This window comes from Gossypium hirsutum, chromosome D10 (assembly GCF_007990345.1).
Source record: "Gossypium hirsutum isolate 1008001.06 chromosome D10, Gossypium_hirsutum_v2.1, whole genome shotgun sequence".
Lineage (NCBI taxonomy): Eukaryota > Viridiplantae > Streptophyta > Magnoliopsida > Malvales > Malvaceae > Gossypium > Gossypium hirsutum.
The window spans coordinates 5,536,641-5,597,588 of record NC_053446.1 but is presented as its reverse complement, the minus strand read 5'-3'; the positions used below and the strand labels follow the sequence as shown (position 1 = coordinate 5,597,588).

The 60,948-nt window shown below is 33.3% G+C and overlaps 4 protein-coding genes and 1 pseudogene across 7 annotated transcripts; 3 read left to right on the top strand and 2 right to left on the bottom strand.

The window, feature by feature from the left end:
- The first annotated feature begins 435 nt into the window (after positions 1–435).
- Positions 436–7,327, top strand: LOC107916411 (peroxisomal (S)-2-hydroxy-acid oxidase GLO4). Of its 4 annotated transcripts, XM_041102935.1 has the most exons (14): positions 3,728–3,895; positions 3,979–4,031; positions 4,427–4,466; positions 4,576–4,730; positions 4,812–4,936; positions 5,016–5,062; positions 5,154–5,231; positions 5,325–5,449; positions 5,631–5,688; positions 5,808–5,873; positions 6,279–6,348; positions 6,503–6,603; positions 6,729–6,833; positions 6,984–7,327. In XM_041102935.1, exons 4-14 carry the CDS (start codon positions 4,588–4,590, stop codon positions 7,164–7,166), a joined length of 1,101 nt encoding a protein of 366 aa, XP_040958869.1. In that variant the 5' UTR covers positions 3,728–3,895; positions 3,979–4,031; positions 4,427–4,466; positions 4,576–4,587; the 3' UTR covers positions 7,167–7,327. The 4 variants fall into 4 exon arrangements, 3 of the variants coding, with proteins under 3 accessions (XP_040958868.1, XP_040958869.1, XP_016701184.1); XM_016845695.2 differs by lacking the exons at positions 3,728–3,895; positions 3,979–4,031 and adding an exon at positions 4,218–4,341; XM_041102934.1 differs by lacking the exons at positions 3,728–3,895; positions 4,812–4,936; positions 5,016–5,062; ... (6 more) ...; positions 6,729–6,833; positions 6,984–7,327 and adding exons at positions 436–643; positions 795–901; positions 1,032–1,146; ... (4 more) ...; positions 2,400–2,527; positions 2,668–3,287 and having other exon boundaries at positions 4,576–4,645.
- Positions 7,328–7,487: 160 nt separating this feature from the next.
- Positions 7,488–12,545, bottom strand: LOC107916410 (oligouridylate-binding protein 1B). The gene is made up of 12 exons (XM_016845693.2): positions 12,214–12,545; positions 11,109–11,170; positions 10,684–10,786; positions 10,455–10,531; positions 10,319–10,380; positions 10,127–10,214; positions 9,850–9,925; positions 9,722–9,752; positions 9,252–9,371; positions 8,985–9,070; positions 8,277–8,453; positions 7,488–8,001 (listed from the first exon to the last, which is right to left on the bottom strand). Exons 1-12 carry the CDS (start codon positions 12,313–12,315, stop codon positions 7,720–7,722), a joined length of 1,266 nt encoding a protein of 421 aa, XP_016701182.1. The 5' UTR covers positions 12,316–12,545; the 3' UTR covers positions 7,488–7,719.
- A 2,449-nt stretch (positions 12,546–14,994) lies between these two features.
- LOC107916413 (protein TIFY 11B) lies at positions 14,995–16,999 on the bottom strand. Its single transcript, XM_016845697.2, has 5 exons — positions 16,437–16,999; positions 16,038–16,227; positions 15,586–15,884; positions 15,429–15,486; positions 14,995–15,313 (listed from the first exon to the last, which is right to left on the bottom strand). The coding sequence occupies exons 1-5, from the start codon at positions 16,561–16,563 to the stop codon at positions 15,175–15,177; spliced, it is 813 nt and encodes a 270-aa protein (XP_016701186.1). The 5' UTR covers positions 16,564–16,999; the 3' UTR covers positions 14,995–15,174.
- A 10,536-nt stretch (positions 17,000–27,535) lies between these two features.
- On the top strand, positions 27,536–29,297 carry LOC107911899 (alpha-galactosidase 1-like; annotated as a pseudogene).
- Positions 29,298–32,403: 3,106 nt separating this feature from the next.
- LOC107915680 (pollen receptor-like kinase 3) lies at positions 32,404–34,777 on the top strand. Its single transcript, XM_016844810.2, has 2 exons — positions 32,404–33,836; positions 33,930–34,777. Exons 1-2 carry the CDS (start codon positions 32,516–32,518, stop codon positions 34,529–34,531), a joined length of 1,923 nt encoding a protein of 640 aa, XP_016700299.1. The 5' UTR covers positions 32,404–32,515; the 3' UTR covers positions 34,532–34,777.
- Positions 34,778–60,948: the final 26,171 nt, after the last annotated feature.

The following is a 60,948-nucleotide window of genomic DNA, read 5'->3' as shown; positions in this document are numbered from 1 at the left end:
GATTACAAAATCATATCTTCTAAGATTACATATCAAATCTACGATTGTATATCCTCGAAGATTATGTTTCCATATGTGACGAGCTTGTAGATGGGCCTTCAATCTCTTCAAGCAATGGGTCAGTCCGATCGGGCCAAATGACCTCCTTCCCACTTGATGGATCACACGAATGTGTCATGGTTGCGGGCTCCCATGCGCAACCCATGACACTAACAGGAACATAAATACCGCATTGTAGGCACAATGCGGCGCATGTAATAAGAGTATCTTGCGAGTCAACCATTTTCACTTTTTTTAATATAAAAATTAGAATTAAATGAAGAGATTAGTGGGTATTTTCTATGTTTATTCGGGCCCATTAGACACCCTAACGGTAAAGAAAACTTTGAATTTCAAATTTTCTTCCTTAAAAGCCCATACCTCAACGTTAAAACCAGGAACCACACTGCTAGTCTAGCAATTCATCAATGGCAATTTCTGACCCAGAAAGTTCTCAAGATTACAATGAAATCTTTGAAGAAAAAGATTGCTGTAATAGCTCTGAGTCCGACCCGGATTATCATTTGGGTACGGACTCAAGTTACAGCAATGAAAAGGACACTAGCACCAAGTTCCATAACTTGTCTATCAAGAAAAAATCAAGGTCATGATAATTCCCATATCCCTATATGCAGTAATAATAGTAGTATTTGTATTTAATTTAATTTAATTGGGTTTTCTTTTAAAATTTAGTTTTAACATGATGGGTTGTGCTATAGTTTTTCATTTCTTTTGGTTTTTGTTTATATTTGCAGTTTTGCCAAGGATTCTGATTTCAGTAATGTGAAAGACCCAGAGTTGGGGATGTATTTTTCACACATTGATGATAAAAGTTACGAGAATGTTCAAAATATTATTAAAGGTTAGTGTTTATGATCTCAATACAATGAAATGAGAAACTAAAAAAAAAAAGGATCATTTTCACTGAAATTATATAGATTTCATGGTTATTTATTATGTACATGTGAGTTTCTTGTTACAATGCTTGACAGATGGGAGGCTAGAGAAGCTTAAAGTAGATGAGTGTAAAGTTTATCTGAGGAGAAATGGACTTAGATTGAGTGGAAACAAGGATGTTCTTTTTCAACGCATAAAGGAGCATTTAGAGTAATATCCATTTTCTACATTAGCATCATTCATGATTCTTTAGCCTTGCTTTGATTGGCCTTTGTTTCTTTAATTATTCTTTTTCTGTATTTTAGAATCTCAAATGGAGGGGAGAAGAAATATCCATTATCAAGCTTTGCAGTGAACTGCAAAGGTGAACATTTTACCGAACCCAGAGTTTATGAATCCAGCTTAACAATTATAGGAAACACTTAATATCTATCAGTTTGTATCTTTCTACATTATACAAGCTAATGGGATTCTTTAGATTTGTGCCTACCTTCTTTTTAAATTTGTTCTAAAAATCAAAGGAATCTGGTGCAGGTGATGCATGCACTGGTGATGTTGTTATGTTTGAGCAGAAAGTTTATGAAATGTAAGGTTTATTTTTTCTCTTTTAGCATACATGCAAAATATCCTTTGATATGGACCTTGGCTACACTTTATCCTGAATTCCTCATTTTTTTTTCTTTAGCAAGGATATGATTATGGTCCTCCAAATTGTATGTGAAAAATCTTTGAAAGTTGAGCATATATATGTTCTTATAGCTTCCAACTTATATTATCTAATTATCCTTGATTTCTATATCTTGTTACCACATATTAGTTACAAATTGTTTCAGGTTTAACATGGCACCGCGAAGAGCTTCTGGTCCTCCATGTGGTACAAGAATTGTTGTAGGGCGCATTGTCAAAGAAAGCTATGGCAGTGCCAAGCAGCAGCATACATTTACTGTGAGTCAAAGACAGAAATAAACGTGTTTAGATTAGATAAAGAGAACCAGATATTTAAACTGTTTACTGTTTTTCCTAGTTGGGCTACATCCAATTACGGCTTAAATGATATCTTGAGGCAATAACTTGAGTGAGAAAGATCACTGAATGAAACAATCGGTTTATATACATACCCGATTCCTTTGTTTTATAAAACTCTGAGCAACCTTGATGCAGAGTTTCCTACAACAGCATGCAGAAGACATGCAGTTTTGATATGATCCTTTTGAGAAGATGATATGTTAGCCTCAAAGTTAATATAGTCCTTAACACAATGTTTGTGGCTAATGTGATCAGATAGAGGTCCTTTGGAGTAAAGGAGAGAAACCACTTCCTCCACTTCATCCCCTCCTAATCAAGGGTCGAAACCTTTACCGACTAAAGACCTTGAGACAGGTTTGAACCATTTCAATGGTTTACATTTTCAGCTGTCCGTTGATTTTTGAATATGATGCTAGCTTACCAATAGTATTCATCAGAGATGGGAGGATGAAGGGGAGAGGCAAAAAGTTTTGGTGGAAAAGCATTCAAGGGGCTTACTAGCCAGGTCAGATAGAGAAGAGCGGATCCAGGAAAAGGAAAGGAGGAAAATGCTCAGATCAAATAGGTAAATGTTGGTTCTGATTCAAAAGATTCAATATTAGTTTAGAGTGATGCTAAGTATTCTGCACTAATTCAGAAATCCAGAAAAGAAAGAGATTAATCCTAGAATCTCATTTTAGTTACTATTATCATGTTGGACTTTAGAGTCTTAAAAAGAGAAGAAAAGAACAAGAAAAAGTCCCAGACCCAGTTAAGTTCAACAACAACAACAAAGGAAATTCAACCTCGACAGCCAAGTTCATATACTAATTCAGGGTTCATAGCACCCCAACATCAACAATCAGGTTCAATTGTTGAAGGAGGACACCTAACAAGTCAAAACCATGGGTCAGGATTGCTTTTTGATTTGGAGAAGCTATCAATTAGAAGTCGTCAGTCAGTTTCTAGTCATAACAATGATTTACGAAATCAAGTTCCTCATAATTTGGTTGAGACCAGTGGCATTCAGGAGGTGCAGCTTCAAAAGGGTGATAAAATTTACTTGAACAGCATCCAACCAAACTTCCCTATGGATAGATACTGGAATCTTACCAATGGCAGATTCATAGCAAATGAATTTCCAGAGACGAATTATCGTAGACAACGGCTAAAAAGCATGAACCATTGTCATCCAGCAACTCCACCAGAGAGACAAGGCTTCCTTTCGCAACAAATTTGCCGATATTATTCTCAAGGACGATGCTATTATGGAGAAAATTGCAAATTTTTGCATGAACCAAGAGAGTTGCATGTAGCAGAGGAAAGAGGTGCCAAAGGCAATTCAAGTAAGATGGCTTTATGAACAATCAAAAAATTTTTATGTAGAAAGACTGATGGGACTTTTCATAGTGTAAAGGAGTAATTAAGAATCATGTTTTCAGTCACTTTTATTTGGAGATTACTATATTGCCATTGTCTTGGAACTGAAACTGCCTTAACAGAATTCATAACCATTACCATTAGAGTAAATATTTACCAGTAAACTTGACAATCTCTTATGTCGACGGTCTTGAATATTTTTTTATACAAGTCTTGGATTTATATGTATTCTACAACCCTTTAAAAGATTCTTTAAATATATGAAAATATTTGCAATAAATTAAATATACTCTTGTTGAACATGTATGGGTATCAAATGTTTATACCAGAATCCAAGTAACATAAGACAAAATTGATGTGCTCTATTTAATCCCGTAATTTATTCTCATGAACCCTAGACCAAAACAAGAGAGCCATGGTCCAATACTGAAAAAAATGAATGAATCGTAAGAGGTTGGGAAAAGGACATGAGCTGGCTGAGAAAGATTATCTGCAACTTGACTAGCAATAGTTAAGCTTTATCTAAGGTTGATTAAAACGAATACAGACAAAACTAATCTTTACTTTTCTTGAGGTGCGTGGAAAATTCAGAAGAATTAAAAAGTAGAAAGGTACACAACTAGATCATTTTTTATAGTTCATTATTTATTGTTGCAGAGAATCTCAAGAAAAGAGAAAAATATTTCTGGAGAAGCTTTCTGCTTCAAGAGGTAATTCATCGTCATCTTTTGAGCTTCAATACATGCACTGGTTTTCATGGCACTCAAGCCACTTTCAGTCTCTTTCATGCTTGCTATAAAATGACATCATGTGATTCAGATATTGATATGTGAGCAAGAGTTCATTTGTTTTAAAAGTGATTAGCTTATAGTTTTGTTGTACCGGCTTAAACCTACATATCTGTACCTAAGAATGCTTAGTAATCATAACACAGCTCCCTCTCCCTTCTGTCAATAAAGCTCATCATTCAAGAGTTCCCTTGATTTCATGCCCGCTTGCCGCTTACAATTTAAATATCTAGTATGTAATAAAAGCTTGAGAATCCCATACGTTATATAAGCATTTCATCTTTAATATTAATGACAGCAGCATTTTTTTTTTTCAGAAGCTTCTGCAGGAACATTGCTCGGATTCTGGCAATAAAGGTCTGTATATCACAACTCTTCTAAGATCTATTCTGTAACTTATACATTGGCTTGTTGGTAATTAAAGCTAGGTAAACCTGAAAGTTTAAACATCATATTATTGTTCCAGGAAACCAGGACAATGACAGAAGAACCTGTTAATGTCAATGAATTCAGAGAATTAGCAAGGCAAGCCCTTCCAAAAATGTACTATGATTTCTACACTGGAGGAGCAGAGGATCAGTACACCTTAAAAGAGAATGAGGAAGCTTTTAGAAGAATCATGTAATGTGTTTAAAATCAATTAACGCTCTATAGCAAAGCTTGTTCCGATCATGTTACTGATTATGGTATGTGACTTGTCAGTATTCAGCCTAGAATTCTTAGAAATGTGAGGAGCATTGATTTATCAACTACAGTGTTGGGTTATAACATCTCAATGCCAGTTATGATTGCCCCTACTTCTTTGCAAAAGCTCGCAAACCCTGAAGGTCTAAAGTCCTCTTCAAAGAGTTCTCAATATTAATTATTTTGAAACTTGTATTGAATACCTTTCTATTTTCATTCCAGGAGAGATCGCAACTGCCAGAGCTGCATCTGCGTGTAACACGATAATGGTACTAATAATACACACGAATTTTACTCAAAGGTTATGGCCCAAAAAAGACTTCCTTAAATTTTGATGTTGAAATTATTGTCTATTTCCAGGTTTTATCCACCTCATCTACCTACTCATTGGAGGAAGTAGCAGCCTGCTGCGATGCTATTCGCTTCTTCCAACTATATGTATATTTGGCCTTACCAGAGCTCTTTCAATAGTTTCTTTTATGTCCATACCATCAACAGGAAAGGAACACTAATTTGGTTTGCTCCAAATAGGTGTATAAGAGACGGGATATATCGGCTAAGCTGGTGCAGAGAGCTGAAAATAATGGATATAAAGCTATTGTCCTAACTGTCGATTCTCCAAGACTTGGCAGAAGGGAGGCAGATGTTAAGAACAAGTGAAATATCAGCATTCTCACTTTCATTTTCTATCAACTAAAACTTGAGTTGCTTTTAACTGTGTAGATTAATCTGCTTTAAATCATTGAGATGAAATACTGTTCCAGTTTAACGTCATACATGAAAAGTTACTTCTTATGCATCCTATGTGAAAAGATTACTTGTGATGAACATTTGCAGACTGGTTGTACCTCCGCTGAAGAACCTGGAGGGTCTATTACCAACGAAATTTGTTTCTGTAAGTCGAATATCCCCTATCCAATTCATCTGTTTTATCTAACGGAGACAAAACTTGTTTTCATTATGCCTGTTTGATGTGCTTAATAACAAATATATTCCCTGTAATAAATTTTACAGGATGAAAAAGGTTCAGGTTTGGCTGCTCTGGCCAGTGGGACTCTTGATGCTTCTTTCTGTTGGGAGGTAAAAATGAGTAATCAATCCAGGTTGTTTCGGGATATGTTTCAATGATATAGAAGTTGCACTCTGGCTTTGTTTTCCCTCCATCCAGTTTGACACTGTGCTTAGGTTGCAAAACTGTTGTTGTGAACCACGATTGCATGAGGTTATGTAAAAAGAAAGTGACTTTTCCTATGGTTCTCAGCTCAGGACTGATATTCTTCGACCACCCCACGAGTTTGAATTAATGCTTAGTTGTTAGGAAACTTGTACTTGTTGGCTTAAACGCTTAGCATAGGGCCTCATACATGTAAATGAACAATTTATTCTCTGTTAATGTTGATGTTGGAGGGGAAGTCTGGGGTTAACATGAGATCCATGGTTCTGGTAGTCTTGTTTGTTAATTATCACATTCTTATATTCCTGCAGGACATCACATGGTTGAAATCTATTACAAACTTGCCAATTCTGATCAAAGGGGTGCTCACTCGTGAAGATGGTAAGGTTGAGGCAGAGCTTGATAATATTCTTCATCTCCTTCTCTCTTTGTTATCTAGGATAGATTATAAGGAGTATAATCTCTCCGCTAGAAGGCTTCTAAAAGAAGCGCTTGGATATTGATTTTGGTCAATATTGGCATATATATTTCACAGCAATAAAAGCTTTGGAAGTAGGTGTTGATGGGATGATTGTCTCCAATCATGGAGGTCGGCAGCTAGATTATTCTCCTGCTACAATTTCTGTTCTAGAAGAGGTGCTCCACTTCACTTACTATTGTTGATGGTGACCGTGGCATAGTTGCAGCTATAAATTTCATATGTTCTTAGTTAAAGGCATATACACACTAGAGATTACTGAAATTTCTTATTGAGGTCACAGGTAGTTGATGCTGTTGGAGGAAAAGTTCCAGTTTTGGTTGATGGAGGAATACAGCGAGGAACTGATATTTTCAAGGCAATGGCCCTTGGTGCTCAAGCTGTCCTAGTAAGCTATGTTATTCTTTGTCACATTTACCTTCAAGTTAAATCATGAAATCACAGAGCTTCTGTATGATTTCCTGTACACACACACACACATACAAATAGTAATATGGGCGTAATAAGAGAATTTTGAATGGTAATGGATGTGTAATAGGTTGGAAGGGCAGTTGTTTATGGACTAGCAGCAAAAGGGGAAAAAGGAGTGAACCGAGTGCTTGAAATGCTAAAAGAGGAGCTTGAACTCACAATGGTTCTGTCTGGTTGTTGTAGCGTGAAGGAAATTAGTAGGAGCCATGTGAGGACCAAACATGATCAGCAGCTACGCTCAATGCTTTAATGTTTACCTAGAACGATAACATATTCCCTGTTGATGGAAGGATTATGCCAGTTATTTTACAGGCATCAAATAATTGTAGGCTGCTTCACTGAAACTTGTTTCACTTAATGCAGTCTATATGCCTAATAACCTGAAAAAATAAGTATCCATTTTTTTTCCTACATTCAGATGTATTCGTTCCCCCTCCTAAAATTTCATTAAAAACCATACCTAGCAACAGTATGAAATATATGAAAGTGGAGGCGGAGCACGAAGCATGGGTTCTACATCTATTGGATTTTGGATACCAAACCGTATGAAATGTATAAAGGAGAAAGTACATTAAGAAGCTTCCTACACGTTTTAGAACTCAGATAAAATCTGGAAATACGTAAGATTGATACAATCGACAAACATATGCTATATAAAGATAAAAAGCAGGATGGCATGCAGGCTCACTGCTATCCAAGGGAAAATACATTTAAAAAGCCTCCTCCTATTTAGAACTCAAATTAAAAACCTGCAAATGCAGGAAATAAGGATATTACCACACAACCACTTATTTCTTTATATGTTACTGATAGTACATTAGCTGCTGGGCAGCAGCAACATTCGGGTATCCACCATCATATATAGCCTGGCTTGCTCCAGCAGCACCCACCCCCATTGCTGCCTGCTTCAGAGGATGCTGTCCCTGTGGGTGCATTAGAGCATGAACTCCACCCATCTTGCTCATGGCAAGTTGTCGTTCGTAAGCTAAAAGGTCAGTGGCTGAAAAACCGGGTAATGGTGCTGCAGGAGGGGGAAGTGGATTGGAGCTTGTCCCTGGTGGTGTAGGCTTGCTGCCCCAAGAACACTACACAAGCAAACAAATGAAAGATAATAATCCATGGGGAATTAAATAAAAATGAAAGTTGGAATCATAATTACATGGATTTCCACGCAAGATGTAATCTAAGAACACTGGCCATCCCTAACAAATCCAACTCATTCTATGGCTCATTGTAGGATACCTATGGGTTAATGATTCAATTAACACAATAATCTACGGAAAGAATAGCCACAGCATCATTGTTGCATATTTATGTTTCTCAAATACAAATGACTTTTAACTAAAAGCAGAGAACAAACCTTTATTTGCTTGCCACATAGATATGACTGAGCGTTCCCCATCTGAATAGCCAAAGCTGCCTCAGCATGAGTACTGTATCTCACAAAGCCAAAGCCTTTATCACGCTGGACCCGAACCTCCTCTATCACCCCAGCACCAAGAGCATGGAAGTGACGATGGAGTTCAAGTTGGGTGACCTGCAGGAATGAAAAAAAATTGGTTTTCTTGGAGAACATAAGATACTCCTTTACAGTACAAACTGATGCGTTCAAAACACGGGCAACTCTCGCATGGACTAAAGACTTCACCAGAAAATGATAGTTATCAGGGTCAAAGTACCAAAAGGTTCAAACTCATACCAAATACAGTTGAAAAGCTTGAATTGGTAGGTGAAAGATCAATTGTTCATTTTACTCTAGGTGGTTAAAAACCACACATTTGTCCAATGAAAGTAAGCTCATAAAGCATTGTGAAACCCACTCTGTTGTAACTTGCATGATGAATACTATTGATATACATGCGAGTATTTATAGAGCTACACTTTGAACAATAAACCAGAAAAGAGAAGATGAAGGAATTCAAAAAATAATAATATTAACAGCAATAATCAAACATAAACCAGAAAGACAGGAAAAAAGAATTCAAAAGAAGCAAAACAATCAAAACAGAAAAAGTTGAAGACTTGATTAGCAGCCGTTATTTAAAAGCTGGTGGAGATCGTTACTTGCCTCTGGAGCAAGATTGCCCACATAAACAGTAGTATATTGAGGATTATTCTCAGGAGCCTCAGTATTGGTTGTCTCTTTACCATCCTCTGCATAAAAAGGTAATAGATGTAAGTGTATTTCCCTTTCAGCATAAAGATAAAGATATACAAAGGGTTAAATAAAATGATGAAGTACCAATAGTAATGAGGCTAGCATTGAACAATGAAATAATTATTGTAAATGTTTGATTTTAAACAAAAGATAATGAATTGCAGCAAAAAGCCACACCAGATGAGCCATTGGTAAGTTCCACCACACTTTTGGCATCAGAGCTCTGCTTGTCATCATTGCTACTAGCACCCTTTGTTGCCCAATTACAACGAATCTGCCGACTGCCAAGCCACTTTCCTAGAAATATAAATTAAAGCACAATTAAATTTTGACTGCAATGAACAACAATTCATGCAAGTAACAGTTCATCTAAAAAATCAGTGCTAAATACAATTCTTCCAACTGGGCCATGACAATTTAATGAATAAATACTCTACACATGGTGATTTTACAGCAAATACAAGGAATAGCATAATAAATAGAAAGTCATTCTTTTTGGCTTTACTATTACAGCAACCTATTAAAATCACTCTGAAGTATGAGATATATGAAATAAAAATTTTGAGCTATAAATCACAGCTTTATTTGATGAGTTAAAAAATGCAACTAATGAAAATAACATGTAGAGTGAAAAACATCAATCTTACCACTTAAGTCATTAATTGCACTTTGTGCTTCCTGGACAGAGGAGGAAAAAAGTCAACATCAATAGATGAAACAACCTTACAGTAGAAGAGAAACACAAAGAGCCACCAGATACTTAAACAAAGAGTACCAGCTGGTTACGGAATGAAACAAACCCAAATCCTCTTGAACGCCCAGTTTTCTGATCCCACATAACCCTTGCATCCCTGAAATAGTAAAGACGTCAATTTGTTATTTACGGTGACACTAATGGATCAATAGTGTATTATTTGAACATGAAACACAAATCAAGGTTTACTAACTAATAAATTTGCAACACTGATAGTTTAAAATTTTAGTTTAAGAATGTCCAACATTGTCAACACAAGCCTTTACTGAAATCAAGATCAAAAAGAGAAGATGCTTACGAACAACTGGGATAGACTGAAAAGCATGCAAACAGCATTGCATCAGTAACCTCAGGACTGAGATCCCCAACAAAAATGTTAAAGTGACCTGCAAAGATTATGATACCATCAAACAGTATAGTTATAAAAATAGTTTCCAGCTCATCACAAATATTTTATAATGAACTTCTGTAAACCAGAAAGGAAGCAAACCTGATGTATCCTCTCTCTGACCACTAGCATATGCCCAATTGACCTTGATAGGCTGTCCAAACCTGCAGATTACATGATATGATGGAAATGCACACTCAAAAATATGTAAGAGGAGACATCAAAGGTTAATACTTACAAATGCCTTCCATTTAGAGACAATATAGCAAGAGCAGCTGATCTGCGATCGAAGTAGTGGACGAATCCATACGATGACTGCTTAAGTAAAGTACAGAACAAAAAACATATCAATAATATGCTAATTGAAAGGCTAAAGGGAAAAAAAAAAGACACAAGATAATAATTGCAAATTTGAACATCCTCAGTTTCAGATAAATAAAAGACATACAATATTGAAAACAATATACCTTTTCCTTTCTGACAAGCTTGCAACCTTCAACAGGGCCAGTACTTGCAAAAACCTCTTGAAGTAGTGGTTCAGTCACTTGTGTATGGATATTTCCCACATACCTGCAGTTTCTCAAAAAACAAACAAATAAAAGGCTATTAGCAACTTTTTGAGTTGTTTGAATTTTCAAAGAAGCAAGAACATACAAGTATCTATCAAGTTCCCAAAACCATTTAACTATCTATCAAAGGAGCCATTAGCTTCAAATTTTGCACTAAGGGTAGTTGCAACATCTTTGATTGCCAGATTCACGAAGGAAAAATGTCTCCAATGAATATAATCATACGCATGAAATCAACTGTACAGTTGATTAAGCAAGGGAAATAACAGACACCAAATATAAAAGAAACAAAAACTAAAAAGAAAATATAGGCAAACACTCACACACTGCGGCAAGTGCTTGGAACAAAACCAGGAGGCAGATTTCCACTGGGAATTGGCTCTATCTGCAAAATTAGAAAAGAAAAAAATAAATAAATAAAAGAATAAAAAGGGGGAAAAGAAGAAATTATGTACAGCAAAAGTCCCTTCCCAATCAACCCAATTTTACAGTGTTCAAATCCAGGAACAAAAAAGGGTTTTATGAGGCATCCAACACAACCTAAAACACGACCATCAGCAATGGGAACATCACTTCTCCAACCTCATTGATACTATCAACTTAAAGACAAAATAGACAACACGTTTACTCGCTTTTACCATGATCTCTTTTTTACACCTTTGGTTTTTTCAGTGACAACAAACCAAAAAGTTTCTGCCTAATCTAAATATGAAATACTTCCAGCAGAACTGTAAACACGAGACACAGATAGATGTTTAGATGCATATAAACATAGACAAATAGACTGATCGATTAATTGACTGTGAGCGTGACAAGAAAGATGGTAACTAAGTTTACCGGGAAATACTCAATTATTTCTCAAAATTTGCAAAAAAAAAACATGAAGATATCAAGTAGCCGTGAACCAAATATAACCAAAGTTATAAGAAACACAAGTAAATAATAAAGAAAACACCAAAGAAAAACTTCAGCTTGAAGGCTGCAACTTCATACAAGAGAACTAACAACACTAGAAATTCATGCGACGAAAATGTAAAACACTAAGAAACAAAACAATCTCTCATCAAATTTAACCAAAACAATTTGCACCAAAAGCATGCTAAAGACGCATACATTGCCAAACTAAATGCTAATTAATTAACATTCAAAGCCTTCGAATCAACAAAAAAGAGAAACAAAACCCACCAAATTCAAGCAAAAGACACGAAGAAGGCCGTCACCACATAAAACATCAAGCTAATCAAGCTCTACGATTCAATCAAAAAGGAGTAAAAAAACACGAGCTCGAAGATAAAAAAAACGATTTCCAAAAAAAAAATTCAACAAAACATTCGTAAAAACCCGATGAAAAACACGTCGATAATTGACGAAAAAGAGAAATTAACAAAAAAAATTAAAGGGATAATAGAAGACAAAACAGTTGAAAACCTGAGGAGGAGCTAAGATGCCGGGATGATAGAGAGACTGCTGTTGAAGAAGAGCTTGTTGCATCAAGGCTTGTTGCTGTTGCTTCAGCCTCTGGTGCTGCATTTTTTTTCTCGGCGATTGACTGGAGATAAATTAATCGAGGTGTTCGGTTTCCAAGAAAATTACGGTTTTTTTCTCCAGCTAGGGTTCAAAGTATGGAGGCCTCGAGAAAGTGAGAGAAGAAAAAAAAAGGAAAAAAAAAAGAAATAAGAAGAAGAAAACTGGAAAAAGAGAAGAGGCCCCTAAAGAGAGAGGAAGAGAAACGAGTGGCTCCAAAAAAGTATTTATAGCGGGATTATTATTGAGGAAGGAAAAAAGATAAAGTTATTGCTCAATGTTACTTGTGTTTGTCAACAACAAATCAAACAGTGCCACGTTTTTACATATCTTTCATTTGGGCCTGGACCCCCCAAAAACTTTTACCATCTCTACTCATTTTTTTTATCTCATAATATAATTTTTAAAATAAAACCATATTATAATTATTTTATTTATGTTAAATTCGAAAATTTGTTTTTTATTTTTAAATTACAATCATGTAAATTTAACAAAAACCAAATTACCTTTTTTTTTTAACAATAACTTCGATTATAACTTCTTAACCAAATACCAAATGTGTGTTTTTCTTGTTTCTACCTTATTACAATCTTTCTTTCCTTTCACTTGAATTTTACTCTATATCTATCTCCATACCACGTTAACGTTATCAATATACATGTGTAAGTATTAACTCATTTAAAAATATTATTTTAATAAAATAAATTATATTATTATAAAAATACTTTTATCATTTTATATTTTCATATGAAATTAATAAAATATTAAATATAGTGACATTTTAACTTAAAACAATATAATTTTTATATATTTATCAAACAAAACTTCTTAAAGATTAACGATATATATTTATTATATAGTTTTTTTTCACTCTCATTGTAGGTATAATTAGAGGTGAGCTAAACTCGATTTGATTCAAAAAAATCAAATTTCAAGTTAATCAAATCGAATTAAATTTTACAATTCGAATAACTCAAATAATTTGAATAACAGATTTGTATAAATACCCCTTTAATCTTTGTTAGTTTTAAAAATGAGCAAATTGGTCTCTGTTTCAACAAAAATTACAAAAAAAATCATTCAAAATATTTATAAAAATTTCAAAATATAAAGAATATATAAATAAAGTTAAAATTTTAATTTTTTTCTAAAATAATAATTTTGGGACCCAAATAAGTTAATTAATGATTAAAGTTTACTTTGAAAAAGTTTTCAAATATATATGATTTTCAATTTATGTGCTTTAACATAAAGTTATATTGTAATAAAATTTTATTTTTTTAATTAAACTCAAATAATTTTACTCGATTTAAATTTCATTTCACTCTACTTAATTCGAAAAAATATAATATTAATTGACTCCTTCAAAATCAAACATCAACATGCATCTATTATATTAAAATTTTTAATTTAGATAAAAGTTTAGATAAAATTCATTCAACTCGATATATTAATTAAAATAATTATTTTCTAATTTTATAATCATTTTTGATTATTTTTAAAATTCTATAAATTATAATATAAATTGAATTTACCATTAAAATATTAAATAGGAATGAGTTCAAAATACAAATACGTAAAGATCTAATAGGACAAGGAAAAAATCTCAACGTTGCCAACCACATAAACTTCGGCCTAATGGATTAGAAAATGGGCTTTTTAACAAAACGGCCCACTTGAACAGTTAAAAGAGACCGAAGCTTTCTGTGAAAACTTTTTTTAAGGTACAATTACAATTTGCAATTATTCGTGTAATGGAGAAATTGTGCTATTAGACACTATACTTTATAAAAGTTTCGGATTTAGTTATTATACTTTAATTTGGTCACTTTTACTCCGCATACTTTTTAAATTCTGAAATTTCAGTCCTCAGAAAATGATAGATATTAAATTCATTACGTTAAATTCTTCTATTTCCTAAATATGATGCAATAATAATATCATATCAATTTACTATTTTTACATACTATTAACTAAAGATTCAATTAATGGATTAAAGCATAACTTAAGCTTTAAATGTTGGAGTCGAAGCTTTGTCTCTATTTTAATTTTTGTATAAGCTTATTTTTGGACTTAATATTTCATTTCTAAACCCTTTCGAATTTCGAACAAGATTTAAAAGTTTGAGCAAATGACCAAATCCTGCGTCACTAATTCATACATCATGGACATGGTGTACAAGTTCTTTTGTCGCTGTTAGTATAGTGTGAATTAGTCTTCATTAACCCATTTTTTCTGAATTTGGACAAGCTAAGGCACCGGAAAAGCTGAAATGTATAAAGATGAATTGATATCAAAATAGCCACTGGGATTTAGCCATCGTCAGGGGGGCAATACCTCATGATATTGATCTCCCTGTTAAAACTTTGGTCTGTTTTCTGCTTTGTACTGTACTTGGGCCCATTTCAAACAGATAATTGGCTTCTTCCACCACTCACCATGCAACCAAACCTAAGTTGAGATTTGTGGCCTCTGATTAGTGAGAGAAAAGGATTCCAAGACATTTCATAGAATTTATTTAGGGCCTTTGGGATTTTGATAATTTTGTATTACAGGCAACAACTAGTACAATAGGACATTCACTCCATTTATCCACTGTCACAGTAACTTTCAAAAATGGAACCCATCAATTGTTTCTGAGTTTGCTAAACAATCAACGGATTAAAACTTGGCATGAACGGGGGCAAAAAAAAAATCAAATCTCAATTCAATTGTAAATAGATTAGTTACAAAAAAAGAGAGCAACATATTGGTGGAAGTATAAAAATGCCTAATAAACAATAGTCAAAAGAGTTTTAAGACCTTTTTAAGCCTGTATCACTAAAGGTATACTAAAGTTACAACACAAGTAAGTGATGGATGTAACTATAAGTTGAGATCAATGTCTCTTGGCGTTTCTTTTGATGATTGACCTTCCTCGTGAGATGGCTTGTTTTCGTCGGGCTTAGGTGGAGGCGGGGAACCTTGGTGGTTGTTCAGTTGGTATGGTGCTCTCATGGCCGCCCTGCAAAACGAATGCCATTGATGATCAAATCAATTTAGTGCAATATCATTCCATAATGAAGTGAAGAAGAACAAGGTTAAATCTCAAATTCTCAAATTTGTAGTTTTTATAGTACCTGTCTTTTCTCTTTTCAAAGAACTTGTGAAGTGAGTTTCTTCTTGCAATTCTCAAATCTGCAGAGATCAAAGGAACGCAAACAAGTTAGGGGTTTTGTCATTAACGGTCATGAAACTTCATCAACATGATTTAAGGCCTGGTTTTATATCAATTACCTGAACCGACATATTGGCATCGCTCGACCGAAGGATCTTGAGCTGGACTATTAGCGGTTGCAGAGGTGATGTTCAAGTCAGGGATATGAGGACTGCTGTAGTCAATTTTGTCAAGGTTAGCATTCAGTTTTTCCATGGCAGAGTCGGCAACAACACCACTACATGAGGTTGACCATCCACGGTTAGCTACGGCCATGATCTCCTTCACCTTGTCCGCGGGAAAATCATTATATACAAACACTTGGCCACCAAAAAATATGGTCAGCTGAGCATTCTTTGGTTCCACTGCTGCTGATTTCCTAAACCAAAAAAAACAAGATTGTGAGTCCATACACCATAGATGTTTCTAACAAGGTCAGGATCTAACAATTTCAACTAAAATAGACTAATTGCTTCCAATTAAAGATCAAACGGCGGGGGGGGGTATATAAATGAGAAACAAAAACACATACATGAAATCTGTCTTGTTAAAGGTATCTTCCTTGGAACTGGAGGCACCAAAACTGCCAATCTCTGGAAAGAAATCTGAAGATTTCACATTTGAGGTAGATGCCACAAGATTTGGTCTTGAACTCTCAGAACAATTCGGCATATTGGACAAAAAATTCATGTTTTTTGCATGTTGCCTAGATGTTTCAAGCCCTGCAAACATAACCATATACATGTCATCCTTCTTTCCAAATCCAAGAACCCTTTTTTTTCATAACAACATCCATAAGAAGAAACAAAATTCTTTGACAAATCAAGAAATCATAAATTCCCCTCACCAAACATCCTCCACAGATTTTTTTAAAAAAAACCCAAACAAAAACCTCAGTATTTTACTAATAGAAGCCTAAAAAAAAAGATACCTTTAGCATCTGGTTTTGAAGTCATTCCAAGGCTGAAATCCCCAAGATTCCTTTTTTCTTTCAAGTACTGGCTTAGAAGATTGACAAAACTTGCTCTGTCAGGAGATTTTTGCCCTAAATTAGACATTCCTCCCTTCTGATGTTTGAAAACTCCCTCAAGTTTCTTACAAAAACTCAAATGAATGAATTGTTTGTCAAAGAAAATAAATCTACAGAAACATGAAGATTCGGGGTGTTCAAAAGGTTTAGCTACTTTGAGAGAGATTAATGCTAAAAAATGATGACGGGAAGAAATATAAGGTGAAGCAAGTTTCAACAAATTGAACCCTACTCACACCATGTTCCTTGAACCTGATTAGCTGTGAGTTGTCTTGGTTTCTTTATCATGTAATTATTAAAATCTTTATTATTTTATTTTATTTGAAGCACGTTTTTCTTTTGCACAGAAGATTAAAAGGAAAAAATAACAATATTAAACAAGTAGAAGAAGTCAAGTGGGATGCAGATGGGGTTTCTATGCAATTGCCTACCTCACTTTTTTCCATGCTTGCCCTTACTGTTTCTCTTTCTTTTTTTTTTCTCCTTTAATATTTGAATAATTCTTAAATTATTGGATAAGATTTCGTGGTTCTCATGTTTTTACTCGCATTTTTTTTCAAAATGTTATTATAAATGTGAGCAAATAGATTTTTTCTTTAAATTTTGTTGGTATAATTGTTCAACAATGGAGGAGATGGTTGTGGTGATAGACGGAACGATATATCTAAATAAGCGAAGGGTGGATTTGGATGGGCGGTGCATTTACCTGCGGTTAGTGTAAAAATAGCGGTGGCGGTGAGATTAGATACTGTAGCGATACTGTTGCGTGAGACAAAAAGGAAGCTAAACGCACCGCACCCAATCACCCATCCAAACCCACCCTAAGTTTTTTTTTTGGGGGGGGAGCAACTTGACAAAGTCTCTTCATCGACTTGGCCAGTGCCTAAATGAAAGTGAAGTGGTGGGCTTGCCCAACACAACCAAGGGTATGTTGAGGTTCGTAAAGAGCAGCACCTTATGTTCATGACTAAACGGATCCTAACAAACTACTGTCATGGGTTGTAGCTCAAAACTCGTGTTCATTGTACAAAATGCATACTATGAAGGTCTATCGTTTAGATTATGATTATTTGACCCACGAGAGCTGACTCGATTTAAAGAACTGTTGGAGAATCTTGTCCGTTTGAAGCCTAGGTTACCCAATGATGCATATATGAAAATTTAAGCTACCTTGGTAAATAGGGAATCTAATCTTAGAAGATTGAGTAGAATAATATCTTATAAGATTAAATGTGATTTGATATTGTAAATCATGTAAATCCCTTAATTGTAGGGATAGACTCCAGCTCATCCGTCGATGTAACTTGATCTAGACTGTCGGTTTGAGAGGAGCTCAACTATAGAGTCTCCCCCTCATTTGTAAATCATCAATTGTTCCATTGTATTCATTATTCTTTAAGAGAAATAATAATGTGAGAGCATTTACTCAAATACCTATCGTGTATTATTTTTTGTGGCTATTTTATTATTTGAGCATTCCTTTGGCTTTGTGTTGCTTCCGCTATATAAATTGGTGCCTTGGAGAAATTCTGCAAGAATCCCCAATTGTTGATGGTTAGGTTGACTTAGGTGTGTTTGAAACGAGAGAATCGCCTAAGGCCACATGAATTGCGAGACTAAAGTTCTAGCCCTGTAACAGTTATTATCCGAGCTTAGGTTGCGAAGGCACTATCGAGATGTCGAAAGAAGTTGTCTATCAAAATAACTCAAAGGGGACCTATTGGTGGGCCAAAAAAATCGAAACTTAATTATAAATCATTTGAGCCCTAATTACATATGTCCAATTGGTCCCTCTGCTAGCTCGTTGAAACCATAAATGAATTGTGTGTTGAATCGAAAATGAACAGAATGAATAGAAATAGAGAAATGAAAAATATTTAAAAGTGATTATGGTTTTCTCCGAAATGAAAAAATAAAATCATTTGGAAATGAATGTAATTTTCTCAAAATGAAAATAAAAATGAAAATGAGAAATGTTTCATTTGCAAATGTACATGAATTATTGAGAAATGATTGAAACAATGAGTTTGTGTTTTTAAACAGTTTTAAAGCCTAAAAATGAAAATAAACCATTCTATCATAGTGAACAAGTTGAGTTGTGAAATATTAAATATACTTTCTTAGAAATTTTACCAAGAGTAAAAATCGTCACAATTTTATCGAAGGTAAAATTGGGATAATAAAATTATTTAATTGGAAAATTAATTTTTATTCTCAAAAATAGAAAAAATGTATTGGGTTGGATTAAATTATAAATTGTTGGGTTAAAAATCTAGAAAGCATATATAATTATGCCCAATACAAAGAGAGGCCCGAATCCCCATAATAATACATATAAGGGGAAACACATCCTATTATCCCCTCTCCCACTCCTAGTTAGACTAAGAAGTTGTTTTTCTATTTGAAATAAATCTCTACAATTTAGTAAGGGTTTTACCTTCTCTCCCTATAATTAGATGTTACCTGTAGAGCTATTTACACAACTTTAATATATTGTTACTTTACCGAAAAATAAAGAGAATTTATTCTAAATTATTAAATATTTTTCTAGAATAACAATTCTACCATTTTCTATTAAAGAAGAGAGAATTTTCATTTTCACCCCAAAAGGAAAATAAAACTTTTTATAATTTTATGTTTTGATTTAATTGGTTCAAGTCCACACTTGAAGCAGTTTGTGGTACGAGAATTGTAACAACCCATTTTTAGTGAAATCGAAACAGTAGTTTTGGGACCACAAATTCGAGTTTGAAAGAAAAAATTATTTTAATATTATTTTATGATCTACTGTATGATAGGAATGTCCTACGAATATTTCGTTAGGAAAATTTTACCGATTACATGTCTAATTAGATGGAAAGGACCAAATTGCATAAAATGTAAAAGTTGAGTTCTAGTAGCTATAAGTATCAAATAGCTATGGAATTCAAAATTTGAGATCCGTATGTGGTAAATAGACCATTAATAGGAGTTAGTAGATAAGTATGATGATTCATCCATGAAAAATTAAATAAAGAAAATGACTAAATTTGGAAAGAAAAAGATAAAGAGATGATAAATAATAAAATAACATAAAATATCATCATATTATCATCTTTCCTAAAAACTAAGACATGAAAACCCTAGTTTGAAGCTTGAAGAAAGACAATCTTATTTGGCTCAATTAGGTATGTTTTCTTGTCCCGTTTTTAGTAATTTTCATGTTTCCGATATCGTAATAACTTAATCTAGCTATCTCGGGGATTAATTTGCAAAGTTATAAAGTTACTAGGGTTTTTTCATGGATGAATATAGTTTAATTATGAAGTTTTATGGTAGAAAATGAAAGGTTGTTGATAGATAAACAACTTTTGTTAATGAAATTTTGATGAAATCCTGATTTAGGGACTAAATTGAAAATATGTAAAATTCATGAAAAATTCTAAATTTTGCGAAAAACATGGGCTGCTAATGTTATATGTAAAAATTGGCTAGGCTTGGAATAAGGATTAAATTGCATGAATTTCATTTTCAGAACCTAGGGACGAAATCATCAATAATTAAAAGTATAGGGGCAAAATGGTAATTTTCCCAAATATATGAATTGATGTTAAATTCATTCATATAGATCCGGATAGACCAAATACAAAAATGGATCGAGGAAAAGAGAAAGTGTCGGATTAGTAGATTTTGCATACACGAATATTATCGAGGTAAGTTCGTATAACTAAATCGTGTATATTTATATGTTTGAATTGAATGTTGTATATGAGAATTGTGTAATTACTATTAATATGAAATTGCTTACATATCTGACAAAAGCTCGATAAATGTCATGTCTCGTTTGAATAAATACAATTCGATGGATACAGGATTACCAGTATTGATTACGGTCCTGCATATGTTACGGACACACCATAGCTCGAAAGAGCGTCCCGTTATTAGCCTTCTCGAGTTTCCTGTTATATGGTTCTTGCGAGCTTCCCGTTAATAGCTCTTCAGAGCATCCCGATCGGTTGTGATCCTGCATGTGTTGTGGACACACCGTAGCTCTTATGAGCGTCCCGATATATGGCTCTTCAGTGCTTTCCGATTAAAGGTTCTTTATGAGCTTCCTGATTAAATGCTCTTCAGAGTTATCCGTTATTGGCTATTATGAGCTTCCCGTTCTATAGCTTAGATAAGCTTTCCGTTATATGGCTCACATGAGCTTCCCGTTATATAGCTCGAGAGAGGGCTTCCCAATTTTGTGCTCTAATGAGCACTCCCGAATATGAATTGACAGATTACAGATTCGTACATTTCGTGTGTACTACCTGTAAGTCCATCGATATTTCATATGGTTCAACAGGTAAAGTTCCGATAAAAGTTAAAGATAAGTTCTTCATGAATCATTATTTGTGTCTACTTGAAAATACATGGAAATTGTTACATAATGGGCTCATCTTTGTTTCTTGATATTTACATGAAGTACATGACTAACATGTTTGATGAGGTTATATATGATTAGGCTAATTGCCAAATTTCTTTGGATGAATTTCGCATGCTTACCTTAAATGTAAATGAATGGTAAGTTAATTTCCCGTTATACGAACTTACTAAGCATTAAATGCTTACTCTGTGTTATTTTCTCTGTTTTATAGTATTCGGAAGCTTGTTGGGTTGGAAGCTTGGCGTAGAAATCTCACACTATCCTTCGATCCATTTCGGTATATATAGTAAATCAACTTTGGTTATAATGGTATGTATAGGATAAATTAGCCAAATGTTGGCATGTAAGTGTTTGGTTGATAATAGCCATTTGAATGGCTTATGTTTGGTAAGTTTTGATATGTAAAATGGTCTTAATATGCTTGATGTGTGTTTAAAATGAATGAGTGATGAAAATCATATAAACATATTGGTTTATGATAGTAAATTTTCTTTACGAAGCTTTCACATAGTAATTCTATCATACTATAAACCTTATTAAAATAATAAAATAAATTTTACGACCTCAGATTTATGGTTCTGAAACTACTGTTCTGATTTAACTAAAACTGGGCTATTACATCAAGTTTTAGTGAGAAATATGGCCTTGGAAATGACTTATTTTCGTCCACACGAGCGTGTGTCTTAGCCGTGTGTGACACACGGTCCCCTGCATATTTAAAATTACAAAACAGAATGCTTAGAAATTTTCACACGGGCGCGTAACTTGGCCGTGTGAACCCTGCACCTAATTTATGCAAGTCAGTATGCTCACAAGGTCTAGCACACGGACGTGTAGCTTGGCAATGTGACCCAAGCCAGTAACCACCCTAATTTGGACACGAGCTGGGACACGGCTATCTATCCATATTTCGAATGCCCACACGACCTGAGACACGGGTGTGTCTCTTGACTGTGTGAGACACATGGCCTGGCCACACGGGCGTGTGTCCCCTGCACCTAGGAAAAATTTTGACATTTTGCGAAAAATTCTCTAAGTACCCGGTTTATTCCCGACTTGCTTTCAATGAATATTTTGGGCCTCGAGGGCTCATGTAAGGGATAAAATGATTAAACATGATTTATTTCTGATACGAATGTTAAATTATATGAAATAACTGTATTTGATTTGTAAATTTCGGTAATGCTCTATATCCCTGTTCTAGCGACGGATATGATTAGGGGTGTTACAAGAATAGTGGATAAGATTGTTTGGTTGAAAGCCAAAAAACATCAAGGATCCGCTTATCTAAAAACACAGGTACGATTTCGGTTTAAGGTTCATTGTTATAAATATCAAACCTGGTCGGTTTTCAAAAATTCAATTTGTTGTTGTGTGAGAAAATCGTTTTCAAACCAAATTTTTTCCAACAGTGTCGTGTCGGGGTGTCGAATTCTAGGTTACTACCAAACCTTGACTGTTGGACGTTTTGCCTGTCACGGTTAAAATTTAAGGATAAAATAGATTAGTATCTTCCTATTGATGATTTCGGGATATCATAATGGAAACTTTTTAACAAAGCCGGGAACTCACCGCACAATGGTGTCGTGAGACTCTCAGCATGCACTTCCGTTCTGGCCTCTCGAACTGGAACACATGTTGACCTCCGACTACTTTCATCTGTGGTTGCAAACTCCGTATATAACTCGAGTAATAGTGATCCATTAGAAATATGCGTTTGGACCATCACCTCCATCCCATTTGCACCTCTACTATCTAAAGCCTCATATTTAACTGGGTTGACCGAGACACAAAATCGATACTTCAATTATGATATTCTCATCTGGGTGGATTCAATAATTTTTTTCCTAATTCTTACACAAAGCTTCGATAATTGTATGATCGGGTTGAAAGCCAACTGTGCTATAAATGCTTCAGCTGGGCGCGCTTTCAGTTTTTTTTTTACATGTCACTGAAAATGCGCCTTGTGGGTAGCATTTTTACTCTCACAAATTCAATCCCTTGCAAAGTTGCCACTCACCTGTCAGATGTCTTGAGAATCCCGGGATAATATTTTTTGTACATTTTGGGTTGACCTCCACCTACCATAAATTATGGGTGACCAAAACTCGATTCAATTGGAAAAAATAGAAAAAATACGAACTTTGAGTTAATCAAAGTGAGTAATTCGAGTTTCGATTTCGAATCGAGTTAAATTTTACAATTTGATTTATTTGAATAACAGATTAGTATAAATACCCTTTGATACCTATCAATTTTAAAATTTACCAAATTGGTCTCAAAATAATGACAAAAAAATTAGAATAATTTTAAAATGTTAAAAATAATATTATTCTTAAAACTCAAAATATTTATAACAATTCTAAAATTTATATTCTCCACCAAATATAAATATTATAAAAATTGTAAAGAATATATAAAAATGTTAAAATTAAAATATTTCTTGAAATAAAATTTTTGGGACCTAAATCCTAAACCCTATACCTTAAATTACAAAAAAACCTTATAAGTCCTAAACAAAAACCCTCAAAAAAAATCTTAAATATGAACTTTAAGACTCTAAAAGCCCTAAATTATGGAGAGAGTAGGAAAATATTTCCAACTAGACACGTTTTGCTAATTGATCAGGAAAGTGCATCTATTTGAAAATATTTTTCTATCAACTCTGTTGAAAACTCTTCCATCTAAAAGCGTTTTCATTCTCTCACCAAAATCGACCTAATTCAATAATTTTTTTAAAAATCAGCATTTTTGGATAATTCATGCCTCAATTACTAAAAAAATCTTTAATTAATTAAAAAATCAAATGAAATATAAAAAAGGGTAGGGGTGGTAATTAAATGCAAGGAAGGTTCTGATTGGTAACAGTGAGAAGACAAAGTTAGGCGCATTTTTAAGGGTGGTAGTTGGATGGATTTATACACACACAAGTGCCGACAGTGGTTGCACTGTGGGTCCCATGAGCCTCAAAATTCTTTTTAAATATATATATATGATTTGCTACCTTACATTGACTAGGTAGTAGGTTCCTGCTTATTAAATATTTAATAATAAAGCACGTGATAAACAATTCTTGTCTCGGTGGACTCCAAAATGGGCTCAAAATATTATCCCATATTTTATATTATATATGGATGTAATTTTTTCTACACGAAATAAATAATTATTAACAGGTTAAATTATTTAAAATATTAATCTTACAAAAATTTTAATTTGTGTAAAATTAATTTAGTTTTATATTGTGTAACTAATACTGAGCAAGAAAATCGAGAAGTAGAAAATTAATTTAAATAAAAGTTTTTAGATGATTTATGGAATAAAAATTTAAAAATTATGGTTACTAAAATTAAATTAAATTGAATTTTAATTTAATTTAATTTATAAATAGTTTTAAAATTTATGCTGTAAAAATAAGAGTTAAATATAATATTAGTACCTAAACTTATTCACTTTTTCTATATTAATATTTATGATTTTTTTATTCCAAATTGGTACTTGAAATTTTTTTATCAACTAATTCAATACCTGTGTCTAACGTGGCAGGATAAGATTATAACGCGTGACATCATACCCCCAATTTAGTTGTTCCTTTTTTTCTTCTCTTCTTCTTCATCTTTCTGTCCCCAAATCTCTTTCATTTCTCTCTCTCTCTCTCTTTTTTCATATTTTCAAATCTAAAAGATTTTCAACTTTTTTTAATCAAAAGCTTCTTCTCTTTTTCTTCTTTCTTTGAGAGTCTAAAATTTCTCTTTTGTTCAGCTGAGAGAGAAAGAAAGAACGGAACTTTGTCGTTGGTACATGGTATCATTCATGTATAGGCATGTTACAACCACAAGGAATTTAGGCGACGCTTCTTGAGTTTGTTTGAAGAGTGTTGTTCATCTGTCTTTTATTCTCCTCTAAGGTTTATTTTTGAAAAACAAAGAACAAAATCAGGTTTTGGATTCATAGGAAGAATGTGCAAATTTTATATCTTTATTGTATGGATCGTATTTTTAGAGTTTTCATTATTGGATTCAGGTGTGATTGTGTATGATATTTGCTTTGAAATTAGGATAAGTGATTGGGTTTTAAATCTACTTGGAGGCTTTGTTTCGATGTGAAAATTAGGGTTTGGATACAGAAAAGGGGGAGAAGAAGAGATCTTTTACAATTACAATGGTAATCTGAAGAGATTAAAATCGAACAGTTATTATTCATACGACGAGTTTGATGATTTCAATAACGGTTCAAGTTATTGGAGTAGCGAGGATTCGTACTGGGCTGGTGAATTCGAGTCGAATTCGATGAGTTTGAATAAAGCGAAACAAAATAAGAAGAGCTCCAAGAGGAACTTTAAGCCTCCGTTGTTGAAATTATCTAGAGGAAGAACTCAAATGCTTCCTTCTAGATTTAACGACGCCACTCTTGATTCATGGAAAAGTAGAAAACTGAGAGAGAGATTTAATGAAAATAAAAAGAAAAGAAAATGAAAGATGTACGAACATTGGGGAAAATTTTAGGAGTTTTTGACAGAAGAAAGAAAAAAGAAAGATGAAGTATAGGAGCAGACTCAGAAAACAAAAAGAAAAATAAGAAAAGAAAAGAAAAAGGGGAGAGGAGGGAAAATAAAAAAGAAAATAAAAAGGAAAAGGAGGTACACAAGGATGCCACGTGGCGGCATGTGATTGGTTACCGCTGCACGTCAGTAAAAAGTTAATGTCGTTCGTCTTAAGTACCAATATAGTGGACGGAAAAAAATTCAATACCAATCTGGGACAAAAAAACTATAAGTACAAATCTGAGAGAAGTAGACAAATCCGAGTACCAATTTTATATTTAACCCTCAAAATAAATATTTTATATTTAAAATTGTAGAAATAATTTTATTTTTAATAAAAATTACATAATGATTCTTGATTTTTTTTATTTGCTTGAGAAATGAATTTTTAGAAATAATTATGATTTTTTTAAAACTTATTAAATATCACACAAAAGTTATTAACAAACTCATTTTGTTAAATTAATTTTTTTAAAAACTCAAAATTCAAAATTAATATGAAAAATTTGAAGAACCAAATCGAATTATCATACACGATCTGAAAAATTCAAAAAACCAGACTGAACTAAATTCACCCCTAGGTGTAAATGAATAACTCTTCAAAAGAGGAGAGATCCACTTACACAATTTTAAATTAAAATTAATTTACTTATTTTTGTAATTTTTTTAGATAATTTAATAATCCAACCATTCAATTTATTAATATAATTGTGTTTGTTGTTATGTAATTATTAAATCGATTCAATATCTCTACCCCGTCAATCTAAAATAGTATTTATATTAATATATATTTAACAATTAATATTTTACCTACAATAACAAATAGTAAGAAAAATTTAATTTTCATCGAACTTTGACCTACTTTATCTACAAAAATAAAAATTATACAAAAAATTATAAAAATATTAAAACCAATTTAATTTTACAACGCCATAAAAGTGAATTATTCCTCTCTCACAAATATTAGCCACGAAAATATAAATAAAAAATAAAATTATAAATTATAGTATTAATAAATTTATTATAAATATTATGAATAATTTAAAAAAGAAAAAGAAAAAGAAAAGATCTAAAATGATAGTATTAATTAACGAGACTTTTTATTTTTCTTGAACGAGTCTTAAAATGTATATTGACCAAAAGTAAACCCAAAAATAAGGTCTCCCTATTCTCACATTAACAAAATATAAAAGTCAAAAGGTACTTGTCAAGTATTCCCATCCCTAGTTAGTAGCCGCTCCTTGACCATAGTTATTTATTTCATATACAAGTTTCAACTTTGGGGGTTGAAGTCCTCAAAGCACCAATAACTGTGATATGTTTGGTTCAGTGTATTACCTAATACAATACAGGCCGAATACGCGCGTATTACATGACGCCTCTAATCCGGCGTTTGGTTCGCTGTAATAGGCATTACGGGCGTAAACCAATCCCGACCTAATCCCCTTTTTCGCTGCTTTTGTAATCCCTTCCCAAATCCCTGTAATACCTATTACGTCCGCCTTCCGTCCCCTGCTCTCTGTTTTACCCTCCCTCCCTACCCGACCCTCTCCTATTCTGTCCTCAAAATTTCTCCTTCCATCTCCCACCGTTTTTGTTTATTATTCTGTCCTCATCGTTTCTTCAGTCTCTGTCTCCTCCCATTTCCTCCCAACCCTATCTGCAACTCTCTACTGCTCTTCAATATTTTCACAAAATTGGAAATACCTGATAGCTGAATCCAGTGAATCCTTTGAAAGTGAAGCGTTTTTCGGGTCATCACCTCTAATCCAATATCGGGTGAGTTTTATTTCGGACCGAAATTAATCTGCCAATTCTTTTGTTCGACAATCTTTTATCAAATATTTTTGCATGGTTATGAATCTTTAGTCTTCAGTAGTTTCTGTTGAAATTGCTATTTTATTTTATGAAATTGTTGCTGATTTCATTGGAATTATTGTATAATTGCACTTGTGGCTTTTTATTCTTCAGTAGTTTAATGCTGATTTCATGGTTATGAATCTTTTACTCTTCTGTAGTTTTAGTTAACGAAAGTTTTTCTGGGTTTAATATCCCTTGCCTGGTTCACTCGGTTTCGAAGAACAGGATGCTAAAACCTTTGCTTCCTGGGTATGATTTTCAGTGATCATTTCCCTTGTTTTAATTGAACCTAAAGCTTAATCAAGTTGGTTCGTGCGATAATTGTTTTGTATGCAGGGTATTGATTATTTGAAGTATGATAACTGTCACCATGATGGATCAAAGCCAATTGAAAGGTGGTGTAGTTGTCTTCTTTGTTTTGATTTGCAGCCATATTATATGCTTATATATTGCTTTAATTTTTCGTGTAGATATCCTGTTATGTCTAAAGCTTTGAAGAAGGCTGGCCGCCCCATATTCTTTTCTCTGTGTGAATGGTACTGTCTAAATCACAGTTTGATTTAAGCTTTTAATTTAAGTAACGATTTTCTGATTCTTTTTTTTTTTTACTTTGCCATGTGTTTGATTTTTTGTTTCTTAGGGGAGAAATGCACCCTGCTGAATGGGGTTTCCATGTAGGAAATAGCTGGAGGACAACTTGTGACATAACTGATACATGGGAAAGGTAAAGATTTGTTAACATATTTGGAGGATGTTAGAGTCGGCCTAGAGTATAACTTACGATATTTTGTTGCCTGGCAGTATGATTTCGAGAGCTGATCAAAATGAATTGTATGCTCAATATGCAAGGCCCGGTGGTTGGAATGGTTAGAGTTTTCTTCTAGTTCTGCAATTTTTTTTGAACCATATTAAATGTTTTGTGATTACAATTCTTGTTATATCGATAGATCCGGACATGCTTGAGATCGGGAATGGAGGGATGACGAAAGATGAATATATAGTACATTTCAGCTTATGGGCTATTTCCAAGGTATTACAATTGATATTCACCTTTTTTATGCTTGTTGATATGCATGATGTTGCATATCTGGTCTGAAAAACATGAATGCTATTGCAGGCTCCTCTTCTTCTCGGCTGCGACATAAGGAATATGACACAAGAGACTATAGAGATCATTTCAAACAAAGAGGTCATTGCTGTTAACCAAGGTACATAATTAGAAGTACAGTTCTTCAAAAACGCTTTAATGCATCAATAGTTATCGAACTTTTTTAACTTAATGCGATCTTCTGCATTAGATTCTTATGGTATTCAAGCTAGGAAGGCTAGGATGCACGGTGATGAAGAGGTGAAACCTATGCAACAACCCCTTTTGCTTAACCATATGATCATATAACATGCTCGGATTGGTCACTTACCTTTTCGGTGCCTTGTAACAGATTTGGGTTGCGCCACTTTCCAGCTATAGGACAGTAGTTGTCATTCTCAATAGGGGTTCAGTTCGCTATCTGTAACCGCGTTCTGGGAGGATATGGGACTAGACCCCAACACTGTAGTTGAAGCTAGGGACCTTTGGGAGGTACTCAAATTATAGCTACAAGCTTTATAGTATATCCTACTGTCATTTTCCATTGCTTTAGTTCACTTATTCATGCACATATATGAATCTCTTGCAGCATAAAACACTGAAGAACCGATTTGTGGGCAATATTACAACAATGTTGAACCCTCATTCATGCAAAATGTATGTGTTGAAACCAATTTCTTGAACTTAGTGATTCTTGAATTGGGTCACTTTCTTTTCTTTTTTTCTTTTGGATTAGCATTTTGGAATTAGGAATTAGTTCTTTAATAATATTTGATGAAGAAAGCTTTCCTCTTTAATGTAGTTGGATTAGCACTTGTAATTAGTTTCTTAATAATATGAATGAAGTAAGCTTTTTTACTCCAATGTCAGATGTGGTTGCTGTACTCTTGCAGATTTTTTTCATATTTATTCATTAGATTCAAGTCATTGAAGATGATAAAAACAGAAATGAATTGGACTTAATTACTACAAATCCAGGTCTCCAAATTGTATTATATATTATGGTTTGAGTAAATTCATATAAGAATATTAATTATTAAGAATTTTATTAAATTATATATTTTAATTAAAATATATTTAATAATAATTATGTTTAAATATGATTAAATTATTTATTATTGATATTAATCTTATTAAAATTTAAATAAAATAATTTACCAAAACAAATTTATGCTAATTATTAAGAATTTTATTAAATTATATATTTTAATTAAAATATATTAAATAATAATTATGTTTAAATATGATTAAATTATTTATTTTTGATAATAATAATCTTATTAAAATTTAAATAACAATAACAATAATCATTTACCAAAACAAATTTATGCTAAGGGTATTCTGGTCATTTTAGTTTTCTCCATTATGCTATTACACCTCTATTACATTCAACCAAACACAGTTTTACTATTACGCCTCTATTCCATTACATTCAACCAAACAGTTGATTTGCTATTACACCTCTATTCCATTACACCTCTAATCCAATCCAATACACCTCTAATCCAATACAGCGAACCAAACGTGCTCTAAGTGATTAAACGTGTTTCTCAAAAGTGTTTTTACGACAAAAAAAATGCTTTTAACACAAAAATTTTAAGAGAAAAATTGTTTCTCTTAAGTCAAAAATTGGCCCAAAAGTAAGAGTGTTTAATTGGTTAATTCGATTTTAACCGAAATTTGAACGCTCCTATTTAAAAGTACTTTTTTCAAAGTTGAAAATTTCAACTTCTCCCTAAAATGTTTTTTTTAGAAGTACTTTCGAGAAGTATTATTAAACTAGGTTTAAGTGTTGATTAGAGTTTCGATAGAGGTTTTAAAAATTTTGATTTATTTATTATATTTTTATTTTTAATATAATTTAAATAATGAATTTAATTTCTTACCGATTAGAGTTTAAATTGATTTAAGTCTAAATTGCATAATTTAATAGGCTTAACATGGGTTTATAATTAAAAAACTTATTTCTATTTAACTCTGGTTATAAAAAAATTATAAATATTAATAAATATATTTTTTAAAGTGTAATATTAATTGAATAGTGAATTTAGGTCGACAATGTGGACTAACTTAGATAAAAAAAAACAAGTACGAAGAAAGAAAATAAAGAAAATATCAAACTCCAGTGCCCCATCCAGTGATCCGATAGGACTATGGGCAGGTACTGTGTGGAATAAAAACAAAAAATTTAGCAGGAATTGTTTTCATCATGTATTATTGTTTTAAACGTTTTCTCTCTTTTTTCCTTCTTCTTATTGATGAGTCTTCTTCCCCGTCTTCCTTAAATCGTGATGTTTGATTATTTATATGATATGAATATTGTTTATTGATGTGACGTACTAAATAGGTTTCATGCACATCAACACGTATCTTACCCTAGACTTAATACGTGCGTGAGAATTAAATGTCGATAATGATAATGAATCACAAGGAAAGAGAGAAAAAATAGAACACAGAATTTTACGTGAAAATATTTTTGGAAAAAAATTCACTATGTCGAATTCGAATGACACAAGAGGAGAAATGATTACGCCTATTTATAGGTTTAAAAATCTTATATTATAATCAAAGTCAGATAGAAATAATGTAGTAAGAATATCTTATTCTAATCAACATCAAATAGAGGAAGTAAACTTCCATACGGATTTTACTTGTGCAGCTTGTATCGTACTGCAGGTACCTCCGCCCCTCACACCTCCTGTTGTGACCCCAGTCCAATTCGAATAATTATGAGCATCAATTTCTCATTTACGCTTCTAGCGTTAGGTCGCATTTATATTTTGAAGGGTTTATTTCTTTAATTTGTGCATATATTTTGAAGTTATTAGTATACTTTTATGAATATGGGCGATTTGCAGCTGGATTGACAAATTTTTGTCTGGTACTCTAGGATCTGTTTATGATAAAAACGTTGTCCATCCGAGAAGCTCTCTCTTGGATTAAGTCAAAAGGGTGGGATAATGTCCAGGTTGAGTCAAACACCAAGGATGCTATTATTTCACTTAATAGTCAATCTTTAGGATTATCTTAATATTGTTTAATTTTGCGTGATTGTTACAATTGAAAACACAATTTCAATATTTTCTTTCCATTCGACACGTCAAACTGTTAATAAAGCGGTTCATAGTCTGGCTAGGACGGTCTTCTCTAGTACAAATCATACATATTTTGTTTCTTCTCTAGTCTTTTTAAAATTTTAAGTTTTGAGCAATGTCTGAATAGCTTTACGGTTGAAAGGGATGTTTAAGACTAGGTGTACAGAGTAAGTCTGTTGACTTGGGGTTAGTGTAGTTCCCTTTCAATTTGGTGTTAGACTAATTCTTTACTTCTTTTCTTTATAGTTTTATTGAAAAGCGATTTGCGCTAAAACAAAAAAAAAGTAATATCACAAGTCTTGACTTGTATGGAGCAATGGTTAATTAAAGTTTTTATCAAACACTTATTTAACATAGATTGGAACACTATTACCCACGTCCCCTAATATACAAAATATAATTGAATTGATAATCAAATTAATTTATGTTTAATTTTTTTTCCATGCCATCATTACACATCAGCAAAATAACCAAATCCCATAGTATTTTTTAACAACTATAATCACTATATATATATAATGTGGTTGAATAACATAAATCAGCCATTTTGGAAAAAGAATTCTGCTTGATTCAAAGATATCGTGTGAATAAGGTTATTATTATTTTGCTTGCATATTAGTGAATGTGGGTTCCGCCTTTTGTCAAGAAATCCACACTATTTTGGTGCAGAAATGAAGGCTGAAACCCAAGTTTTGAGAGGTGGTAATGATAATCATTTCAAATCCATACATGTTAAACGGTAATAACGGATTTTTCTTAAACCTTTGACTTGTTCAAAAACTTGTCTCCTCCCCCTCTTTCCCTTTACCTGTCCCTCACAAAGAGAAAAAGAAAAACAACAATATTGAGTCATCATGAGAAAAAGACAACAACAATCCAAGAAAATACGAAAAATCAGCACATCATTAGCTCCTCACTATCAAAACCTACTAAATATACATTGCCAAAAACCGCCTTGAGGCTTCCTTCCACTTTGGTTAAAAGTAAATGGCCGAGGGATGGCTTTTCAAGTTGTTTCTTCTCATGTTGTTGCCACCATTGACGTTTTCTGTATCAGATTCTGAGGCCTTGTTACAACTCAAGAAATTTTTTACAAATTCTAGTGCTCTTAATTCTTGGGTGCCAAGCTCAGTCCCTTGCAATAAACAAACACCTTGGGGTGGATTGCTTTGTCATAATGGTGTAGTTCAGGGTTTGCGTCTTGAAGGAATGGGGTTATCAGGAAGTATTGATGTGGATGCTTTGGTTGAGATTAAGGGTTTGCGCTCTCTCAGTGTTATTAACAATTCTTTTCAAGGAGTCATTCCCCAACTCAATCGATTGGGGGCTTTAAAGGCTTTATTCTTATCAGGGAATCAATTTTCGGGTGAAATCCCACCCCATTTTTTTACTAACATGAAATCATTGAAGAAAGTTTGGTTATCACATAACAAATTCATAGGGGGCATTCCATTTTCATTGGGTCAGTTGCCTCATCTCATCGAATTACACTTGGAGAACAATCAATTCAGTGGACATATTCCGGCTTTTGATCGCCCAAATTTGAAGTCCATAAATTTATCAAATAATAGACTTGGGGGGGAGATCCCTATTAGTTTATCAAATTTCAGTGCAAACTCATTTGCAGGAAATCCAGGTCTTTGCGGGAAAATTTTGGGTGTTAACTGTACCAATCCAGTTCAAAATACTGCAAAATTAGTGACGAATCAAAAACGTGTGGTTGGTAAATCTGGTAAAAAATTGCCCCCGAAGATTATTGTCGCACTCATAACGTTAGGAGTGATGCTGGTTTTTGTAATTATCTTAGCCGCAATTAGATGGATGAAGAAGAAGAAGAAGAAGGGTCCCAACGGTCCAACCACTAGCTCTGAAGGAGCCATCGAAGTGCAGGTTTCGGTGCCAACTGCGAAAGAAGAGGAAGTAAATAGAAAAAGAAGTGGAAGCTCTTCTCGTAAAGGGTTGGGTCATGTAAAGGGAGGTGGTGGTGCAGCGGAGCTAGTCATGGTAAATGATGAAAAAGGCAGTTTTGGGTTGACAGAGTTGATGAAGGCAGCCGCAGAAGTGCTGGGAAATGGGGAGCTAGGGTTTTGTTATAAGGTGACGATGGCTAATGAAGTTCCGGTGGTTGTAAAAAGGATGAGAGATATGAATGCATTAGGGAAAGATGAGTTTGATAAACAAGTCAAACAATTTGGAAATCTACGACATCCCAATATTTTAACACCTTTAGCTTACCATTACCGAAGAGAAGAAAAGCTTCTAGTCTATCAATACCTTCCTAATGGTTGTTTGCTTTACCAATTGCATGGTATGAAATTTTATCTTCCTCCTTTCCCTATGTATCTCAAACTTGTTATTATATTCAAATTCATTCAACATTTTATGCCCTTATACGGAACAGGTGAGCATGACACATCCCATGTTGGACTTGATTGGCCTGCCAGACTAAAGATTGTGCAAGGAATTGCCAAGGGACTGGATTATCTTCACACGGAACTTGCTTCCCTTGATGTGCCTCATGGCAATCTCAAATCAAGCAATGTATTACTTGGCCCTGATAATCATCCATTTCTCTCGGATTATGGATTTTGCTCATTAGTAAACACCGACAGGGTCGAAGCTTTGTTTGCTTATAAGACCCCAGATGTTATACAACACGGAAATGTATCTCCTAAAAGTGATGTATATTGTTTAGGAATTGTGATTCTTGAGATCCTTACAGGGCGATTCCCATCTCAATATCTTAATGATGGGAATCGTGGAACTGATGTAGTCCAATGGGCGGAATCAGCATTTTCTGAAAGTCGACAGGCAGAAATGCTTGATCCAGAAATAACCAGCTCCCAAAATTCATCACTCGCCAACATGGAGAAGCTCCTCCATATAGGCTTACTTTGCACTCAAACAAGTGTTGAGATTCGTTTAGAAATAAAAGAAGCCCTTAGAATGATAGAGGAGGTAAAAGTAGAGGAAGGCCCCCCTCTCGATATTAGTATAGAATAATCCAAGTCCCTTACCACCTATTCGAGATGGATTTGCATAATAGATCAGAACATTTGAGATGGAGATAGTTTTGTCTTTGCTTTCTTGTTTAGCCATCTACAAATTAAACTATGTGCACAACTATGTAAATAGAAGTCTCAGTTTTGTGTCGTTCAAAAAATTCTCACCGTAGAATGAGTACCAATGGCTTTTTACAATGATCTGTAGGTCCCTACCCTAGAAAATTTAGGTTGATTTGTAAACAACATTTTTAAATGTAAATTTAGAACTTTCTTTAACTTGTACGTTGATTGCCATGTTTTAGCTTTCTAAAAACATGTTTTCTTAAACAATTATATACTGCATCATCATTTAAGAAATTTTTGTGTCACAGGATTAGAGCTTAAGTTTGATAAACTTATGAATTTTAGTTCTTTTATAAATATAGAAATTATTTAAAAGAGATTAGAACGTGTGGAAATCACATATTTAAAATATAGATATGTGTTTAAAAATAATATACAATAAATAATGAAAAGTATAATTTTGAACTAATTGATAACAACACACGAAATATGTACGATGTTAAAATAAAAAAATTAGAATATTAAATTATGAGTAGAACAAAATTTAAACACAAAAACACATTAAATGAAACATACAATAAATAGTATAGATACACAAATATAAAAAAAAATTAGAACACATATATACTTGTTAAAATTTCAAATAAAAAACTAAAAATTATTTTAATTCAAATTGTAAATGAAAAAAAAATATATGCATAGACTACTTAGTTTAAATCTCATTATGAATAATTTATTATTGATTTATAAAAAGATAAAAATATCCACATAATCATATAGTCTACTTTATAAATAAAATAATTTTTTAATAATTTTTTAACTAAATTAAGACCCAATTAATTGATAACATTAATTTAGTAAAAGTAGAAATTTCATAAGATGCGAAGGAATATAGATAGTGGAAGAAATAGTATTCAAGGGAGGAATAAGGATGGAGGTAATGATTTTGATAATTTAAATATTATTTTGAAGTATAGAAATTATAACGTGTATTTATATACAGGGTTAGTATTTGGTACATTAGTAGTGGATTTTTTTAAAAATTTTACAAGTAACCTTAAAAAAATATCGTGTCTCTTTTTTAAAAAATATATTTTTTAAATATTTTACTATACTCCTATAAGACACTTATTAACCCTTTAATCCTGTATATGGAGTCTAAAAACTCTACTGACAATGTATCAAATATTTTGCATTATATATATAGTAGTTGAGTATAAACATTTTATATGTGTATGAAAATAATTAAATTGTTATATTGAGCCGACAACCTCTTGACCCAATGGCAAGAACTAACCTCTTGACCCAATGGCAAGAACATTATGTCATAGACATGAGAGTTTGGGTTTGACCCTAAGCAACCCCATTCCTCTCATCTAATTATAATTTTTTTTTATATTGGACGTGTGATGAAAGAATTATGAAGGAGTGAATGTGTTTGATTTATGGAAATAAATAAGTACGAACAATGAAATATGAATGATTTCATTAAATTTATTATCTATAATATATATAAAAGTTCGAGTTTAGAGAAGCTTTTGAATTGATAAGAATGCCATTTATTATTAATTATATTATTAAATTGACATTATAATAATAATTTATTAATAATATTATATGATAATAATAAAAGTAATATTAGTTAAACATTAATTAATATGATAGCATATTAATGTGAAATAAATTAATTTGGTCTTTCTTTTTTTTTTGAGAATAGTCATATCTTTTAAAATTCCTACTTAAAAACTTACATAATATATTATTAATTAATAAAATTATAACTCTATAAGATTATTAAATATAATTAGATAAATTAAAAAATAAAAATCCAAAAAATTAATTAAATAAATATATTTTTATATATAAATAAGATTTTATTTTAAATATAATAATTAATAATGTTAATATATATATATTTTTTTATAATTAATAAAAATTAAATGTGTGAGATTAACATTATATATATAAAAGATAATATCAATATATTAGTAATCTAATTTATAATGTATAAATTTATTTATTTATTAATAATATTTTCATTATCAATGTAATAATTATTATAGCTTAATTAGGCTATTAAATTAAACTTATTATTTTAGATTAATTCTCACTTAATTAGCATTACAATTATATACCGATTAAAATTAATGTTTACCCCTACAAATATATGCATTGGCATTCAAAACAACATCTAAAGAATTATTGTGTAATACCCGAAAATTACTATAGTAAGATAATATCCCTGATATAGTAAAATAAGGAAATAAAGTGATAAAAAGGATAATTTTGAGTTATGTCAACATTGGGCAATATATTATGACATATTAATTCAAGAAATGATTAAATCGCAAAAGTGAGAAAAACTTTGTTGCCTAAGAGTAAATACCCAAAACTTGAGGGGTTAAAGTGTAAATATGAAAAAGTTGAAGGATCAATAGTGTAAATATTTTAAGGGTGGAATAATTTAGAAACTAAGGAAAATGGATGAATTAGGACCAAATTGAAAAGGTGAAGAATTTTAAGGGACTAAATTGTAATTTTACCAAATTAAGTGATGACTCAAGGACAAAATTTCAAAAGATTATAAAGGGCAAAATGGTCAATTAGAGAGAGAGAGAATTCTAGAAGGTAATGATGATGTTGGTGATATTTTTAATTAATTAATTAGATAAATGTTATTTAATTAATATTTTATTAAGATTTTTAGTATTATTTTATTATTAAATGATTAATATAAAAGGGAGGAAAGATGAAGAGAATTCATCATCTTTCCCATGCACCAACATGAGAAGAAGAAGAAAGAAAGAAAGTTTTCTTTTCTTTACAATTTGGTCCTTTTTACCAAAAATCCACCATTTTCACCTAGAAATCAAAAGAATTTCCATAGCTTCCAAGAGAGAAAAATATTAAGGAGACAATGGGGAGCTAGAATATCAAGTTAGATTCAAGAAATAGAAGTTGGAGGAGAGAGAAAATCAAGTTAAAGATTAAAGTCAATAGCACAAGGTAAGAACATTAAGATTTCAATATATTTTTGAGTTTGATATTATTGAAAAAGTAGGAAATTAATGTTAATGTAGAGTTTCCTTATATAAGGTTCTATATTCTTGTTATGTTAGTAAAGGGAAATAAGAGAAAGTGATAGAAAATATTGAAGAGAAAGGAAAGGAAAGTGTTATAAATTTAGTTATCAACATTTTACATTAAAATAGTTTTGAGACAGTAGCAGTAATCTGACTTTGAAAATTTGCCAAAAATCGTAGAAATTTAATTAGAGGATGAAAAAATATAGAATTAAATATTATTGAGTCTAATTTCTCATAGAATAAACGGTGTAAGTAATGGAATTGTAAATCATGAGATATAATAAATTTTGTGAGACAAGGTTAGAATGATTTCGGGTTCCCCTGTTTTGATTTTGGAAAATCATAAAAAAATTAATAAAAATAAGTATGGGCTTAAATTTATATATTTAAAATCCTAAATGAGTCTATTTTTAATAAAAATAAACGGTAACATCATTCGAATCCCTTACAAGGAGATAATTAAGTTTTAGTGAAGAAGGGTCAGAACTGTCAGACAGCAGAACAAAGGTGAAAATTTTATGTGAGTCTATTTTTAGGAAAAAATGTACTTATTGGCTAAACCAAAAATTCTGAAAATTTTATGGTAAGAAGATATGTGAGTCTAGTTTTAGGAAAAAATTACAGATCCTTATTTGGAGTTCTGTAGCTCAAGATAAAAATAATTTAGTGACTATGACTCAAATGGACAGCTTTGAATAAATTTACAAGTAAATAGTGAAATCATAGATAATGTTACTTATAAGCATGTTATATAAATTAAGGATGTAGAATGGAGAGGAGTAGGAGGAAAATATATATATGAATATTCAGCTAGCATGGATAATTTGCACGTTTTAGGCTCAGGGACTAAATTGAATAAAAGTAAAATTTTATGGGTAATTTTGTAAAAATGTCAAAAATGACCAAGTTGCATGAATTGGATTGTTTATTTATTTAAATTACAAGAAGTTATTTTTCTGAGCCTAAGGATTAAAAATCGTCATTAATTAAAAGCTTAGGGGCAAAATAGTAATATTGCCTAGAGCATTAATTGAATGTATCAGAATATGAAATGAATGAAAATGATGATCAAATTTATTTATAAAGATCTGAATGACTCAAATACGAGACTTGAACGTGGAAAAGAAAAGACATCGGATTAGTGAAATTGTAAACACGAACAAGTAACGAGGTAAGTTCGTGTAACTTGAATTATATTCTTAAATGCTTGAAATGTTGTTATTGATGTTAATATGATTTGAATGTTCATTGTATGAAAATTGATGAAACATTGATATATTTGATAAAAAGGGGAAGAAATTCTGGTTGAATGGAAGGAAAAATTCGATGGATCTCTAAAAAAGAATTGACGGTAAAAAGGATTTAGCCCGGACGGGTGATCCTATCCTGATATAGCCCTCCTGAAGAATATGTGTGAAAAAGATCTAGTCCAGACGGGTGATCTTGATATAGCCCTCACTAAGAATATGTGGAAAATGGATTTAGCCCGGACGGGTAATCCGAATTAGGGTCTGAATTTAGCCTGGACTTGTAATTCAGATCCAAGCTCATTAGAGTAATTGTCGTTGCAGGGGATTTAGCCTGGACTGGTAATCCCGACAATACTCTATGAGTTTATATTACAGGGGATTTAGCCTGGACTAGTAATCCTGCTGTAAGAAATGAGGTTCGCGGGAGTGTGCTCTTTTGTAGGGGATTTAACCTGGACTGGTAATCCTGCTGTAAGAAATGAGGTTCGCGGGAGTGTGCTCTCTGAATTTGAAAATGTGCGCACATGAATATGAATTGACGGACCCGAATTTGTACACTAAAGTGTAACATTGAAAATCCATCGAAATTCCGGGAAAGTCAACGGGATAAAAATAGAAAATGATAAGTACTTAAAATCATGAAATTAAACTTGAAATACATAGAAATGATAATTATTTGATATACTGAAATATGACATGGAAAATACATGTATGTGAAACTTGCCTGATAATTATGCATATTCAAGATTATGAACTGCTACTGGAATAAATATACATTGAACTTATAGAAAATTATTGTACATGAAATATTGTCATAATGAATTGAATGATTTACATTTAAGAAGAAACAACAAGAAAATGATATGTATCATGACATGTAAATATGAGACTATCTTTGATACGTTGATACAAGGAAAATTATGTGTATTAGGACAAGTAATAAATTTAAGTGAGACATGGCGAGAAAATAAGTTTGTCAATATTAAAGTATGCTAACCAATGTTGTTGCTTGAAGTTTAGGCAAGTGCCAAATTACTGTTGAATGGTAATATGTTTAATTATAAGGTGTATTGGAATGGTAAGTGCTTAGATGAAAATATAATTGAGCTTATGAAAGAGTAGAAAGGTTTCAGTTATGTAATTTCTTATAAAAAGATTTGTTATGTGATACGTTCGTATGAATCCTGCACCTAATTCGGAAATAAAAAAATTTAAAATCTATATATATATTTAGAATTTTGCGAAAAATTCCCTATGGTTCCGATTTAATCCCAGTAGGTTCCTAATGAATGTTTTGAGCTTTAAGGGTCCAATAGAGGGACGTTATGATTATTTTCAGAATATGAATAATAAATGACTCAGAATTATTGAAAATGTTCAGTAAACTCCAGTAATGCCTCGTGCCCTATTCCGGCAACGGATACGGGTAGGGGGTTTTACATATTGGAAAAAATACATTTTAACATTATTTAATAGACTTTATTTCCATCACAAAAAAAATGATTTTCATTATTATTTGAGATGTTTAGTTATTATTATCTGATATTCAATAGTTTTACTATTATTTGATTTTAATATTATTTACATAATTGTTAATGTTGTTTATTGTTGCGTTGAGAAATATTTTATGTCAAAGGGAATGAAATATTAAAGTAATGGTTTTTTGTAGGTGTAACTTTTACTCATATTCGAATGACTAGTCATTTTATCTAATTATTTAATATTTTATTATTGGTTGTTTCTTCTTCTTTTTCATTACTTTTAAAAAGTTATTTTATTCTTTGTTTTTCAAAATTAATGGATTTTTCTTGTAAATTACACCCATTATAATTTAATTAGAATATATATTCTTTTAAAAATTATAATGTAACGAGTATCACATTTAATCACTAAATCACTTGAATGATCTTTTCACATTTGTCACTTCATTTTAATGTTTTTAGGCTCATTCTACATTTTTCGATTCATTCTCGAACATTTCATATAACTCGGTTGCATTTAGAGGCCGTTTTAAACCATTACACATCTCTAAATATTACATATAAATCATAAAACCAAAACTTGGATCAACAAAGTAAACTAAAATTTCATGGTTCTCTACTTTTTTGAGTACCTTTCACTAATTTTTCTATACATATAAAGACTATAATCATATGTACATGTCATTTCTATGTCTAAAATCATACACCAAAAGAGCCTTGAAGATTTGAGAATTGATGTGATTCTTGTGGAAAAAATTTTCTCGTGTCTTTTATCTTCTTCTCTTCACCTACATGTTTAAACAAACGCGTTAAACTCATTAAGCTTAACAAGTATCAAATTAAATTCATGTACTTACCATTCGATTCATTATCTATCATTGCATAATAAACATATTAAATTATTAAATCAACATTATTACTTTCATAAGCAATAAAAGAATTTCATTGACACATACATTTAATCATGTTTACTAATTCAATCATCTAAATACCATTTCATATGCACTTTTACATTCACCTACCAAATTCTTTTCTCCATCCATAAACATAACATGATCATTTAACACTTATTTTACAAATAACAAATATCATGGTTTGATATCTTTTAATTATACGGGAACTTCAGTAAACACATTACATATTTCAATACTTCTCTTTTAATCCCTTTCGAACCCTCATATCACCAACTCAGTTCCTATCCGAACCCTCATCCCCTCTCAATTCCAAGATAATTTCATATCACAAATCACATATATCATTTTTGAACACTTTACAATTTAATCCATTTCATAAAACTACTGCCCACTTTCATAATACACCATATTTTTCAATCATTCTCAACAATTATTGTACAAGCCCATGTTGCCCGGCCTATTACAAACCCATCTTAAACAGACCCAAAATAACCCAAACTCAACCCACTTAAAACACACCCAATACCCAACAGCCCAATAGCCCAAAATCATCAAAAAAAAGAAAAAAACCCTAACCCTAGCCTCTGATAGCCACTTGCGCCACACCTAGGGCCTGCTGGTCAACCACCCCACCGCCGTAGCCACCAACTGCTCTGCCACTTGTGCCGCGCACGTCCCATCGTCCTCCATCAGCCCTACAAAATGAAGAACACACGCAAGCAGCAACAAACAATAAAAAATTTTGTAAAATGGCTCTATATAAAGCCATTCGAACTTCAAAATGGGGGCTTGATCACTGAATCGGGGGGCTTTTTCTTTTCTTTTGTAACATTTTCATATAAATAAAACAAAAAAAAACAGATTCAAGGCTTTGATATCAGATTTGCATTTATTTTTTATTTATTTTATTTTCTTTATTTCGTACATTAAATAGAAAATAAAAAGGGAAAGGGGACTCACCGGGAACCACCATGGTTGCGCCGTCGGAGGGCTTCTCCTCCGTCGCCGATTCGGGTCCGAGAGGGATTGTGGGTTTCCCTCTTTCCCGCGGGTTGAGAGATCTGAGATCTCAAGGATGCCACACGATGAGGGTTAAAACCCCCTTTTTCTCGCATGACTCCGGCCACCGTCCTTGGTGGCGTTGCGATGGAGATGCGGCAGACGGCGGCGGGGTTCTAAGTTTGGAACCCTAGCAGAGAAAGGGGAAGACCCTTTTGTTTTTTTTCTTATTTTTTTAAGAAATGAGATAGCAGAAAAAAATTAGCCTTTATAGGAATTTCAAAACGGCGCCGTTTAAGGCTCCCTTGACCCGCGCGGTGACCCGACCCGAGGGAAGGATCCGCGTGTTTTCGCTAAAAGGGATATTTGCGCGCGCAGTCCCTCTGACTTTGAAGTGTGTCGCAATTTGGCCCCTTTTCGCATTTTCTGTTATTTTTAATTTGGCCACAAAGTTTTATTTTTGTTTCAATTTAGTCCACTGCTGCGCTGCGTTTTGGGGGGCTTCGGTTTATTTGTAGCCTTGGTCCCTCTCCTTTCAAGCGCGTCACGGATTAATCCTTGACTTCATTTCAGTTTTGATTTTTTTTCCTCTCTCATTTTGTTTTGTTTTCAATTTAGCCCTTTTATTATTTAACCTATTATTATTATTATTGTTGTTGTTGTTGCATTTAATCTACCTATTTATACAGTTTTAGACTTTGTTATATACATACTCATATTTTACATGCTTTATAATTCATCTATATATATACATACTTTCATATATACATGTTTTTATATATTTCTATTATTTTAATTCATATATATATCTTTATTTATTTGATTCATGTATATTTCTGCTATTGTTATTTTATCTTGCTTCAGTTTGTCTGTTTGGTATTTTTTATATATTAGTCTCATTACTTATTTATATTTTGTTTTGCTCGTGATTATTTTACTTACATTATCATCATCATTTCATTACACTCATTTTTTAGATTTTAAAAAAGAAATTTTAAAAATATAAGTAATATTCGGTATTTTAGATCTTCGAGAGAATCGAGCCCTAATGTATTGGGTTCCGATTTTCTTCGTTGAATCTAAATAATCGGGATTACTCTTTTAAAAATGATGAAAAGCTTGTTATCGAGAATTCAATACGTTGTGTCCTAACGCATTGGATGTGACACGTTGTTTTCTCGAAACGAGGAGTTTTTGAAATAAATGCAATATTCAATGTTTAATATTTTGAGAAATTGTGCCATAACGTATTGGGTTGCGATTTCTTCATTTGATTTAAACAATGAATATTCTTTTAAACTTTATTACACGATTTTTTTTAAACTCAAGTTTTAAACGATATCGGGAGTTAAGAAAAGATTGGGTCCTAACTTACTGGGCATGATCCCTTTCCTAAACCCGAGATAATAAAATATTTTTTTAAAATAAATAAAATTTTGGCATTCATTCGCGTATCGGAAATTCGAGACATTGTATCCTAACTTACTGGATATGATGCTTTCTTTCTCGATTAACGTGGAATGTGTCCCATTTTTCCAAAATTTTCAACTTTTTAATACAAGGATCGTATTTTTAAATTTCTTTAAAGTTTTCAGCTTTTCGACATTAAGACATTAAGTAATCAACTAAGGTACCAATTTTGGGCGTATCGAGGGTGCTAATCCTTCCTCGTGCGTAACCGACTCCCGAACCCGTTTTTTAGATTTCGTGGACCGAAATCGCTGTTTTAATAAAATCAAATCATTTATTAAAAACAACCTTTTTCGAGGTGACCCAATCACACCTCATAAAAAAAGAGATTGGTGGCGACTCCCGTTTCATTTTTCAAAACCCAAGTCGACCCCGTTTTCCATCCAAAAAATGGTGTCAACAGCTTGGCGACTCCACTGGGGACTTTAAATAAGAGAGTCAAGCTACGAGTTGATTATTTCTTGTCTTTTTGTCGAAAGTTGAAAATGTAATTTAAATATACGATCCTCCCATTGCATTTCAATTGTTTTGAGTTTTCATCATGTTTTATATTTTAAAATTTTTTATGCTTTTCTGCATTGCATTGCATGACCGTTGGTCACATCTTTTTAAGTGGGAGTGAGAAGCTAGTCCTTCGTGAGGTTTTCACCTCCGTGCAGGATAGTAGATCACTTTCGGGATACATCCGTACCTATGTCTTCGTGAGATTTTCATCTCCGTGCAGCCATAGGGAAATGTATTCCCCTGAACTGAACTCGGTCCGTATAAGCCTATAATGGGTAAAGATCGAGGAATCTGCTGGTTCGGGTACCCTTACTCTAGAACCAAACCTCATGTAGTGAACATTAGGAGCCCACCCTAGGTAGAACTACTTCGATCCCCTAGTATTCACCCGAATAGGTGTTCTATTTATTCTTGCTTGCTTTTGCTTTGTACTAACCTATTTTCTCTTTTTGATGATTGCATTGCATTTTCATCATAAAGAGGTGTTGATTCAGTTTCGGTCGTTAAATAGAGAGCTTGTCATAAGGAAATGAGTCTTTTGATAAAGTGGAAAATAATACGTTTGCCCGAATATGTTCCGAGAAAACACAACAAGAGAAAGATGATAGAGGACAACACAACTATTGCTCTGATGCCCGAGGATTCAAGATGATGAAGATTATTCAAGAATAGCTGAACTTTCTTAAAGAGGAGCCAACGAGCATCATGGGGATAAGCGAGCAACGAGTCGTGGCTCGGATCAAGCAAAAAGGAGATAAAAGAGATGTCCCTTTTGAAGAGTTCGTGAGATTCATCTTAACGCATGAATGAAAAAAAGGATCGTTGGCTTGGAATATAAGGGCAAGGCCTTATATATATCCGCTTTATGTAAAGAGATTGGTTTTCTAGTAAAGTTGTCATAATAAGAATTGAACCAAGAATCAACATTTTTTTTTGTATTCATGCATTTGCATTACATAACATCATATGTATTAACAACCATTAAAAGACCCTAATTGAGTAAATTATTTCAGCTAATCTGGAAAACCAACATTCTTGCGGTACCCAAATAGAAACTAAAGGAATGGACCAAAGGTTGGAGAGATTAGAGCGAATGTAGATACAGGTGCAGGAGCAATTGACCGAATTTCAACAGGAGATGAGAGATCAGATGTTAGAATTACAGAGAACTATGACAAGCCAATTCAACCGATTGCTAGCTGGAGAGTTAGAAAAAAGGAATGACTTGATAGACCACTCTGATGTTGATAATGAGAATTTTACTTATTTCTTAGATTGTACTCCGACAAATGTCCAGGTCCAGCCAGATGGGCACCCACAAGGGGCACTCTTTACCATAAGATCTCAACAATATCAGACTGGTACAACAGCACGAGTGAGTGGCTTGACGGACCCAAGATCCAATTTGAAGAATAATTTTCTTGTTGCACGTGATGATCCAGTAGAAATGAAACAGGTGAGGGCAGAGTACTCAGATACTATAGAGGCCCCAAGGAAGAAGAGGAATAGGGGGAATAATGCGAACAGATATAACAAGGGCCACTCGAAACCAATCACTGTGGCCGATCAAAGACAGAAACCACCAGACGTCGGAGTCCTTTAAAGCAAGAATCTGGGTGAAACCAGGTACTGAGAAGCTCCAGTTAACACCAATTCTGACGTCATATAAGGAACTGTATCAGAGATTATTTGACGCACGTGTTGTCTCCCCTTTCTACTTGAAGCCTTTACAACCTCCGTATCCCAAATGGTATGACACAAATGCGCAATGTGACTATCATGCGAAAATTACAGGGCATTCTATAGAAAATTGCGCTGCCTTTAAAAAGCTGGTCGAAAGGTTTATCAATATGGGCATCATCAAATTTGATGATTCACTCAGTACAGAAAACCCACTACTCAATCATACGGATAATGAAAGGAATGCGATGAATGAAAAGATGTTAGGAAACGTTCACATCAGTGCCGAATACGAAGAAGCAACCGGAGAAGAGATCTTATTAGATGTTCGCCCTTATAAACTTGGGAGTGTTCTAAAGAAACCCCTATAGTATTTAGAGCTTACTCAGAGTAATATTCAAAACACACTTGTTGCTTTCAGCCTAGAGGCAACAAGAAGTCTTTTGTGAAATAGGCTCATGTTTGAACGCCATTATGGATTGCATCTTTGCGATATTTTGAACCAATATTCTTTCATTTCTTGAATGATTATTTTTATTCTTTTATTCTTTCATCCAAATCATTCTTTCATTCATTCAAAATCATATTGTGCATAACTTCATATATTCTTTGTATATTCTTTTGTACCGACAATAGGTCCCTGGATATCAACGGCATGAATGACACTGCTACAGACTTAGAATCTCCTTTTGAGCGAGACATGTGTTTAGAGGGATCTCACGACTTTGAAGATGATACAGATTGTAGCCTATCTCCGGACTTGTTGAGGATGGTAGAACAAGAGGATAAACAGATCCTACCTCTCAAGGAATCATTAGAAATTGTGAGCTTGATGAAGACTAGAATTGACCTGACCACAGAGATGAAGCAAGACATTGTTGAGTTACCTCTAGAGTTCAAAGATGTCTTTGTATGATCATACTAGGGTATGCCTCGATTCTTATAATAGAACCTGCATAACAGCACGATATCAGAAATTTACAGTGCGAACGATGCAATTCTTTGCCGGGGCAATGCCTCTCTCATTGAGTCAACATAGCTTTGCCCATTTGAAGTTGAGTTTCCATCCCTTCAAGATGTTGTTGGATTTTATCCTGATTAAAGAGGAAGATCCAAATTTTTCTGTCGTAGTTGCGCCCCAAAAGGCTCAGATCAAAAAAGGGAAGAAAAAGAAAAATCAAAATCAAAGTCAAAATGAAAATGAAAAAAATCAAAAATAAAAAAAAACAAAAAGAAGAAAGAAGAAAAAAATCAAAATCAAGATCAAAATAAAAATGAGAAAAAGAAAGAAGAATGAAAAAAAGAGAAATCTAGATGAAAAAATCAGAATGAAAAAGAAAAAAAGGAAAAGAAAATGAGAGGCCAAAGCGAAAACCCTCAAAGGGCGCTTTGTGACCAAATGAAGTTTTGAGTTGACAACCCGAAATGGGCGACTCAAATTTCGAGTACAATGGGGCATAGACATCACCATTATCAAAGACTTCTAATCGGCATTGCTTCATTTTGATAGGCTACTTCATGAGCCAAAGTCATCGTATACCGATACAGAATTTCAGAGAAGAGGGTATTGGAGAATACATTGAGCTTAAAAAATTGCACGATAGCTGAGGTCTCAAATTAACTCAGAAGTGGACACCACGATTCGTCACTGAATTGCCTAGAGTTGAACATCCAAAATTGATTGAAATCCTTTCTCTCCGGGTATTAGTTGAGCTAGAATTGGATGAAGCAAAATGGATCAAATCGCGATGTGATAAGTTGAACCTAGGAAAAAGGTTAAAAGCTATTCTTTAGGGTCAGATGTACCAGAAACAAATGATACAAGTCCATAATGAACGGTGTCATCTCAGAGAATTCCACGAGAGGGTTGGATGTCGAAAAAAATCATTCCTCTCCAAAAAGATTCCAGAGGGAAATAAATGCCAAACTGGGAATGTCTTTATGTTGTAAAGAAGACATTCTTCAAAAGAGCACTGATCCTGAGTAAGATTGTTAATCCTATAAACTCGGATCCAGTCAAGAAACACTTCGTTTAAAGAAGGAGAAAGGACCAAGGTGAAAACCCGCAAAGGGTACTCTGAGTAAAAAAAACGAATGAAAAATGAGAATGAAAAATAAAAAATGAAAATGAAAAATGGAGAGGCTAAGGGGAAAACCCAGAAAGGGCGCCTTAGGCCAAAGGGGATTTGGGTTGAAAACCCGAAAAGGGCGGCTCAAATATTTGTTCAGAATGGGGCATGAAGTGATCAGATTGGGGCATGTGGTGATCTTGCTATACCTGAATCAATAGGAAAAGGTAAAGCGACATCTTGGGGCATCGACAAAGTACTGTAGATCTCCTAAACACATGTCAAACTCAGAATGGTCTTCAGAAAGTTTGTACAGAGAAGTTCAAGCTGCGATATCTGGGGCACCTAGTCTTTATACTATTTATATTGAATTTGTTATTCTTGGAATACTTCATTCTTTTTCAAGATGCGTGTTCCCAATTAATTCCTTTTTTTATTCTTGCTACCCTTGATAATTCATTCATTTCAAACTTGCTCTCAAATCAATTCTATTTCATCCATCGTTATATTCTTTTTTGCTAGTATGTTGCATTAGAATGATGATACTTTCACAATAAAAGTTTTACATATTACTCTAGAAGTTTCTAACTAATATAGGAACCTGAAACAGGACTATTGTTTAGAAAACACCAAGTTTAAAGGGTGAAATATCTAAGAAGGAAGGGTCTAAGTTAAAGACTATCCTTTCAGATTTTGTTGTCCATACATTGATTGAACAAAATGACAAGATGTCGTGTTGGTGACAAAGCTTCAATGAACAAACAAGCAATGATCACCGAGTGATAAGAAAAGGTTTTCTCGGAGAAGAAAATTTTGCATGAGCATTTGGTATGACACCTTGGGAATGGGGTAAATGACCAAAGAGCTTCACATTCTGTATCATTGAATTGCGATAGGAGAAGATTGAAAAAAGTCATACCTTTCTACCCTTAGGTTACAGTGGGAGATTGATGGTACAAATTTTATGACCTAGTGGATTGAACTTTGACGTTCACAATGGGGGGCAATCAGATTAAGTGTTTCTTTGGATATGCTAGCCGAGCAAGAAGGCGGTGTAGCACGTCAGTGATAAAGCCTTAATAAGCTTTTGCGTAATGATAGCCTAAGTATTAATGAATCATTTTCATGACATTTTGCATTCATTCAAATGTCATTCATACACATCTAATTAGGAGTATTTGATTCATTCTGATCATGTCATCCTAATCACTTGGCACAATTAGGTTCATAAAATAGAACATACAGGTCATGTTCCCCAGAGAACAGATCAATAAAGTTGCAGATCTTGCCTTCCTGCATTGACAGCGAAGCAGGTCGAAGACACAAACCTTGCCTCTCTCGATTGTGATGGAGCTGGTTGAAGACAAAAGATCTTGCCTTCCTGTATTGATAGCGAAGTAGGTCGAAGACACAAACCTTGCCTCTCTCGGTTGTGATAGAGCTGGTTGAAGATAAAAGATCTTGTCTTCCTGTATTAACAGCGAAGCAGGTCGAAGACACAAACCTTACCTCTCTCGGTTGTGATGGAGCTGGTTGAAGACAAAAGATTTTGCCTTCCTGTATTGACAGCGAAGCATGTCGAAGACACAAACCTTGCTTCTCTCGGTTGTGATGGAGCTGGTTGAAGACAAAAGATCTTGCCTTCTTGGATTGACAGCGAAGCAGGTTGAAGACACAAACCTTGCCTCTCTCGGTTGTGATAGAGCTGGTTGAAGACAAAAGATCTTGCCTTCCTGCATTGACAGCGAAGCAGGTCGAAGACACAAACCTTACCTCTCTCGGTTGTGATGGAGCTGGTTGAAGACAAAAGATCTTGCCTTCCTGCATTGACAGCGAAGTAGGTCGAAGACACAAACCTTGCCTCTCTCAGTTGTGATAGAGCTGGTTGAAGACAAAAGATCTTGCCTTCCTGCATTGACAGTGAAGCAGGTCGAAGACACAAACCTTGCCTCTCTCGGTTGTGATGGAGCTGGTTGAAGACAAAAGATCTTACCTTCCTGCATTGACAGCGAAGCAGGTCGAAGACACAAACCTTGCCTCTCTCGGTTGTGATGGAGCTGGTTGAAGACAAAGGATCTTACCTTCCTACATTGACAGCGAAGTAGATCGAAGACACAAGCCTTACCTCTCTCGGTTTAAGTGGAAAAGATCAAAGATAACAGATTTTACCTCCCTGTGATTACAGTAGAGTACATTGAAGCCGATAATTCTATCTCCCTGGTTGGCAGTAGAATAGATTGAAGATCAAAGATGTGGAGCAGACTAAAACCACAAATCTCGTCCCCTTGAAGTTACAACATGATAGATTGAAGCTACAACAGCGGATCTTACTTTCTTAGCGTTGCAGTAGAACAGATTGAAGCTTCAACAGCAGATCTTAATTTCCTGACATTGCAATTAAAAGATTGAAGCTACAACAGCAAATTTTATTTTCCTAGCGTTGCAGTGGAACAGATTGAAGCTACAACAGTGGATCTTACTTCCCTGACATTGCAATTAAGAAGATTGAAGCTACAACAGCGGATCTTACTTTCCTAGCGTTGCAGTGTAACAGATTGAAGCTACAACAACGGATCTTACTTCCCTGACATTGCAATTAAAAAGATCGAAGCTACAACGGCGAATCTTACCTTTCAGGCGGTGCAGCGGAACAGATTAAAGCTATGACAGCGAATCTCACTTCCCCGACATTGCAATTCAAAAGATTGAAGCCACAACGGCAAATCTTACTTCCCAGGCGATGCAGTGGAATAGATTGAAACTACAACGGCGAATCTCCCTTCCTCGACATTGCAATTAAAAAGATCGAAGCCACAACGGTGAATCTTACTTCCCAGGCGATGTAGCGGAACAGATTGAAGCTACGATGGCGAATCTCACTTCCCCGACATTACAATTAAAAGATTGAAGCCACAACGGTGAATCTTACTTCCCAGGCGATGCAGCGGAATAGATTGAAGCTACGATGGCAAATTTCACTACCCCGACATTGCAATTAAAAGATTGAAGCCACAATGGTGAATCTTACTTCCAGGCGATGTAGCGGAACAGATTAAAACTACGACAGCGAATCTTGCTTCCTCGACATTGCAGTTTCAAAGATTGAAGCTACAACGGTGAATCTTACCTTTCAGGCGGTGCAGCGGAACAGATTGAAGCTACAACGGCGAATCCTGTTTCCCCGACATAGCAATTTAAAAGATTGAGGCTACAACGACGAATCTTACTCCCAGGCGATGCGACGGAACAGATTGAAGCTACGACGATTGAAGCTACAATGGCGAATCTTGTTTCCCCGACATTATGGTTAAATAGATTGAGGCCACAACGACGAATCTTACTTTTCCTGGCGGTGTAATGGAATAGATTGAAGCTACGACAGCGAATCTTACTTCCTCGACATTGCAATTAAACATATTAAAGAAGCCAATCCTATCTTCCTGAAGTTGTAGTGAAGCGGATTAAAATGATGGATCTTATCTCTTTGAAGTTGCAGTAGAGCAGATCACATCAGACTTTATTTTCTTAAAGATGTAGTAAACCAAGTTGAAGCTACAGATCTTATCTCACTGAGGTTGCAATGTAGCAGACTGAAGATAGCAAATGTTTCCTCGAAGAGCAACAGATATTATCTCTCTGAAGTTACAGTAGAGCAGATCGCATCAAGTCTTATCTCCCTAAACAGTAGTGGAGCAGACAGAAGAAATCAATCCTATCTCCCTGACGTTATAGTGGAGCGAATTAAAATGATAGATCATATCTCTCTGAAGTTGCAGTAGAGCAGATCGCGTCGAACCTTATTCCCCTTAAAGTTGTAGTTGAAGCTACAAGTCTTATTTCCCTAATGTTGCAGTGGAACAGACTGAAACTATGAATTTCGTCCCCCTGAAGTTGCTGCGAAGAAGACTGAAGCTACGAATCAGATTCTGTCACCCTAAGCAGTAGTGGAGCAGATCGAAGATGGTGAATCTTATCTTCCCAATACAGTGGAGAAGCAGATTTAAGCCATTTGTCCTATCACCCTAAGCAGTAGTGGAGTAGGTTGAAAATTGCAGATTCTGTCACCCTATGCAGTAGTGGAGCAGATCAAAGATGGTGAATCTTATCTTCCCAATACAGTGGAGAAGCAGATTTAAGCCATTAGTCCTGTCACCCTAATCAGTAGTGGAGCATGATCAAAGATGGTGAATCTTATCTTCCCAATACAGTGGAGAAGCATATTTAAGCCATTAGTCCTATCACCCTAAGCAGTAGTGGAGTAGGTCGAAGATTGCAGATTCTGTCACCCTAATCAGTAGTGGAGCAGATCAAAGATGGTGAATCTTATCTTCCCAATACAGTGGAGAAGCAGATTTAAGCCATTAGTCCTATCACCCTAGGCAGTAGTGGAGTAGGTTGAAGATTGCAGATTTTGTCACCCTAAGCAGTAGTGGAGCAGATCGAAGATGGTGAATCTTATCTTCCCAATATAGTGGAGAAGCAGATTTAAGCCATTAGTCCTATCACCCTAAGCAGTAGTGGAGTAGGTCAAAGACTGTAGATTCTGTCCTCCTAAGCAGTAATGGAGCAAATCAACAATAACGAATCTTACCACGAATCTCACCCCCTAAAGTTACAACAGAGTGGATTGAAGCCACAAGTCATTTCTTTTTGAAGTTGCAGTGGAGTGGATCGACGCAACAAGACATAGTGGACTGGAGTGAAGCTACTTGAAGAAGAAAGGCACCAAGAAGTCGAGACTCAGTAAGACCGGGCAAAATTGGTCTTTCTTAGTCTTTGCTCTGTTCTCGTTACACGACAACGAGCAAAGAGGGGCAGCTGTACAAGCCCATGTTGCCCGGCCTATTACAAACCCATCTTAAACAGACCTAAAATAACCCAAACTCAACCCACTTAAAACACACCCAATATCCAACAGCCCAATAGCCCAAAATCATCAAAAAAAAAAAGAAAAAAACCCTAACCCTAGCCTCTGATAGCCACTTGCACCGCACCTAGGGCCTACTGGTCAACCACCCCACCGCCGTAGCCACCAACTGCTCTGCCACTTGTGCCGCGCACGTCCCATCGTCCTCCATCAGCACTGTAAAATGAAGAACACACGCAAGCAGCAACAAACAATAAAAAATTTTGTAAAATGGCTCTATATAAAGCCATTCGAACTTCAAAATGGGGGCTTTTTCTTTTCTTTTGTAACATTTTCATATAAATAAAACAATAAAAAAAACAGATTCAAGGCTTTGATATCAGATTCACATTTCTTTTTTATTTATTTTATTTTCTTTATTTCGTACATTAAATAGAAAATAAAAAGGGAAAGGGGACTCACCGGGAACCACCATGGTTGCGCCGTCGGAGGGCTTCTCCTCCGTCGCCGATTCGGGTCCGAGAGGGGTTGTGGGTTTCCCTCTTTCCCGCGGGTTGAGAGATCTGAGATCTCAAGGATGCCACACGATGAGGGTTAAAACCCTCTTTTTCTCGCATGACTCCGGCCACCGTCCTTGGTGGCGTTGCGATGGAGATGCGGCAGACGGCGGCGGGGTTCTAAGTTTGGAACCCTAGCAGAGAAAGGGGAAGACCCTTTTGTTTTTTTTTTCTTATTTTTTTTAAGAAATGAGATAGCAGAAAAAAAATTAGCTTTTATAGGAATTTCAAAATGGCGCCATTTAAGGCTCCCTTGACCCGCGCGGTGACCCGACCCGAGGGAAGGATCCGCGTGTTTTCGCTAAAAGGGATATTTGCGCGCGCAGTCCCTCTGACTTTGAAGTGTGTCGCAATTTGGCCCCTTTTCGCATTTTCTGTTATTTTTAATTTGGCCACAAAGTTTTATTTTTGTTTCAATTTAGTCCACTACTGAGCTGCGTTTTGGGGGGCTTCGGTTTATTTGCAGCCTTGGTCCCTCTCCTTTCAAGCGCGTCACGGATTAATCCTTGACTTCGTTTCAGTTTTGATTTTTTTTCCTCTCTCATTTTGTTTTGTTTTCAATTTAGCCCTTTTTATTATTTAACCTATTATTATTATTATTATTATTATTGTTGTTGTTGCATTTAATCTACCTATTTATACCGTTTTAGACTTTGTTATATACATACTCATATTTTACATGCTTTATAATTCATCTATATATATACATACTTTCATATATACATGTTTTTATATATTTCTATTATTTTAATTCATATATATATCTTTATTTATTTGATTCATGTATATTTCTGCTATTGTTATTTTATCTTGCTTCGGTTTGTATGTTTGGTATTTTTTATATATTAGTCTCATTACTTATTTATATTTTGTTTTGCTCGTGATTATTTTACTTACATTATCATCATCATTTCATTACACTCATTTTTTAGATTTTAAAAAAGAAATTTTAAAAATATAAGTAATATTCGATATTTTAGATCTTCGAGAGAATCGAGCCCTAATGTATTGGGTTCTGATTTTCTTCGTTGAATCTAAATAATCGGGATTACTCTTTTAAAAATGATGAAAAGCTTGTTATCGAGAATTCAATACGTTGTGTCCTAACGCATTGGATGTGACACGTTGTTTTCTCGAAACGAGGAGTTTTTAAAACAAATGCAATATTCAATGTTTAATATTTTGAGAAATTGTGCCCTAACGTATTGGGTTGCGATTTCTTCATTTGATTTAAACAATGAATATTCTTTTAAACTTTATTACACGATTTTTTTTAAACTCAAGTTTTAAACGATATCGGGAGTTAAGAAAAGATTGGGTCCTAACTTACTGGGCATGATCCCTTTCCTAAACCTGAGATAATAAAATATTTTTTTAAAATAAATAAAATTTTGGCATTCATTCGCGTATCGGAAATTCGAGACATTGTATCCTAACTTACTGGATATGATGCTTTCTTTCTCGATTAACGTGGAATGTGTCCCCTTTTCCCAAAATTTTCAACTTTTTAATACAAGGATCGTATTTTTAAATTTCTTTAAAGTTTTCAGCTTTTCGACATTAAGACATTAAGTAATCAACTAAGGTACCAATTTTGGGCGTATCGAGGGTGCTAATCCTTCCTCGTGCGTAACCGACTCCTGAACCCGTTTTTTAGATTTCGTGGACCGAAACCGCTGTTTTAATAAAATCAAATCATTTATTAAAAACAACCTTTTTCGAGGTGATCCAATCACACCTCATAAAAAAAGAGATTGGTGGCGACTCCCGTTTCATATTTCAAAACCCAAGTCGACCCCGTTTTCCATCCAAAAAATGGTGTCAACAATTATCACTTTACCTTATATTTTTATATTGGGTAAACTACAACCATGGTCACTTTTGTTTACCTTATGTTACATTTTAGTCACTTATGTTTGAAATGTTACGTTTTTGTCACTTATGTTATCGTGTTATAACATTATAGTCACTGAGCTATTAATTATCGCTAACGGTATAACGGTAAGTTGACGTGGCACGTTAAATCATCATTTCAAACAAAAATTTTAGGGTAAATTATACAATCGATCCCCATATTTTTTCATTTTGAGCAATTTAAATTTTTTTATGTTCTTTAATTTTTTTTCTTTGTTTTCCATTATCTTATGTTTCTCTCTCTATTTTCTTACCTTCTCCATTTCTTTTAACATATCAAGAAGTCGAATTGGCACTGAAGAAATAAGTAGGAAGTCGAAAACTATCATTGCCTATAACCAAAACCCATAAACCCATACCATGCTTTTTTCTTCATTGCCAATTCGACTTCCTGATATGTTGAAAGAAATGGAGAAGGTAGGAAAATAGAGGGAGAAGCAAAAGAGAATGGAAAATAATGAAAAAAAAAAGTTAAAAGAACATAAAAGAAAAAATTAAATTGCTCAAAATGAAAAAAATATAGGGACCAATTGTATAATTTAACCTTTTTTTTTTTTTGAAATGATGATTTAATGTGCCACATTAGCTTACCGTTATACTGTTAACGACAATTAATGGCTCAATGACTAAAATGTTACAACACGATAACATAAGTGACTAAAACGTAACATTTCAAACATAAGTGACTAAAACGTAACCTGAAGTAAAAAAAATGACCATGGGTGTAATTTACCCTTTTATATTTCACTTCCTCACTCTTAAACTTTATCTATCATATATTCATTAATTACACATTTTACTCAGCTATTTAACTTAAAACATAAGTAACATAAATATTATACATTAAATTATAAGGTAAGAAATAGGAATTCAATAAAGTAGTTATCTTTTCCTTTAAATTTTCCAACACTTTCCAAACTTCTCTTTCACTTTCTTCTCCAAATCAATATTTTTCTTAAATGGAGAAGATGACAAACATCATGTTTGCAAGTTTCTCTCTCAAATTAGGATGAATATGAAGAGAAAATAAGGTTTTTGAATTGATTTTTGGTAGAAAACACCAAGAATTTTCTTTTCTTTCTTTTATTGCTGCTGCCATTCAGCCTTCCAAGTGTGTGGAAAATTCTACACGTAACTTTTTACTCATTTTCATCATTATCTTATCAACCAATAGCATTTCAACACATTTCAACCTTAATTACCAAGAATTATTAGTAGCTTTACACCTTATTACGTCTCCAAATATCAATTTAAAATAGAAAAATTACATTTCTCTCCTTCATAAAATGAAAAGTTGTACTTTAGTTCTCGTACTTTTTTCACTTTATTCAATTTAGTTTATATATCAAATTTTCAACTCCACATATCAATACATATTCATATCACATTCATTAATTTTTTTTTTAAATTTTTACCCCTTTTTCTAAAATAGTAAATTTCCACTTTTAACCCTCCAACTTTTAAAAATTCACAATTTCATTATTCATACTTCCTCTCCAAATACTTATTTCACATTCAATATACTAATTCTTTCCCAAAATAGCACTTTTTTCTGTTTCAGAAATTTTAAGGTGTTATAGACATGTTTTAAATTGTATTAAAATTAGATAATTCGAAGTATATGTATTGATATAGCAAATTATTATTATGAACCAAAAGTTGGATAATTTTATTTGGATTAAAGCTAAGAAATAAAAAAGAGAAAACGAATCATAAGATAATTGTGTGATAATTGAATGAATGGTATATACGTTAGTACAATAAGATCAAGATTTGGTAAAAAGGGTTAACATGGGAAAAGATAGAATTAGTAAATAATAAAGTATTATAGAAAAATGATTAGTAATAGAGAAGTAGACTAAAGATAAAGAAGTAATTGGTACTGAAAAAATATTTTAGAAATGAAAGAATAATTAACATTGGTTAGGGCTATGTGAAGTATAAGAAAATTGAGTGGAAGAAAAATATATTGTGACATAAAAATTGGAATATGTAAAAATACTAGTGAGACTCAAAATGAAAAGAGACATAATTAAAAAAAATCGAAAACATTGAAAATGCTTCCAATATCGAATATAGCATCTTTTATTTAAGATTGAAAAGGAGGCAGATCTCGAAAGACAAAAGGTAAGCTAATCGTAATTTAAGTTATTAGTTATTAAACTATTCAAAAAATGGGCTATTAAGTTTTTTATATTAAAAAAGTTAGGTTATCGAGTTCTAAGTGACGATTCGACGATTGGTATGGTGGATCATTACCCATTAACGAGTAGAAGAACATACATTAATCTAAGTCGATTTAACGGCTAGTGTTGGAAAGCAGAGAAATTTTTTTTTTGGATTTTGGTTCACAGACTCGTAATGCTCAAAGTTGTTTCATAAAATAAATTGAATGGTAGAAGAGAAAGGAAAAGAGAGTTCTCGATTAGTGCAAGTGGTGTGAACAGAGAAGGCTATACAATAGCCATTTAAACAACTTAGTGATTTAAATGAAAACTTTTGAATAATTCAATGAATATTTTGTAATTTTATAAAATTAAATGATAAAAACGTAAACTTAATAATGATTTAATTACCTTGAAATTTAAGACCCACTAAAGAAAAATAGATGATGATTTCAGATTTTATAGCTACTTTGATGTTGGGCCTTGGCCTTTTCCTTTTCTATGGGTTTACCAAATGTTGATAGAATTGGATATGTTAAACAAAGAAAGATTTCGTTTTCGAGGATGTTACTGTTTTGTCCACAACTCATTTTCATTGACAAATCTAATTCACATCTAAATGAGACTAAAGACACGAGGTGAACCGAAAGAGTTTGGCCTAAAAACACTCAATCTTCCGACAGAATACTTTAGAACCCTAGAAGATTTCCAAGTTTCCAACTCATTGACAGATTAGAAAGATTATATTAGTCAACTCATCTCTACCTCGTATACCTCAATACAGCTGGACCATTTCACCAAAATATATGGATTATTTAAACTCACCCTATCTGGCATACTACCATACATACACAAAACCCTAACTTCGTTATATAAAACAACACCACATTACTACCAATAATAATTGACATCTGATTGAACCTAAGTTTGATTTAATATTTTAAACAGCAGAAGATCATGAGCATTAGGGAAAAAAATAAACTTGTCGGCTCTACCCACTCGTGCAACTCATAATTTAAACATTAAAACAAGAAAAACAAGGGAAACAACCCATCCATCTGTATCCTGGATTGTTAGGGTAATTAAGTATCTGTGATGAAGATTCGTAAATCGAGAAATGTACGTGCAAAGCATGCATTTGCACGTGAATGTCTATTAGTTGACTTCATTCATTAGTTTATGTTGTTTTATATGTGGCCAAAAGTAGCAAGGATCAACCGCAAAATATGTTCATTTATTATAATTTATTAGTTTCAGAAAGTTTTAAATCTACAAATTATATCCAATGATAAATAAGCATCTCATAAATACATTAAATGTAAACGGAAATTTAATTTTGACTTAATTATGTTTATTTTTATAATAAATAAATACAATTATTTATGTTTGATAATGTTGTTATGCCACCTATATAGTACTTTCATGCATCACCCTTGAGCACCACTAGACACACTTTCGCCATAGGATGCCTTCATCGGAAACGTCTAGGATCCTCAATCATGATGGAAAGGTCATTTGATTGTAAAGCCACCTTATATTGTCACATTATCACCTTTATAAGGAAATAGGACGTTACGCTGCCATCAACAAGATGCATATACTTATGTCATGAAGTTAGAACTTAAGCCTCACAAATTGTGCGACCTTAGGTAGAAACTTAGTTTCAAATTCGCTTAAATTAACCTAACTCACGAAAGATAAAAATTCACAACGAAAACTTTTTAAGGCATTGAAATAAAGTGGGAGCAAACTCTTAAGCAAAGAAGCAGAAAGCAAATAGAAAAAAACACAAGAAAGTTAAGCATACAAAGTGTTTTAGTAAATGCTCACAAAGTATTTATGTTACTTGAAGAATTGCAATTGGGTGATTACAAATGAGGGGAAGGCTTTTATTTAAAGTTGAGCTCCCCTAAATTCAATACTACAGTTTAAATTACATAAATGGTCGATATCAAAACCTATCTACAAGATGAGAGTTCTAAGTGATTTAAACACTGTACAATCTTATCCTTTAGGATTGCAAAAATATTCACCATGATAACTCAAGTTTTACTGGAATGTTTCATTGGGCCACCATGGCTTCAAGTAGTTGAGCTTCTCTATATATTCCACAAATTGGACCAGCTTAAATGGGTCAAATGAACCCCATTTAATCAGTTGACCTCTATGGAATGTTATATATGCATTCATCACGGGCTTCGATCCGTGACCCGTGACACTTACACATGGTATACCACATATCTCATATATAAGTCCTCTCACCTCAACGAGTACAGCATATAGACAACCTATATTCTCTCTCTAAGTGATTCCTCCACCCTTCTCTTCTTTTCCTTCCATTCTCTCTCACTGCCTCCACACGACAACTCTCCACCCTTCACCTTCGCAAGTCCATCCCTTGTTGATCCACAATATCAACATGTGTTATATTGATAATTATGTTAGTAGTTTGTGAAAATTGAATTAAATTGATATTGTGAGTTTAATAATTTTTTAATCCTTAATAATTATTTTTTTGGGTAATATTTCATACACGGTTTGTGAACTTTTTAGCCTCTACAAATAGCCTTGTGACAAAATTATAAAATAAAAATCAGGTGGCAAATGTTTCATTTATTTAAATATTTAATTTTTTACTAAATATATAAGACAAATGTCAAATTCTTAAAAATCTAAAAATTTTCACATATGCGATCATTAATATAATAACAGTGAAATTTTTTTAATTCTTGTTTAATAATCCATACTTTTACTTTTTAAAATTTTAGTTAAGAACTAATTAAATTAAACAACTCAACTGCTAATACATCAACTTATCTTTTATATTATATTTACATTTTTAATAAACTTATGCTATTTTAAAAACTCAAGTAAATAATTTAAAATTCAAGTTTTCAAATGCAATCTAATAGTTTGTTTTTTTTATGAGTAAGCGCAAAGGTGATTTTTTTTTAATTTCATATGTGAATTCAGGAAATTTGTAATGGGCCAAAACAAAATTTAAAAAAAAAAATTGGGGAACAAAGTTAAAATTTTTACATTAAAATGGCTTAAACTGAATTATAAACTTTTTTGAAACAGTCACAAATGTAATTTTATCATTTAAAAAAACTAAAAAGGATTAAATTAAATTAAAATGATTTGAGAGGGATCAATTTAAAAATTGTATCATTTAATTAAGGGGACAAGGCCTTCCCGCCCCTTTGCCCACACTATTAAGTAAGAAGTAGAGTTGTTTGGTAATCAACCCAAAATCAATGTTTTAAAAATTAATTAAAAAAATGGATAGGTGGTTGAATTGATTATACTATTAATTTTTTATTTAATCAAATTGACTATTGATCTAACAATAAGTATATAAATAATTTAAAATTTTATAAAAATTAATAAAAAATT

What these genes read in the sequence shown, in the direction of transcription:
- LOC107916410 (XM_016845693.2), bottom strand. Translation starts at nt 12,315, where the DNA reads ATGCAGCACCAGAGGCTGAAGCAACAGCAACAAGCCTTGATGCAACAA. An exon ending in TCAGTCTATCCCAGTTGTTC is followed by an intron (nt 9,926 to 10,126) that starts GTAAGCATCTTC and finishes TTACTATTTCAG; the next exon opens with GGATGCAAGGGTTATGTGGG. An exon ending in TGCAATTAATGACTTAAGTG is followed by an intron (nt 9,372 to 9,721) that starts GTAAGATTGATG and finishes TTATATTTCTAG; the next exon opens with GAAAGTGGCTTGGCAGTCGG.
- LOC107915680 (XM_016844810.2), top strand. Translation starts at nt 32,516, where the DNA reads ATGGCCGAGGGATGGCTTTTCAAGTTGTTTCTTCTCATGTTGTTGCCA. An exon ending in TTTGCTTTACCAATTGCATG is followed by an intron (nt 33,837 to 33,929) that starts GTATGAAATTTT and finishes TATACGGAACAG; the next exon opens with GTGAGCATGACACATCCCAT.
- LOC107916411 (XM_041102934.1), top strand. Translation starts at nt 468, where the DNA reads ATGGCAATTTCTGACCCAGAAAGTTCTCAAGATTACAATGAAATCTTT. An exon ending in CGCATAAAGGAGCATTTAGA is followed by an intron (nt 1,147 to 1,241) that starts GTAATATCCATT and finishes TCTGTATTTTAG; the next exon opens with AATCTCAAATGGAGGGGAGA. An exon ending in AAAATGCTCAGATCAAATAG is followed by an intron (nt 2,528 to 2,667) that starts GTAAATGTTGGT and finishes GTTGGACTTTAG; the next exon opens with AGTCTTAAAAAGAGAAGAAA.
- LOC107916413 (XM_016845697.2), bottom strand. Translation starts at nt 16,563, where the DNA reads ATGTCTAATTTAGGGCAAAAATCTCCTGACAGAGCAAGTTTTGTCAAT. An exon ending in TTTAACAAGACAGATTTCAT is followed by an intron (nt 15,885 to 16,037) that starts GTATGTGTTTTT and finishes TTTTTGGTTTAG; the next exon opens with GAAATCAGCAGCAGTGGAAC. An exon ending in ATGCCAATATGTCGGTTCAG is followed by an intron (nt 15,487 to 15,585) that starts GTAATTGATATA and finishes TGATCTCTGCAG; the next exon opens with ATTTGAGAATTGCAAGAAGA.